The sequence below is a fragment of the Neofelis nebulosa genome, chromosome 16 (assembly GCF_028018385.1).
Source record: "Neofelis nebulosa isolate mNeoNeb1 chromosome 16, mNeoNeb1.pri, whole genome shotgun sequence".
NCBI classification, from domain to species: domain Eukaryota; kingdom Metazoa; phylum Chordata; class Mammalia; order Carnivora; family Felidae; genus Neofelis; species Neofelis nebulosa.
Genome location: NC_080797.1, coordinates 35,493,188 through 35,564,288, shown reverse-complemented (window position 1 = coordinate 35,564,288; position 71,101 = coordinate 35,493,188). Strand labels below are relative to the sequence as shown.

General features: G+C 44.1%; 5 protein-coding genes across 5 annotated transcripts; all 5 read right to left on the bottom strand.

The window, feature by feature from the left end:
- Nucleotides 1-2,836: 2,836 nt before the first annotated feature.
- On the bottom strand, nt 2,837-4,718 carry KRTAP29-1 (keratin associated like protein 29-1). Its single transcript, XM_058703751.1, has one exon. It carries the CDS (start codon nt 4,683-4,685, stop codon nt 3,627-3,629), a length of 1,059 nt encoding a protein of 352 aa, XP_058559734.1. The 5' UTR covers nt 4,686-4,718; the 3' UTR covers nt 2,837-3,626.
- A 4,402-nt stretch (nt 4,719-9,120) lies between these two features.
- LOC131497101 (keratin-associated protein 16-1) lies at nt 9,121-11,200 on the bottom strand. The gene has a single exon (XM_058703087.1). It carries the CDS (start codon nt 11,160-11,162, stop codon nt 9,513-9,515), a length of 1,650 nt encoding a protein of 549 aa, XP_058559070.1. The 5' UTR covers nt 11,163-11,200; the 3' UTR covers nt 9,121-9,512.
- Nucleotides 11,201-16,931: 5,731 nt separating this feature from the next.
- On the bottom strand, nt 16,932-18,186 carry LOC131497813 (keratin-associated protein 17-1). The gene has a single exon (XM_058704389.1). It carries the CDS (start codon nt 17,676-17,678, stop codon nt 17,343-17,345), a length of 336 nt encoding a protein of 111 aa, XP_058560372.1. The 5' UTR covers nt 17,679-18,186; the 3' UTR covers nt 16,932-17,342.
- A 27,193-nt stretch (nt 18,187-45,379) lies between these two features.
- On the bottom strand, nt 45,380-50,533 carry LOC131497592 (keratin, type I cuticular Ha3-I). The gene is made up of 7 exons (XM_058703976.1): nt 50,114-50,533; nt 48,844-48,926; nt 48,139-48,295; nt 46,735-46,896; nt 46,515-46,640; nt 46,170-46,390; nt 45,380-45,958 (listed from the first exon to the last, which is right to left on the bottom strand). Exons 1-7 carry the CDS (start codon nt 50,459-50,461, stop codon nt 45,841-45,843), a joined length of 1,215 nt encoding a protein of 404 aa, XP_058559959.1. The 5' UTR covers nt 50,462-50,533; the 3' UTR covers nt 45,380-45,840.
- Nucleotides 50,534-60,679: 10,146 nt separating this feature from the next.
- Nucleotides 60,680-67,327, bottom strand: LOC131498602 (keratin, type I cuticular Ha3-II). Its single transcript, XM_058706050.1, has 7 exons — nt 66,894-67,327; nt 64,789-64,871; nt 63,674-63,830; nt 62,485-62,646; nt 62,265-62,390; nt 61,920-62,140; nt 60,680-61,154 (listed from the first exon to the last, which is right to left on the bottom strand). Exons 1-7 carry the CDS (start codon nt 67,239-67,241, stop codon nt 61,028-61,030), a joined length of 1,224 nt encoding a protein of 407 aa, XP_058562033.1. The 5' UTR covers nt 67,242-67,327; the 3' UTR covers nt 60,680-61,027.
- Between the last annotated feature and the right edge of the window lie 3,774 nt (nt 67,328-71,101).

Genomic DNA, 71,101 nt, shown 5'->3' with positions numbered 1-71,101 from the left:
AGGAGATTAGTCCACACTTGTGCCTGATTTCAGTGACGAGATTCTGGACTTTGAGCTTATGGTATAATAATATGAGATCTGGGAGGACCCTAGGAAGGAGTGAATGCATTTAGTACGTGAATCACTAGGGGGCTAAAAAGCAGAGTGCAGTAGGCAACCTTTAAGATGACTTCCAATTATCCCCACCTCCTGGTATTCATGCCTTTGTGTAATCCCTTTCACTTGAGTGTGGGCTGGATTTCCTGACTTGTCTATAATGAATAGAGTACCATGAATGTGGTGGGATGTCATTTCCAAAATGAGGCTATAAAGGATGTGTGACTTTCGTACCATGTGCTCGTTGTCTCCCTCTTGGACCACTTGCTCTGGGAGAATCCAGCTGTTAGGCCATGAGGACTATCAGCCAGTGTATGGAGAAGCCCATGTGGCAAGAAAATGATATCTCTGGCCAACAGCCACGTGAGTGGGCTTGGAAGTGTGTCCTTCCCTAGCCAAGCCCCAAAAGGACTGCAGCCCCAGCCAACACCTCAGCAACTGCCTCATAAGAGAATCTGAGCTAGACATGCCTAGCTAAGCCACACCTGGATTTCTAAATCACAGAAGCAGTGAGATAATCAATGTTTGTTGTTCTCTGCCACTAACTTTTGGAGTCATTTGTTATGCAGCAATAACTACTATAATGAAACAGGTCATGTATCAAAATGCAATAAAACATTATTATTCTAAATTCTTAATAATTAGTCAATTTAATTCTTGATAAAAGTCATTCTTAAAAGCAATAGTGAAGGAGAAAAATAAATGGTGTGATTTTACATAGTATATGTAAATTTTTAAATTTGTCTAAACTCTATGTATTGTCTAAATATTTCATAAATACTAGTCATTGTTTTATCTTTACATAAACAGTAACTCAAAGTGTACACAAGGTTATATCTGAGTAGGGACAAATGTAAATGTTTTGGAGCTGGAGAAGGGTACAAAAAGGACTTCAACTTTTTCAAAAATGTCTTATTTCAATTGTGGGTTTTTTGGGGGGAAGATCCAAAGTAGATATAAGAAAATGTCTGAGTGGTGGTTGTCTGTAATATTTTTCTCAAGACTTCCCTGTATTTTGCTCCCCTATCTGGGACATAAATAAAAATAAAGATTTAGTTATAAGCATGTTCAGGCTCTGCAGAACATTGTTTATAATAAGAGGTTCAGATGTTTTATGGACAAGTTCTAGCAAACCTAAAAGGATCTAATAAATGCTCAGTTATTTAAACTGTTGCCAAGTATAGGAAGAGATACACCTTGGATCTAATAAATGCTCAGTTATTTAAACTGTTGCCAAGTATAGGAAGAGATACACCTTTTCCCAAGACACCTTTTACACTTGCAGTGTTGAAAACGTGCAGTTTGCCTGTTGGCAGGTGGCCAGTGTAAAACACTTGCCAGTACAACAGAGAAATCCACAATTGGAAAGATAAAGAGAATAACACACATTTAGCTGGGTCAAAAACTATTGCAAAATGAAATTTGAAATTCCAGCTATGTCAAGAATTCTGGTATTAGTAAGCAAATTGTTTAAGGAGATGTAATTTCTAAAACTTACAGTGTAAGAAATATTGTTGACAATTCTGTCCAGGACTGAGGTAAGATGCATCACGCTTTCCAGAGCCTCCTGCTTCTTCTGGCATCACTGAAATCTCCATGGAAGATGTGGGAGAGAGGATTTATTTTTTAATTTTTTTTCTCTCAACGTTTTTTATTTATTTTTGGGACAGAGAGAGACAGAGCATGAACGGGGGAGGGGCAGAGAGAGGGAGACACAGAATCGGAAACAGGCTCCAGGCTCCGAGCCATCAGCCCAGAGCCTGACGCGGGGCTCGAACTCACGGACCGCGAGATCGTAACCCGGCCGAAGTCGGACGCCCAACCGACTGCGCCACCCAGGCGCCCCTGGGAGAGAGGATTTAAATGGGCTATCCATTAAAATGTCATTTCTAGAAGACATTCCATCTATGGTAATTCTTTTGCAGTATCAAGGTCCCTCTCTTCTTCCTGTTTTTAATTTCCTTTTTGGACTTCAGTTGCAAATAACTGAGTTAATTATATTCCTTATGGCACATTATCATTTTTTGTCCTTGCAAGGCCTCGGTCCTATTTTTTCTTTACGTATTTATATATAAATTAATTTAACTCCTGTTCTCCTTATGCCCCATTATCTTCCTACAGGCAGCTATTTTATTCTGTTTGGAGTATATTCTCCACCAAAAAGCCTTCAAACTTCTTCCCCACTGCCGGCTCTCCTTGATCTCTAGCCTGCAGAACCATACTACAGATTTGGACATACCAGCCTCCAAAATCATGTGAGAAAATTCCTCTTATTACATCTCTTTATATCTATCCTACTGGTTCTGCTTCTCTGGAGAATCAGACCAAGAAAATACCTCATGGAAGGAATCACTGCTTGCTGCCTACCCACCCTCCTAGTAGTGGACACAGATTCCTTTAAAATCTATATGATCACAGAAATGTCACAGTGAGCATCTTCACATGTGTTCCCTCATGGACCTGTGTAGGAATGTTTTGAGTTTCAGACCTAAATCATTTCACAGACCCAGAGACTTTGATGAAAGGGGAAGCCAGATCCCCTCGGAGAAGGATTTTACATCATTGCCACAGATACACTCTGCAAACCTCCTTGTAATCTTTCTCCAAAAGAAAACCAGTCCAACCATTTTTCAAATGTTTAGATTTGATAATTACATACGAGGAATACTCACTCAGATGTTATCTTAGACTGTTATTAAAACTGTCTCTTAAAATGTCAAAGACATAAGCAAACAACAAAAAATTTCTAATTTTACATTTTATTGAATTGGCCATTAGGTGAATGATCATTAAAACCAGTTTTAAGTGAATTAACCCTTAGCTATTCTCGTTGCCCCAAACCTATGTTTATTTTAACCCGTGGCTTCCCTGGACCATTTCTGTCTTTGGCTTCCCAAGTCTGTTCACTGTGGGGAAACGAAGGCCACTCAACTCAAAAGAGCTTTTGGTGGTATAAAGGTTGGAAGCCAGGGGATTGTTTGCCCTTTCTCCCTTCCAGATTGAGCATCTATAATTGCAGACACCAGCCACCCTTGCAGACCAAGGGGAACCACTAACTTAGAGGACCCAAGGTCATCGTGTTCAAATGTGACCTGAAGGAAATCTATGAAGAGGTGTACTGAAAGGAATGAAAGCATTCTGAGAGTTTTATTCATTAGGCTCCACCACTCACATTTTTATTAGCAGCAAAGGAGTCTTTTTAAAGACTTGGCTACATCAAAACAAAAGAGAGAGAGAGAGAGAAAAGAAATACTGAAGAGAAGTCTTTGCTGAGGTGAAATGAATTGACAACATGAGGAAATGTGAGCCATAGAGAGGACCATGCCTGCTGAAATGTCCTCCTTGGTAAAGAAAGATCTCTTAGTGGCTGAACAAGTCCCCTCATCAGCGCCTGGAAAGAATGTGGGGCTGGACTCAGAATGAAGTTAGCCCACAGATAGCATTTGTGCTCAGCAGGAAGAGGGCACCATAGGGTAGCTATGCACTTGTACATAGTGGCAGACCTCAAAGCAGCTGTGAAGGGTGCTCCATCAGCGAAGCGCTGCCTTACAGACGTTGGAGTCATGGCTGGGTTGGCAGGAAGTTGGCGAGCAGGTGCTGGCTTTGCAGACACTTGGGGCAGTTGGTTGGAGACCATTGCAGCCACCGCCGGATGATTTGCCTAAACCTGTTACACAGCAAGCTGGTTGGCAGGAAGGGGGTGTGCAGCCACCTTGGTTGCAGGAAGTGGATCCATCCCAAGTTGGTTGGCTGGAAAGCACGGTGCCACAGGAAACTGGTTTACAAGGGTTCTTTACAGAACATGGGGGCTGGCAGTTAGCCACTGGCTGGCAGATGAAAGATATGGAAGGAGCTGGTTGGCAGCAAAGCGACCAGCAAGGGGACGATGCGTAGCATGTAGGATTGCAAGAACTGAACACACAAGTTGATGGCTGGCAGGGAACAGGCATGCAGGGAACCGATGGGCAAGTCTTGAAAATGTAGCAGATGGGTTGGTAATAAGTTAATTTGCAGGTCTGATCTTCACCATTGATGTGTTGACATGAACCTGGTTGACAGCAAGTTAGCTGACATGGACTCGCTGCACAGATGGTTGGTGGGCAAGAATTTTCAGCACAGGAATTTACCTCAGAGCAGGATGGCTGTTGGGACCTAGCATCACAGGAGACCAATTGGCCACAAGCTGATCTGGACACAAGGACAGGTTCTTGGCAGGAGCTTTGCTGGTCGAGGATGGCTTCACAGCAATTTGCCTGACAACTGGTGGGTTCCAAGCAGGAGCGTTCCAAATAAGGAGACTGACCAGTTCCAGATTCATAGCAGGCTGTGCGGGAGCAAATGGGTTGGCAGGCAAAACCAACACAAGAAGTTGCCGGAAGGCAGGTAGGTTGGCAGCAAGCAGGTTCACAGCCACTTGGTGCACTGCTGGATGGCTGACAGTTTTCTTGGCAGGTGACCAGCTGCCAAGTTCTGCTCCGGCAGGAACTAGGCAAACAGATACCGTTTTGGAAACTGCCACCATTTGAGCACGTGAAGGTGGGCACAGCTGGAATGGCCGTGGTGGTTCCGGGGCAGCAGCTGTCCACCATGGTGCTGATGTGAAGCTCGCTAGGGAGTTGCAAACTCAGTATACCTGGGTGTGAAAGATATCTCTTATAGGGGCTTTTATAGCTCTTCAGTGGTGTTGGTATGACTTAGAGCATCTTTCCTTGTTATTGTTTCTACTCATTTGTATACAAACATCTGATTAGTAGGCTTCAGGAGCCTGGAAGATATTGTCCCCAGTTTAAAAACTTGTCTGTTGAGTTGAGAGTTTTCTTTGCCGAGTTTGGATTCGTTGATGCTGCTCCTGTTCTGGAATGAGCTGTCTTTTTTACAGGTTGCTCTCCAGCCTCCCTGATGTGGGCCTTTCCCTGTGCTAACCTCTCATCAGAAGGCCTCAGCCCAGCCAAAGCAACTTGCTCTTCCACCAGGAATGCAGTTCTGCACCATTTAGACAATCAGGAAATGAAGCCTTGACCCAATTGAAAGAGGGCAATGTCTGAGATGGTGAACCAGGCAGTACATCCCAAGGACACTTCAGTGTCTCCACCTCTTTCTAGAACCTTCCCATTTGGCTTTCCTGAAACCCAACTTTATTAGTAAACTAATACTAATACTAATACTAATACTAATACTAATGGCTTCCATTCCATTTATAGCATACTTACTATATACCAAGCCCTTGACTGCATTTTTCATTGAATCTTCGCAATGGTCCTCATTAGTAGCTGCAATTCTCACTGCTATCTTAGAGGTAGCAAAACTAACTCAGAGAGTTTAAATCCTATTTCTCCAAATTATGCAAGTAATAGGAGGTTGAAACAAGATCCAAACCTAGTTGGGACTGACCCCCAAACCTCAGATTGTAATCACCTATTAGACCTCCTGACTTTGGAGTGGAGGAGAAAGACTGTGATATAGTGATTGAATACTGACCTTAGTACAACAGTGTACTAGCTAGTGGGCAGGTGGCCAGGCCCCTTGCTGGGGACCATTTGCCCGTTAGTGACTAGAGTCATCAACTAGATTAAACTGGTATGAATACTTACCTCCACTTATCCATACACCCAAATACATTCTTTTAATTTGGAAATTTTAATAACTGCAAAGTATTTTCCCAAGGATTAAATCAGCCTCTTCCAAGAGGGACTTATGAGGTGCTGGTTGTACTGATTCTTCCCGTCTTTTTCTAGATTTGTCAAGGCTCTGCATTACGGCCAACTTCAGCAACCTACATCATTCCCTGTCCTGACCTGGTTCACACCAGAAATTCATGACAGAATAGAAAGATCATGGCCTTGGGATCCCAATAGGGTAGAGTCTCATTTCTGGGCTCTGCTGCTAACGCTTTCCACAGGACAAAATGACTCATTACCCAAGGGTGCAAAGTACCAAGAGTTTACCAACTAACTGCATTGCTGTTGTTCAAGTTATTTTTACTCTTTTTTTAGTCTATTTATTATTTATTTTGAGAGAGCAAGTGGGGGAGGGGAAGAGAGACAGGGAGAGAGAAAATCCCAAGCAGGCTCCCCACTATCAGCACAGAGCCTGACACAGGGCTCAAATTCATGAACCATGAGATCATGATCTGGGAAATCCTCACCCTTGTCATTAAAATGCCTTTTTTTTAACCATTGCTTTTTGTGTTACTGCCCCGATCACTCCTTTTGCCATCCAACTCATCACTAATCATTTTGGCACCTTGCAAACTGCAAAGATCACTGCACTGTTTTATTCCTGAAGGTCTACATCCCAAAGCTCTCCATCTTTCAGGAGAAATACTTCTGGTCTTACCAAATAGATCAGATAATGGGAACATGAATATATTTGAGAAGCCATGTCAACTTCGCTCTGAAAAAGGTACCAATGTCCTGTGCTCATTCATACCACTTTTATTGTTTTTAAAGTAATCGATTTTAACATCCATCTTTCTCTGATTCTGCTCTTGCCTTTTTTTCTCCTAAAGAAACTTCTCAATAGGTTGGTACAAGGTACAAACTTTCAGCTATAAGATGAATAAGGTCTGAGGATCTAATATATAACATAGTGACTCTAGTTAATAACACTGTATTACATAATCGAAATTTGCTAAGAGAACTTAAATGTTCTCACATCCCCAGAAATATGAGGTGATGGATGTGTTAGTTGATTAGATAGGAGGATTCTTTTCACAATATATGTGTGTATCAAATCATCACAATGTACACTTTAAATATCTTGCAATTTTGTGAGTTATACCTCAATAAAGATGAAAAAAAGGTATCTCTCAATGGGAAGACCTTTCACTTTGCTATGGCAAGGCACTAAAGACATCGAATGTATCACCAAGGGCTGTTGTGATCACACCAAGAGACATGGTGATGTATAAAAAACACAAACTTTGGACTGAACCGTATGTTCTGTATGTTATTTGTATGTTACATGCATTTATGCTGTATGTTACTCTTGTATGTTACTTTCTAGCTGTGACTGTCCTGGATTTTGTGTTTAGCATTCCCCTGTGAATATACATAAGGTATATATGTGTAAGTGTGTATACATGTGCATATGTATACATGTGTGTATACTCATACATGTCTGTGTGCATGTATGTGTGTGTGTTGTTTTTCAGCTTTAAATATATATGTGGTCTGGGGCGCCTGGGTGGCGCAGTCGGTTAAGCGTCCGACTTCAGCCAGGTCACGATCTCGCGGTCCGTGAGTTCGAGCCCTGCGTCAGGCTCTGGGCTGATGGCTCAGAGCCTGGAGCCTGTTTCCGATTCTGTGTCTCCCTCTCTCTCAGACCCTCCCCCGTTCATGCTCTGTCTCTCTCTGTCTCAAAAATAAATAAACGTTAAAAAAAAAAAAATATATATATATATATATATATATATATATATATATATGTGGTCTGGAGGCTTGTTTGTATCAACTCTACACTGGTCAGGTTCACCCCTGTTTTACATATGGCCATTGTCTAGTTCTCATTGCAGCATAGTATTTATTGAGTGACTACACCACAATGTTCTTGTCTCTGTTGATGGGCCCTTGGATTGTTTGTCACTCATATTCTTCATCTTGTAAAATAGAGAGAAAAGCATCTTATTTCACAGAACTGCTATGATTTGCATGAAACACTGGGTCTGTGCTTGGGACAGAGATTTTAAAGCCCTGGCCAACTCCTCTCTTGACTCTGGAAGGAGATGGAGATAAATCTCAATAGGCTGACGAGACAGTACCCCTGACAGCAACATGCAGGATAAGTTCCACCTTTGAGATTCTCCCTCTGCTGCTGTCTCACCCAGAAGTTCTCAAACAGGGTTGATTTTTGCCCCTCATCCCCAGGGGTGTTTGCCAATGTCTGTAGACATTTTTGGTTGCCACACTCAGGGGATGCTACCAGCATTTAGTTGGTGGAGTCCAGAGATGCTGCTTAATATCTTACAATGTTAAAGAATGATGCCCACAAGGAAGAATTATTTAGCCCAAAATATCAATAGCACTGAAGTTCAGAAACCCTGCTCTACCCCCTCTTGTGCTTAGGTTAGCCCAAGATGCACCTTGAGGACTAGACATAGCCCCTCATTCTGTGCCCTAAGAGACTACTCCGAAGAGACTCTGTCCTTAGGATTGTAAGAGGCTGTGTATGAAGTTTACACAAGGATTGTGCCTTACAGAGACTAGGAGAATATAAATAAAGCTCTTGCACAAAAAAAAAAAATCCAGGTTGTCTTTCTTATTGTACATGTGACCTCCCACTTATTTTCATTCCACTGTGAACCCCAAAGTCAACTGGCTTGCTCCCCAGTTTCCCTATATCCAAGTCCATGCCCCTCCATTCATTTCTCTACACCAAGGCCAGAGGGACATTCCAAAACCAAGTGTTCTTCATGTCACTGCTCTACATATGGCCTCCCAGTGCCTTCATGTCAACCATGCACCAAACGAAAATGCCTCTGTATAGATTACAAGGCCCAATGGGTTCAGGTCACTACTGTCTACTTAACTGACCTTAGAGCTCACCATGCCTCTAAACACACCTCTGCCCAAGCCTCACTAACGAACGTGCTCACAAGCCCCATTCGTGTATATGTTTCCTCTGCCTGAAGAACTCTTCCTTTCTGATTTTGACCTGGTCCATTCTTATTTGTGCTGAAAGACCCAGCTTCAATTTCACATTCCCCAAGAATTCTTTCCTATCTCTCCCCGTACCCTGCTGAGTTCAGACTGCCCTGTGCTTGCCTCTGTCCCAGTACTTAGCACAACAGAACGCAGTAATTGTCTCTCTGCCTATCTGTCTCTCCCCATCCCCACTCCAACAGTGAGCTCCCTTAGAGCAAAGGCTGACTTCTCAGTCCTACAGCCTACCACAGTCCCCAGCCAACAGCTGTCTAATGAAGCGTGTTGGAAGGATGGATGGATGAGTGGATGAAGTTGCTGTCAAAATAAGTTAGCTGATGAGAATATGAATATTAACAACAGCACAATGAGAATAACATGCCACTTAAACTTAGCCACTTTATTGGACAGTGAAATATCTTTTTCTCATGGAAGAAGTCCCCAAGGAACATGAGCACACCCAGCAAGGGAACACAGGCATGAGGACAGAAAAAAACCTAACGCTGGGAAAGAGACTCCAGATGATGTAGCGAAGCAGCTCTTCTCAGCTTGATGGCAGCAGCGGGCAAGAGCTCAGGATGATCCCCCTCTCAGTGCCCAGGGGCCTGCATTTGGACCATTAGGATACTGAAATTTCTGGTGAGTTTTTTGAAGTGTAAGAAGATGGTGAGTGATGGTGAAGAAAGATTCTAAGTCGTTGTGAGCTTTGGGGAGGGCAGTCGAGGTTTCTCTCCAGCTGGAGGTTTGCTTTGCAGGAATTGGTGGGCTGAGGCCAGATCAGTGGTCGGCAGGCTTGGTGGCAGTAGGCAGGGTGGCTTCAGCCTCACGGGTGGTTGGGCTGGTGGGTTTGGCCTCAGTGGGCTGGCAGGGACTGGAATCTGAGACCTCAGCCTTGCAGGTCGTTGAGTCAGTGCAATCTGGTTGGCTGGAAGTGGACTTTTTGCAATCTCGTTTACAGGAGTCAGCACAAGGCAGGCGGGAGCAGACCGGACGGTAAGACAGTGAAGTGACACAGGCTGGTCGGCGCAGGATGGAGTGGCATGGGCGGTAGCAGGCAGGGCGATAGGAGATGGATGTCACATACGGCTGCCTGTAAGTAATGTGTCCAGAGCAGATTGGGCGACAGATTGGACGACAGATTGGGCGGTAAGGAACCGAAGGAGAGCAAGTCTGTTTGCAGGAGCTGGGTATGTAGAAAGTCCTAGAGCAAGTTGGCTGGCAGATGGCAGATGCAGAAGACCCTGGGCGGCAGCAGAGAGGTTGGCAGGAGGTAGATGGGCAGGAAACGGGCTCACAGCAGACGGACCGACAGCGCTTGACTACGTAGCAAGTAGGTTGGCATGGACTAGGTGCACAGATACTTGCTGAGCAGGGGCTGGGCTCAGAGCAGATGGGTTGGCAGATGCTGGAGACACAACAAGAGGGCTCTTGGCAAGTGCTCGAGACACAAGGCGGCTCACAAGGGCTTGGGACACAGCAGACAGGGCGAAGGCACACAGGCTCACAGACCAGGGCCACACAGCGAGCTGGCTGGCAGTTGCCGGGCTCTGAGCAAGATGGCTCACAAGGACTGGAGTCACAGCAGATAGCCTGACAGCTATTAGCCACAGAGCAGACAGATGGACAGCAGCTAGGTGTGGGGCACACTGGCTGACAGACAGGCTCACAGACCACTGGTTGGCAGGAACTAGGCACAGTGCAGACAGCTGAACAGCAGCTGGGCTCACAGATGACTGGCTGGCAGCAGCTGGGCTCACAGATGATGGACTGGCAGGGAGTGGGTACACAGAGGACCGGCTGGCAGGAATGGGCCTCACAGCACACAGGCTGGGCACAGCTGCTCACAGGACAGGAAGGCTCACAAATGGTGGCCTCACAGCACACAGGTTGGGCACAGGCGGGCTCACAGATGGTGGCCTCATAGCACACAGGCTGGGCACAGCTACTCACAGAACAGGCGGGCTCACAGATGGTGGCCTCACAGCACACAGGCTGGGCACAGGCGGGCTCACAGATGGTGGCCTCACAGCACACAGGCTGGGCACAGCTACTCACAGAACAGGCAGGCTCACAGATGGTGGCCTCACAGCACACAGGCTGGGCACAGCTGCTCACAGGACAGGAAGGCTCACAAATGGTGGCCTCACAGCACACAGGCTGGGCACAGCTACTCACAACACAGGGGGGCTCACAGATGGTGGCCTCACAGCACACAGGCTGGGCACAGCTGCTCACAGAACAGGCGGGCTGACAGCACTGTGGGCCACAGCTAGATGACCCACAGCTATCTTGGCAGGTCACCAGTTGCCATGTCTGGCTCCGGCAGGAACTGGGCAAGCAGACAGGCCCTCCACAGCTCACCTCAGTGGAGCAGAGAGAGACGCCTGGCACAGATGGGCATTTCCTAGAACAGCAGTTTCCAGACATGGTGGTGGTGCCTCTGCTCCTTGTGAGTGCTGAGAGGGGTGCTGCCTGACTGGGACAGCTCTCCCAAGCCCTCACTTTTATACCAACTCACTGGCATGTGCTGTTTGGAGACCCTGCGTCTTTTCCTCATTGCTGTTTGGGCCGGTTTTCAGAGGAACATCTTATTATGCCAAGGTTTGTTGATCTGGAAGTTGTTTATCTACCCATAAAGAAGCTGTTTGTTTATTGACTTGCTAAATTTGGAATCTTCGGCGCAACAGATCATCTTGGCATAAGCCTCGTGGCCTTCAAACCGAATGATCTGTGTTTCTGAGTGGCAGGAACAGGGGAAGAAGAGAGGAACTTATAATTTATCCATCTTCTAGTCCTCTGTACCAAGCCGTGGGGAGAGAGGGAGCCATTAGGGATGTCCACATGAATAGGACCTACTCACTCCTTCCCACATATCTCATTCTCTGGTGGGCAGACAAGCATGCAGGCAAACTCATTGCAGTGTCATGGTAAGGTCAACAATAGACATATAGGGATTAGTAGAGGAGAGCAGTGGTGAGCTCTGTGGGAGAAGGGATGTCTGGGCTGGATTTTAAATGACTATGCTTTGCAGAAATGGTCTTATTTAAAACCATGAACAGGGGCGCCTGGGTGGCGCAGTCGGTTAAGCGTCCGACTTCAGCCAGGTCACGATCTCGCGGTCCGTGAGTTCGAGCCCCGCGTCAGGCTCTGGGCTGATGGCTCGGAGCCTGGAGCCTGTTTCTGATTCTGTGTCTCCCTCTCTCTCTGCCCCTCCCCCGTTCATGCTCTGTCTCTCTCTGTCCCAAAAATAAATAAAAGACGTTGAAAAAAAAATTAAAAAAAAAAAAAAAATAAAACCATGAACAATCCCCCAAGATAAGAACTTGTCTCTTCCCATTATAGGTAAAGAAAAGGAAAGGTGGTTGAAATTGGAAAGCTTAAGTCACTTGCTAAAGATCCCACTCAGCTTGCCCCCTAATCTAGGGATGCTCTCCTTCCTCCTCACCATTCTGTTTGGTCTGACCGTTCTCAAAAGACTTTGTCAAAGCTGCATGTCATAGGCTCAGCCAACTGTGCTGCCCTCCGTCCTGTTCTATGAACGGTCCTGTCCCAGACCACTGGCTCTACTTGTCTCCAGAAAGTACTTGATCTTGCCTCTATGCTTCTCCTCCCTGTTTTCCCCCTACCCACTTATACCTCAAGCATTCAGTGGCCCTCCAGACTCTCTCTTGCTTTTGGTGATTTAATAGCTCCTAAAAGAAAGACACTTCCAAAACCCAAAGGATAAAGAGGAAAGGCCAGAGATCTTTTGCAAAGACATTGTGAACAAAAGCAAAGAATACAGATGCTTTCTCAAAGTGTGTCAATGCTACTACCTGAGACAGACATAAGATGAGAAACAAACCCTAGGTTTCTTTTTTTTAATGTTTATTTATGTATTTTGAGAGAGAGAGAGAGAGAGAGAGAGAGAGAACAAGCAGGGGAGGGGCAGAGAGAGAGGGAGAGAAAAAGAATCCCAAGTAGGGCTCGATCTCATGAACCGTGAGATCATGACCTGAGCCAAAATCAAGAGTCATATGCTTAACTGACTAAGCCACCAAGCACCCCAAGAATCCTAGGTTTCTAAACACCAAGGCCTGACATCCTTGTTCAGTAAAGGCCCAGCTCCACAACGCATTTTCAACATCAATGCAAAATCCAGGCTCTCCTTTAGAAAAGCTGAACCATCATGCCATCCATTCATCATCTCTCCCTTCATTCATTAATTTATGCAATTACTCAATTTCTCTTTTATTCATCCATTTGATTCAGCCATCATCAGGCTCTGTGAGAGGGCTACAAAAAGAATGAGTTGCAATTCCTGCCTCAAGGAGTCCGAGTTTAGGAGAGAGACAGATCCATCCATAGCAATTGTGGTAAAGTATACGTACCAGTGCTATGACAGATGGCTGCACTGGTCCTATGGGGGCAGCCAGGAGAAACACCCACAAGATTTTTGGGAAATTAGACAAGGCTGATCAAAAGCATTATACGTTTGGGGAGCAGTAAATTGTTCCATAGCCAGGATGGAAGGTTCAGGGGACAGGAAGGAACAACAATGGTACTAAAAGGGTTACTAGCACTCTACCATGAAAGCCCTTGTGGACCACGACAAGTAGTTGGATTTTATACTGACATGGGGGTATTTTAAACAAGGGAACAACTTGGCCAAGTTTGCTCTTTGGAAAGGCATCTCTGGCTATGGCAAAGGTATTGGAGAAGGAGGGCAAGTCTGGAGCCCAGGAGACCATCAGCATTCTGGAGCAGTTACTCAAAAGTTTCCTGGTGACAACCTGAACTGGGCAGTGTCATGGGACTGGAGCAATATGTGAGGTTTTATGGAGGTAGAATCTATAGAATCCAGTGGTTGAAAGTGGAAGATTAGGAACAAGAAGTGTCATCCTTGAGATTTAGCTCTCAGGCAGTTGGAAAAGAAGACTTTGTGGACAACAGTCTTGCAGTGGGTAAGGCAGAGAAGGAGCCCCCAAGATCCTGATCTCCACCTTTCCAGTTTGTTTATGCATTTCGTCTTCCTCAGCTAAGCCAGCAATGCAATTCACATGGAGATGGCCTTCCTCCCACAAGTCCCTCATAAACTCTCTCAGGTGAGAAATTTAATGTGGCATCACCTGTTATTATGCCATATAGTCCTCCCAAAGAATCCTTCCCTGCTAAGTGGAATTAGCAGATCTTTTAACAATCTACACATTTCTACTCTGTTCTTTTTTAAAAGTTTATTTATTTTTCAGAGAGAGAAAAAGAGAGAGCATGCATGAGCGGGGAGAGGGGAGGGGCAGACAGGGGAACAGAGGATCCAAAGCTGACTCTGTGCTGAGAGCAGAGAGCCTGATGCAGGGCTTGAACTCACAAACCATGACATCATGATCTGAGCCAAGTCAGAAGCTCAACTGACTGAGCCACCCAGGTGCCCCTCTACTTTATTCTTATAGCTTTCATCTCCCTTGACGTCATATAAGTACCAAAGGGCAAGGATTTTGTGTATTCACTGATATATATCCAGCACCCAGAACAATGTTTGAAACATAGGCAGTTTACAATTAATATTTATTGATAAATGAATGAGGACCTCTGCGGGCAGCTAAGAAAGGCAGCGATTTGTCAGTAATTCAAAGAAATCACTTCCCTGCTCTCACCCATCCGGGAAGCCATATCATAAGCAATAGAAGAATCAGATGCTCTGAATCACAACTGCTCAGTGCAGACCTACTGGCCTCTTGGCAATTTTGTACTGTTGGCACACTCATGCTCTGGCTGTGGTTTTGTCCTGGGAGTGAAAGAGTTAGTTCTTAGGAGGCCAATTCCAACCAGCGCAAAGAATGACCTACATAGTAAGTCTGAAACTGAGCCAGGGCAGACTCAAAGTTTGAAGTCTCTCCCAAGTAAGGCACTAGTAGTATTGCTGGACTTTTAAATGGAACAAAAAAAAAATGAAAACACAATGAGCTACCACTCTACAGCTGCTAGAATGGCTAAAAATAAAAAAGATGCACCATATCGAGCGTTACCAAGGACGTGCCACAACTGGAAATCTCAGACACGGCTGGTGGCAAAACAGTCACAAAACAGTTGGGTAGCTTTTTCATGAGGTTAAACATTGCCGCACTATTTATCCAGCGATCCAACACCTAGGCATTTATCTAAAATAAATGAAAACATATGTCCACAAGAAAATTTATACATGAATGTTCATAGCAGCTTTATTCATAATAGCCCAAAACTGGAGACAAGCCAAATTCCCATCAGTAGATGAATATTTTTTTCACGTCCTTTATTCATGCAATGCAATACTATTGAACAAATAGGAATGAACTTTGATATCTGCAACAAGGATAAATATAAATAATGTTATTCTAAGTGGAAGAGTTCACACTGCATGATTTCATTTGTATGAGATTCTAGAAGTGGCAAAAGGTTGATGGTTGCCTGAGTCTTGGGTCAGGGGTGGGGAGGATTTCCTGCAAATGAGGCACTGGGGAATTTGAGGGATGATAGAAAGTTCTATACCGTGAGTGCGGTGGTGGTTACTTGAGTATATACGATTGGCAAATCTCATCAAACTGTATACTATAATTAGGTACACTTTATTATATATAAAATTATACCTTTAAAAAGTTGGCTTATAAAAAAAATAAGGTAAAAAAAGTAAAAATAACATCCCAGTTTTATTTGTAAATATGCTTAAAAGGAGTCTGGAAACATATATGTCAGTGACAAATGCTGAAGTTGAGAATCCAGGTGGCTATTATTGCTTCTTCAGATTTTTCTGCATTTTTTCGTATTTTTAGAGATCATTGCCATGCTTAATGGCATGTGTCTTAAATACAGAGAACAAACTGAGGGCTGTTGGAGGGAAGGTGGGTGGGGGATGGGTTAAATGAGTGATGGGCATTAAGGAGGGTACTTTTTGGGATGAGCACTGGGTGTTATATGTAAGAGATGAATCACTGGGTTCCACTCCTGAACCCAAGACTACATTGTATGTTAACTAACTTGAATTTAAAAAAATATTTTTTCTTGTTTGTTGAATGAAACACTGCTTTGCAGGAATAAAAATAAATATTGTTCTTCCAAGGCAAGAGCAGAATTAGCTTTATTCCACATGTAGCTTAAGATCACATTCAGCAAGAAGGGTGCCTGGGTGGCTCAGTCGGTTAAGCATTAGGTTAAGACTTCGGCTCAGGTCCATGATCTCACTGCTCGTGAGTTTGAGCCCCGCATCGGGCTCTGTGCTGACAGCTCAGAGCCTGGAGCCGGCTTCAGATTCTGTCTCCGTCTCTCTGCACCTCCCCTACTTGCACTCGCGCGCGCTCTCTCTCTCTAAAATATAAAATAAAATATAAAAATTTTTAAAAAAAGATCATGTTCAGCAAAAAGTTGAATCAACTATTTTTTGAATGTTAACCTTCCGACTGGACCCACACACACCTGGCTCAGGCCCCACCTGGCAGATGTACATTCACCCCTTGCATCCCTGGGACTCAAGCAGAAGTACAGTTGGTCTCAGGACAGGAAAACCTAACCCAGAAGAGGCAGACTTTGCCGAAGCATTTTGGCTAGAAGAAAGGACTGGAGTTCCCAGAACATCCATAGGCACCATGTTCACGAAGTTTTGCCACAGGACTCTCTTCCATTCTGAATCAAGCTTGTTTCACCAAAGCCTCTTCCCCTGACTTTGCAAGAAAGTTCTGACCAAACCTGAAGCCTTCCTGCAGAACCATTCTAGGAGAGCCATAATGCTGAAGGAAGCCATGCCCCTTGCTCAAGAGCAAACCCTGGCCAACCTCAGCAGTTACCCACTTACTGCATTTTAAAAATGCAAGTCCTGGCTGGGGCTGCCTCCCTAGAGCTAATGGACAAGCTCTCTCATGGTGAAGCCTAAGAATCTGTATTTTTAAAAGCCCCCCCCCCCCCGCCCTAAGTGAAATCTCATGCAGCACATGGAAATTTTATTTTACACCTAGGGTTCTTGTTAAAAACACGGATCAGCGGGCCACTCCCCTGTGGATTCTGACTCTGCCTGTCTGGGGGTGGGGGAGAAGGTGGGGGAGCTCCAGAATCTCCATTTTAACTAGTCCCCAGGTGATTCTGATGCAAGTGGTCCACAAACCACATTTCAAAACCCTGACTGTGGATGCCAGAGTAAATTTTCCTGGCCCGGTGCCCAAGAGGGAGCCAAGGAAGAGGCGGGAGAACTAATTTGGTTACGCCAGCAAGCTCGAATTTATTAAGAAGTTAACAAAGAAATCTTCGCACCAAAAAGCAGCAGAGAGCTGAGGAGAAGGGTCAGTCCCAAAGCCACCTTGAGTCAGAGGATGCCTTATAGTGACAAGACATGTGAGTCCATGAAAATAAAGCCATGGGGATTCACCCTGTGAGCTTCGGGATCACTTTGTATGGGAACCAGTTTCCATCTCTCACCAGCATATGGCTCTTGTGCTCGGGGCCTTGAAACACCAGGGCAGGCGCTGGAGAACAAGCCCTCGTCTACCAATAACACGGAGGCAGGATGCTGTCTTGGATGCGGGGAAGGTCCCGGAGACGAGGGGTCCCCACGTGCAGCAGGTGCAGGCTTTGCTTGGGCCACCTCCGCGGAGAAGACAGGGGGCTTCACTTCGTCTCGCAAACGGGCGTGGGCTGGCAGCAGACGGGGCCGCAGCACCCGGACGAGCCGCAGCAGCTGGACCCGCAGCAGCTGGACCCGCAGCCCCCGCAGCCCGAGCCGCAGCCGCTGCCGCTGCCGCAGCAGTCGCTCCCGCAGCAGCCGCTCCCGCAACCTCCGCAGCCCGAGCTCCCGCAGCCCGAGCCCCCGCAGCCGCAGCAGGACCCGCAGCAGCCGCAGCAGGACCCGCAGCAGCCGCAGCAGGCGGGCTGGCAGCAGCACACTTCACAGCAGTCTTGATCTTGAGGGCAGCAGGTGAAGCAGTCCCCCGGGCAGCACCCCATGGTCCCGGCTGGTCAGGTGGCAGGTCAGGAGCGCGGCCGGAGTTCCCCACGTCTGACGGTGGCCAGCGGCCAGCAGCTTTTATAGCCCCTCACCGGAGGGTGTTGGCACAGGGGACAGGATGTTTCCTTTGTTATTATTTATGCCAGTTTCCATAAGAACGTTTCATTAGCTGCCTGTTTATTTTCCAGCCCTGAGTACCTCAACTCATAAAAAAGCCCCACTCGGGCCAACTGCTATTTGTCCAGAGGGTAAAAATGCCATCTTCGAAAAGACCTGTCATCATGGCCAAACACGGGCCAGCCGTCATTAGCCCAGGTCAGAGGGAGCCACGGCCTCTGTCTCTGGAATGGGTCCTCCCCTTCCACATCTCCTCCGGTGGCAAGCTGGCAGCCAACCCCTTTTCATCGTGGGTGCTCGTCCCGGAAAACCAGATGGGCAAAAGACGGGGGCCCTGCACCTCCTGCTGCAGGCAGAGTGGCTGCTCTACGAGGTCCGGTCCTGTGGCTCCTCCCAGGAGGAAATGGTATCCTCGTGCGGGCCCATGTGAGCAAAGCAAACATTTGTGACTGTGTGTGGTATGTGGAGTGTGCCACACATTTGTTTGGGCTTGGTCAGTGAGCATCAGTCATGATTAATAACTGCCTTGTGCAATGGAAAGAGACTCATCATAAAACTGCAAGAGGTGGGAGCCACGTTCTCCCTGGGCCTCCGGGTGAACTGAACACTCAGCCTCCTCTCTAAGTGGGCTGGAAGAGCAGTGATCAGAACCCTTTCCTTGATGGAAGGAGATGGAACGGGGGAGGGGAAGGAAGGGAAGAAGAAGGACGGAAGATCATGGAATGTCCAAAACATCTCACTAAAATGGGAATGTTGTGCTTCTTTTAAGAGCTCCAACTTCATAGAACACCTGGCGGTAGGCGGGATTAGCATACAAAACACCCAGAATACCATGGCAGGGCATAAAATGCCTTTGGGAAGAGGCTAGAATCCACAGAGGATTCAGGTCCACGTGTAAATTCCACGATGGGTCGAAATTCCTATCTCCGGGTTGGGTTTGGTACCTTGGAATGGTGGTGGCAACCCTGGAGACTACAGGCTCGACCTTTGGAAGGCCGCACCCAGAGAAGGGGACTGAGTGGGAGGTGGGGATGAAGGTGGCAGTGGGTGTGGAGATCTGGATCAAGGGACACAGCCCCTCCTTTTAATTTGCCTTTTCTTTTTAGGTGGGCGTGGAGGTAAGGCAGCCTCCAAGACCAGCTAGATGGACTGAGAAGGGTGGAGCCAGATAATGGGTTGCTTGGATCTGATAGGATGCTCAGTACTTCACAGGATGTGGACATTTAGAACTGGGAGGGAGACATCATGTGGTCCAGGGTTTCTAAAGGTGATTTTATGTCAGAATTGCCGAGGGCGGAGGCTTTTGAAAAATGCAGACCTCCAACCTGGACCCCAGTCCTGTTAAATCAGAGTATGTGCTCGTGGGAGCTTGAGAAGCTATATATTTTAAAGCTTCCCAGATGACTCAAATAGATTAGGAAACACTGACATAATTTAACGTCACCATGACCATCACCCTGAAGCACTTCTTTTCTACAGAAGCTGATACAAAGGCCCAGGAGCGGACACATTAATGATGGAGTGAGGCAGCCCAGATGTTCTGTTTCTTGGTCCAGTGTTCCTTCCAGGACTGCACATCCACAGATGGACACCTCTGGGCAAGTGTAATACGGTGAGGTCCAAGACAGACACGTCCTTTTCGTTCTTTTTTTTTTTTTTTTTAATGTTTTTATTTACTTTTGAGACAGAGAGAGACAGAGCACGAGTAGGGGAGGGGCAACGAGAGAGAGGGAGACACAGAAACAGAAGCAGGCTCCAGGCTCTGAGCTGTCAGCACAGAGCCCAATGCGGGGCTCAAACTCATGGACTGTGAGATCATGACCCAAGCTGAAGTCGGACGCTCAACCGACTGAGCCACCCAGGCGCCCCTCGTTCTTTTTAATAATAGGCAATGCAGTCACACGAGAAGGACACCAAAGGGCAGGCAGTGCAAAGTCTCTCCTCTTTCTGTGCCCACCAGTCAGTTCTCTCGCCTCTCACCTGCCCTCCCCTCTGCTCCCAGCCTCACTTAACCCCTCCGCACCTGAATTTCCTCATCTATAAAGTGGAAATTATGATAGTTACAGTGCCAATCTCATAGGCTGTTTTGAAGATTAACTGAGTTATATAAAGCTCTTAGAGCAGTGTATTGGCTACATATTGTTTGATAAACATTAGCTATTGTATTATTTATATACAAGAAAAACAGATGGATAGATATAGATACGTTTTTGTTCGTTATACATGATAGCAGGTGTAATAGTAGCATAGTATACATTCTGGTTTTAACTCTTTTTTTTCCCTCTTAACAAGATATCTTAGAGCTCATTCTATTTCAGTACATAAAAACCTTCTTCATAGTGTTCTATTGTACTGATCATTTATTTAACAAATTCTCTATTGAAAGACATTTGTTTCTAATATTTCCAATATCTGGCTATTATAAACTTTAATTTTAAATATTTTGCTATTATGTAACTGTGTACTTACACATATCTTTCTATAGCCCTCCCATAAACTCTTGGAAGAGAAATTGCCGGATCCTTGAGTTTTTTCATTTGTAATTTTGATGGCTATTGCCAAATCACCCTTCATAAAGGTTTTACAACTTACACACCCATCAGTGTGTGAGAGGACCTACACAACGTGTAATCAAAGTTCATGATTTTGCCAATCTGATAGAAGAAAGATAGGATCTGGCAATTGTAGTAACTTGCTTTTCTATTATCATGAAAGAAATTAAGCAACATTTCATATGCTTACGTGCTTTGATTGATTGATAGGGCTGCTTTGTGAAACAGAAAACAAAAGCTTGGTCTGTATGATGATTTATAAATATTTTTTCCAGATTGTCATTAGCCTTTGATGCTATAGTTAAATAATAATAAAAACAATAATGTTTGCATTATGAATTTCATACCTGCTTATTGTGGAATTTCTGGAAAATACAAAAAATTAAAGCAAGAAAATAAAAATCATCCATAACCACACAACAAAGATAATCTGCTAATATTCTAGTTTCCCTTTTTAGCACTTTCTCTAAAGACTTCCATATAAATATTGATATGAATACAGGTAGCTATACAGACACATATTTATGTATAAGCATATATATATCAGGTACAAATTTCTAAATCCATGTTCCAAGGTATGTTAAGAATACATAACTACCTTTCTCTTAGACTGCTTAAACTATTTTCAACCTTCATTCCAACTGAGGGGGAAGAAGAGTCAGTTTTGTACAAACTCAGAAATCATTCAAAATTTCTGTCTCCCCATCCTTCATCTGGAAATGGCATCTGAGTTTTGTGGGGCTTGGACAGTATTGTAGCATTAAAGAGAGTATCATAGCATGAAAGAGAGTATCGTAGCGTTAAAGAGAGTATCGTAGCATTAAAGGATGCACCGTGGGCATCCACTGAAAAGTATATGGTTCTCTCTTATTCACGGCCACCATCCTTCTTCTGATGGCACAGCTGAGATATTTTCCTCCCTGTTCTCCCCAAATTCTACATCCTTCCACCCTCCATCCAGGAGGCCACAAGGCCCTCTCTGTCTGACCACCCACTGTCCTCCAGCACAAAAGTCTACTTTGAATTGCATACACAGAGCGTTGACTTGGCTCATTTACTCCACATTTCTATAGTAATAACCCTACCCTGGGGGCAGTGATTATAGAAACACCCCACTGATGCCCAAGTCATGAGAAAAGAGTGAAAAAAAAAAAAGAGTGATAGAAACTCCAGAATAAAGGTAAGACCAATGGATACTCTAGTGTTTCATGCTGACACCTGTTTTTACAAAATTGAAATCATACTGTAAAAACTGATTTGTACACTGACTTCAAGCTGTATTACAAAGCTGTAATCATCAAGACAGTATGGTACTGGCACAAAAACAGACACTCAGATCAATGGAACAGAATAGAGAACCCAGAAATGGACCCACAAACGTATGGCCAACTAATCTTTCACAAAGAAGGAAGGAATAAAGACAGTCTCTTTAGCAAGTGGTGCTGGGAAAACTGGATAGCAACATGCAGAAAAATGAACCTGGACCACTTTCTTACATCGTACACAAAAATAAACTCAAAATGGATGAAAGACCTAAATGTAAGACAAGAAGCCATCAAAATCCTCGAGGAGAAAGCAGGCAAATACCTCTTCGATCTTGGCTACAGCGACTTCTTACTCAACACATCTCTGGAGGCAAGGGAAACAAAAGCAAAAATGAACTACTGGGACCTCATCAAAATAAACAGCTTCTGCACAGCGAAGAAAACAATAGGCAAAACTAAAAAGCAACTGACGGAATGGGAGAAGATATTTGCAAACGACATATCAGATAAAGGGTTAGTATCCAAAATCTATAAAGAGCTTATCAAACTCAACACCCAAAAAACAAATAATCCAGTGAAGAAATGGACAACAGACATGAATAGACACTTCTCCAACGAAGACATTCAGATGGCCAACCGACACATGAAAAAATGCTCAACATCACTCATCATCAGGGAAATACAAATCAAAACCACCATGAGATACCACCTCACACCTGTCAGAATGGCTAACATTAACAACTCAGGCAACGACAGATGTTGACGAGGATGCAGAGAAAGAGGATCTCTTTTGCATTGTTGGTGGGAATGCAAGCTGGTGCAGCCACTCTGGAAAACAATATGGAGGTTCCTCAAAAAATTAAAAATAGAACTACCCTACGACCCCACAATTGCAATACTAGGTATTTATCCAAGGGACACGGGTGTGCTGTTTTGAAGGGACATATGCAACCCAATGTTTATAGCAGCACTATCAACAATAGCCAAAGTAAGGAAAGAGCCCAAATGTCCATCAATGGATGAATGGATAAAGAAGATGTGGTGTATACACACACACACACACACACACACACACAATGGAGTATTACTTGGCAAGCAAAAAGAATGAAATCTTTCCATTTGCAACTACATGGATGGAACTGGAGGGTATTATGTTAAGCGAAATTAGTCAGAGAAAGACAAATATCATGTGACTTCATTCATATGAGGACTTTAAGACACAGAACAGATGAACACAAGGGAAGGGAAGCAAAAATAATATAAAAACAGGGAGGGGGGAAACATAAGAGAATCTTAAATATGGAGAACAAACAGGGTTACTGTAGGGGTTGTGGAGGGGGCATGGGCTAAATGGATAAGAGGCATTAAGGAATCTACTCCTGAAATCATTGTTGCACTATATGCTAACTAACTTGGATGTAAATTTTTAAAAAACAAAACACACGAAAAAAACCATTCTAAAAAAATTTGATTTATACACCAAATATTGTCCTTCACCTGAGAAAATGTTCATAAAGATGTTGATTATTAAATAGTATGAAAGTGTGAGAAATTATGTTTCCATATTGCTGGATATCTGTTTCCAATTTTCCAAAGGAAAACACGAAACTGAGCTTCTTTGATGTGAGTCTTTATGCAACTTTCTTATTATCTCCCTAAAGTAAATCCCTAGAAATATAATTACTGAATCTTCAGCATGTTAATTATTTTAAGGCTATAAATAAATATTGAAAAATCATCCTCCAAAAAAATCATTCCCATTTTCACCCATTTCACAGATGCCTTCACCAATACCAATTTTTAAGTTTTTTTTTAAGTTTTATTTTATTTGGGGGAGGAGGGCAGAAAGATTGAGAGACTGAGAAAACCCAAGCTCAGTTTTGGCCTGAGCTGAATCAAGAGTTGGATCCTTAATCGACTGAGCCACCCAAGGGCCCCAATTTGTATTACTCTAAAATCTCTTTGTCAAGAGATTTGTTGTAATTGGTAGTCAGGTCATGGAATCTCATTGTAGTATTTATTTGTAGTGACTTCATTCTTAGTGCATTTGTTAAGATCTCTTTTTCTTCTTTTGGGAATTATATGTTCAAGCTACACATCTTATTTTATGCTAAGTGCATTAACTTTCCTTTCTCACACTTCCTACAAAATTGTCTCAGGGTATCATCTTTTAATTGTGTCTATGGATTTTTTATGCATTTAATTTTCTTTTTATATAGGCACATCTACCTGTATTTTCCTTCCTGCTCCTTTTGTGCTTTGAAACTTCTTCACCACTCCCAAACAAGACAACTATTTTTTTTTTCTTTTCTTTCTTTCTTTTTTTTTTTTTTTAGTTTTTATAGTTGCATTTTTTACACTTACTGCTGTTATCCATCAGGAATTTATTTTGGTGTGTGGCAGATACTACTTTACAATAACGATGTGGTTTTCCTAATTGGGGTACTTGAGTGCCTATTAAATGAATGCTTGGTGTCCAAGAAAAAACAGGATGGGAACATAACAGCAGTCGTGAAAAACTTTGGTGTGGTGTCTGTTTTGGCGGCCTCTTGTGTGCATTGGGTGATATTACACATGCAGTTTCTGGTGTTTCTTTTTGAGACAATCACAAGACAAGCTCTGATTCCGGTTTCACCAGAAGCAGCTCGACAAAAACTTGACTTCTGAGAAGCTTATTATATTTGCATGGCATTGATTTTAAATCATGTGTACAATTAACCACCTCTTGGCCGAGGGGGCGCATTATCAGCCCCTCCCTTTGTGCCCAGGCACTGCACTAGGTACTTTATATGTGTTTATGTGGTTAATGTTCAATATAACTACATACAGTAAGTGATATGATCCTTATTTTGTAGATGAGGAAATTAAGGCTCATGAAGATCAATTACTCCAACTAGAAGATGCAGAGCTTGGATTCAAACCCAGATGTGCCTGCTTCTGGAGCCTATTGCCCTTTATGTGAGGCTTTCTGGATGGAACCACAGAAAACGGTTCCTTTGTCTTAAAGTAAGTAAGCCTTATAGTAAGAATATCTTCTATGATTGTATGTTTCACAACCACAGAGGTCATAGCTGTTTTATTCACCAGTTTACACCCAGTAGGTGCTGTAAGGTGGGCACTCAATAAATATTTGTTAAATAAATGAAAAACTAAAATCATGAATGAATGTGAGATGATCCCCTGTAATGCAGTACATTGAGAGGTGTCCACTATAAGACAGTGGGGTCTCTGCTGCCATTCCTTACCCATCTTTCATGGTTATCAATCACTGCTTCACTCAATCTCAGGTCTGCAAGTATCACTGTCCAATAGAACTTTCTGTGATAACAAGAATGTTCTGTAATTGCTCTGTCCAATATGGAGTCGACTAGACACATATGACTATTAAGCACTTGAAATGTGGCTAAGGTGAAACTAATTTTTAAATTTTATTTCATGTTAATATCTTTATGTTGAAATAGCCACATATTGTGACTTCTGTATGGGGCAGGATACCTCCAGAGGTTCTGTTTCAGATGGTATGGCAGGCTAGGTTATTTGGACTAACCTGCATTATGAAAACAACTGAATATGCTGTATTATTTTCTAATTGTTAGTCTTATTTTTTTTTATGTTTATTTATTTTTGAGAGAGACAGACAGAGAGAGAGAGACAGAGACAGAGCGCAAGTGGGGTAGGGCAGAGAGAGAGGGAGACACAGAATCCGAAGCTGGCTCCAGGCTCTGAGCTGTCAGCACAGAGCCCAATGCAGAGCTCAAACTCATAAACTGAGAGAACATGACAGGAGCAAAGTCAGACTGAGCCGCTCAGGCACCCCTTGATCTTCTTAACAGCATCACTGAGCTGACATTACTTCTCTTCTGAGAGCATTTGCTGAATTTGACAAACTTGAATTGTAGTTTTCATGACCTTTCTGGGATATAGAAACAGAAAATAAAGTCTAGGACTCAACCAAGGTAGAGGCTCCCTTCCATAAACTGGGACCCTCAAGGGCCACACCTCTTGGTGACCCAGACATAAATTCAGCCTAGTCACCTCCCATCACCACGACACTGTAAGGAAAGTTACCATTCACAACTGAATCATTCAAAAAAAACTTCTGGCCATGAATTGAAAGAGGCTTCTGACTGGTAGTGCCCCAGTGTACTGGCAGGAACAAATTCAAATCCTGTCTGGAAGAACACGCCACTATCCTACCTCCACAAAGTCCCACAGATGATATTCAGAGGAAAGCAAGTGTGGCAATCATTAGTGCTATCACCAAATATTTCTGTCTCTCTCTCTCTCTTTCAGAAACATTGCAGGAATGCACTTCTCTATCCCCTTTGGAGTTAGGCATGGCCAAGTGACTTGTTTTGGCTAATAACATATGAATAGAAGTGACACGTATCACACATCATTTCCACACCAAGGCTATATGAGCTGATGTATAATGTGCCACTTTTTCTTCACCCTCCCAAGAAGATTTCTGGAAGTCTGTCTAGAGTTGGAGCAACTGTCAGCCTGGACCCTTAAGTAAGTATGATGATTAGAGACTCCTAATGGCTATGTGGGACATAGAGCATGAGCAAGAAATAAACTCCCAGGGGCGCCTGGGTGGCTCAGTCGGTTAAGTGGCCGACCTCAGCTCAGGTCATGATCTCACTGTCTGTGAGTTCAAGCCCCGCGTCGGGCTCTGTGCCGACAGGTCAGAGCCTGGAGCCTGTTTCAGATTCTGTGTCTCCCTCTCTCTGACCCTCCCCTGTTCATGCTCTGTCTCTCTCTGTCTCAAAAATAAATAAACGTTAAAAAATTTAAAAAAAAAAGAAAAGAAAGAAAGAAACTCCTATTGTGATAAGACTTGGGAAATTGGGGAGTTGGTTGTTACTGCAGTAACCATAACTTAGCCTAACTTTACTGGTACAGTGAACAATTTGCAGTTGTGCATAACTAGGCACACAGGGAAACAAGACACCATGAGTGAGAATCAGCAGAAACAAGAGAGCATAAACAGACGACAATTCAGATCCTGGAATTATCAAACACAGGTTATAATAAAGTATGTTTCTGTCTTTAATGGAATAAAAGACAAGCTGGAAAATATCTATAGGTGTGGATAAATATAGCTGGCAAGAGAAAGTCAGCCCTGTCTAACCACCCCCCTCCCTTAGAATTTCATGGATGCAGAAAAGTCAAGATATAACCATCTGGTGCTTTCTTTTGGTTCCCACCACAAGTGAAGACAAACCAGAGGCCCAGAGAAAGTCTTTGTTTCAGTCGCTACTGCTGCATAACAGAAAGCCCAAATACAGTGAAATAAATCATTTTATATGTGATATAAATAATGTTATTATGTTCATGGATTCTGTGGGCCAGGAATTCTGAAAAAGCAAAGTAGGATGGCTTGTCTCTGCTCTGTAATGTCTGGAACATCATCTGGAAAGACTCAAAGCCTGCCTGGGCGTCCTCAAGGCAGCCCAGAAGAATGAGGTGGAAGTTGCATTGCCTTTTATGACCTATCCTCACAAGTCACTAGTGTCACTTACTTTACAGTCACAAACTTGCCCAGATTTGAGGGGAGGGTCTACGTCAATGGAAAACTAACACAATCATGATGTAGAAAGAGCATGGGAATAAGAGATATTATTGCACAATCCTCTTTTCATACAGTCTTCTTCTTATCCTGGGTAATCCTTTCCCAGCATGTGGGATGCATATGGCCTACAGTCTTTGTCCTCTGCCTCATTCCTCCCCTTTCTCCCCAACAACAAAACCAAGAGGTATCTGGCATCAGCCATTTCTTCAGGTTTACTAATAACCCTTTAATTGAACCATACCCTGCATGCTCACTGTATTTCTTGCCTCTCTCTCTCTCTCTTTCTCTCTCTGCCTCATTGCCCATTAACAAGAACCTAAGGGAATTATTTGAAGGAAGCTAGAGTAAGGGGGACAAGCTCTCTCAGTTGGTCATGAAGGCTAATTTAATTCAATATCTCTGGTTTCACTGAAGTCAGGGAAGTGTGAGGATCAGAAAAGATGATCCACGTTGAATGCACACTTGTCTCCTAGTCGAAGGAAAATCATCCCAGGCCTGTATTTTATGTTTGGAGCATACGTGCCACCACAAACTCTATTACCTGCCATCTTGGAACTCTCCCTCCATATATAGTCAGGGTTGTCCAGAGAAACAGAACCAATAGGATATATGTAGATAAATAAATATAGATTATAAGAAGAGATTCATTATAGAAATTGGCTCACATCTGTTTCCGATTCTGTGTCTCCCTCTCTCTCTGCCCCTCCCCCATTCATGCTCTGTCTCTCTCTGTCCCAAAAATAAATAAAAAACGTTGAAAAAAAAAAAATTTAAAAAAAAAAAAAAAAAGGGGGCGCCTGGGTGGCGCAGTTGGTTAAGCGTCCGACTTCAGCCAGGTCACGATCTCGCGGTCCGTGAGTTCGAGCCCCGCGTCGGGCTCTGGGCTGATGGCTCAGAGCCTGTTTCCGATTCTGTGTCTCCCTCTCTCTCTGCCCCTCCCCCATTCATGCTCTGTCTCTCTCTGTCCCAAAAATAAATAAAAAACGTTGAAAAAAAAAAAATTTTAGAAATTGGCTCACATGATTATGGAGGATAGGAAGTCCCACTATTTGCCATCTGCAAACCAGAGAACCAGGAAAGCTGGTAGTATGATCCAGTCTGAGCCTAAAGGCCTGAGAACCATGAGCATTAGTATCCAGGGACAGGACAGGATAGATGTCCCAGCTCAAACAAAAAGAGCAAATTCACCCTCCGTCTGCTTTTTTTGTTCTCATCAGGACTTCAATGGATTGGGTGATGCCTACCCACGTTGGTGAGGGCAATCTTCTTTACTCAGTCTACTGATTCAAATGCTAACCTCTTCCAGAAACATCCTCACAGACACACCCAAAAATAATTTTTACCAGCTATCTGGGCATCCCATAGCTTCATCAAGTTGGCACATACAATTAAACATCACACTTCACAATCCCCATTTTTCTTTCTACTTCTATTTTAAAATTTATGACAAAGGATGCCACTGGAAGACAGTCTTAATTAAGATCAAGATTTGCATTTGAAAAAGAAAATTCCATTCTGAGCAGGAAAGTTTCCTAATACAATGAATCTGCAAGATAAGATATCTTAGAGAAACTTGCATACCTACATGTGGTCCTTCTTGATAACCATACACTTATCTTATTGATGCTTCTGTGGTTGAGAGCATTTCCATATTTGTGTTTAGATAGGGTGCTTCCCAGTTCATCCTAGAGAGGGAAATATTCATATATAAATCTCGACAGTGCTTCCAGGAGAACCCCCACGGAGATGAGTAGGCATTCAACATGGATCATCTTTTCTGATCTTCACACTTCCCTGACTTCAGTCAACTCTGAGGTATTGAGTTAAATACCTCAGATATTGCAGGCAAAGCTAAAGCAGTTAGATCTTTTATAAAAGGCCTTTGACTCACTTGTCCTCCTTTCTCCTTATCATAGGAAGTATGAAAATCACAAATGCCTTTACACAACTACTTTATTGCAAGGATCTGGACAAATGTCATACCACCCTTTGGTGGCTGTGGGTTGCCAGGACCAAACAAGAATGAATATCCTCCTGATTACTCAGCCTATCTTTAGCACCAGACATTTCCATCAGGTCAACAGCACCACCAGTAAGATTCCAGGGTCTAACCCTGGGATTACAACAGCCATTGCTGGCTGAAATAAAGAGATTAGCTCGCTTTTCCACTCAGTTCCTTTGTATTTTGTTTTATACTTTGATAGCAACAAAATCCTTTAAGAAAAAAAAAATTTAGGCCAAAAATAAAAAAGAGGATCATGGACAAGAAGGGGTCAAGTTGGTGGAGCAGCATGGAAGTTCTCTGCTTCTCTCATTTCTGAAATGCAGCTAGATCAGCACCAAACCATTTTGCATACCTAGAAAGTTGATGTGAGGATTAAAACAACAATCTGCATAACTTGAGCCACAGAACTCAGCAGGTACACAGCACAGAGAGGTGAACTGGGGGAGAGAGAAGTCACAGAGGGTAAGGAGCTGTTTTTGAGGAGAGAGGACAGAGAAAGGGGGGAAGAGAACAGGAAAATTGCCCCCCCCCCCAAAGTAGCTGGAGAGAAAGAGAAAGAGTAAAAACACCCACAAGTGACTGAAGAAGAAAGGAAGAAAGGAGAAGGAAAAAGGTTTCAATACCATTAGGACCCTATAAACAGGGGAGAGCAATCTTGGAAATTCCACAGTTTGATACCTGGCAATGCAGATTCATTGTATTAGGAAACTTTCCTGCTCAGAATGGAATTTTCTTTTTCAAATGCAAATCTTGATCTTAATTAAGAATGTCTTCCAGTGGCATCCTGGTGGGAAGGGCGAATCCCCAGGAGCAGGCAGCAAGGCCTGAGGAGTCCGTGGGCCACACGGGGAGAAGCAGTTCCCCTAGTAGAAGGGCATTTGGTAGAGTCCATAAGGCCTCCCCACAGGCAAAGATCCCAGTGTACCCCAGAGAATAGCCATGTTTGCTGGCATTGGAACAAAGATGCCAGGGTGCAGTGAAACCTGTTGACAGTTGTGTGTTGTGATTTACCATAATCCCCGAACCTCTGTTGCTATGTGATTGCATGAACTTTTTCTGGGGCAAGCTGGCACCTAGCCATTGCTCCTAGACCCTCCTCCAGAGGGTCAGAGCAGGTCCAAGCTGCAGGGCCCTCAAAAGTGAGGAGTTTGGAAACACAGCCCCATGATAAAATGAGGAGGTAGGTGCCACCCGGCAGGCTGACGGCTTGAACGTGGACAGTGTAGAAGCGGGGAATGGACAGAAGCTGGAGACAAAGGAAGAGTACTTGATTGCTGGTTGGTGAGAGTGCAGTGTTCCTGTGCCAGAGACTGGGAAGCTAGGTGAAGCCATTTTCACCTTGCCCACACATGTACATAGATGCACATGCACATATACATGCACACACATGTATGGAGCCAAGGAAAATGGAGCCATTACACCAAGCCTCTTTCAACTGCAACAGCCAAGCCCTAGATGACTACCACAAGTATCTCTACCTGCTTAGTGTACCAACTATAAAGTCCTTCATAATTTGACTTCTAGGGGAAATGGGATATAATTTCATTTGGATTTCATTCTGTTCGCTGGTCGATCTATCCAGTTTTTTTTTTCTTTTCTTATTCTTGGATACAGAAAGAGAAAAAAATTATTTTTATTTTCCATTTTTATAAAAAAATTATTTTTTACCATATTTTTTACTGTTTTTGTAAATTTTTTATTCTATTTTACTTTCTTCACTTCATTTTATTCTATTTTATTGTATTCATTTGTTATAAGTTTTGAACAGTTTCTTACTTCTTTTCTTTTCTTTTCTTTCCCTTTTTTCTCTATTCTCTCAACCTTCTTTCAACAACCAGACCAAAACGCACTTAGGACCTAGCTTCCTTTATTTGATTTTTTGTGTTGTTTTTAATTTTTTAATTTTAATTTTTTATTTTATTCTTTTTCTTCCTCCAAAATGACAAAATGAAGAAACTCACTCCAAAAGAAAGAACAGGAATAAATGACAGACAGAAAGTTAATCAACACAGATATAAGCAAGATGTCTGAACTAGAATTTAGAATCACGATAATAAGAATACTAGCTGGGGTTGAAAAAAGCATAGAATCCCTTTCTGTGGAGATAAAAGAAGTAAAACGTAGTCAGGACAAAATTAAAAATGTTATAACTGAGATGCCACTGTAGCAAGGATGGATGAAACAGAGCAGTGAATCCATGATATAGAAGACAAAATTATAAAGAATAATGAGGCAAAAAAAAGAGGGAAACTAAGGCACAATAACATGATATAAGAATTAGAGGGGCGCCTAGGTGGCTCAGTTGGTTAAGTGTCCAACTTTGGCTCAGGTCATGATCTCACCATTTGTGATTTTGAGTCCCACATCGGGCTCTGTGTTGATGGCTCAGAGCCTGGAGCCTGCTTTGGATTCTGTGTCTCCCTCTCTCTCTACCCCTACCCCTCTCAAGTTCTGGTCTCTCTCATAAATAAATGAACATTAAAAAAAAAAAGAATTAGAGAACTCAATGACTCATTATAAAGAACTAACATCTTAATCATAGGAGTCCAGGAGATGAATAGAGAGATAAAGGGGCAGAAGGTTTATGAGAGCAAATCATAGCAGAAAACTTTCCTAACCTGGGGAAAGACACAGACATAAAAATCCAAGAAGCACAGAGAACTCCCATTAGATTCAACAAAAACCGACTATCAACAAGGCATATAATAGCCAAATTCACAAAATACACAGACAAGGAAAGAATTATGAGAGCAGCAAGAGAAAAAAAAAAAGTCCTTAATCTATAAGGGAAGACAGACCAGGTTTGCCGCAGACCTGTCCACAGAAACATAGCAGGCCAGAAAGGACTGCCAGGATATATTCAATGTGCTGAATCAAAAAAAAATATGCATCCAAGAATTCTTTATCCAGCAAGGCTGTCATTCAAAATCGAAGAAGAGGTAAAAAAATTTCCCAAACTAAAACTAAAGGAGTTCATGACCACTTAACCAGCCCTGTAAGAAATTTTAAGGGCGACTTTCTGAGGGGAGAAAAGATGAAACAAAACAAAAAAAGACCAAAAGCAACAAAGACTAGAAAGGACCAAAGAACACCACCAGAAACTCCAACTCTACAGGCAACACAATGGCAATAAATTCATATCTTTAAGTATTCACTCTAAATGTCAATGGACTAAATGCTCCAATCAAAAGACATAGGGTAACAGAATGGATAAGAAAATAAGATCCAACTATATGCTGTTTACAAGAGACCCATTTTAGACCTAAAGACACCTTCAGATTGAAAGTAAGGGGATGGAGAACCATCTATTATGCTAATGGCTGCCAAAAGAAAGCTTATATAAGACAATCTATATTTTAAAATAAAGAATGTAACAAGAGATGAAGAAGGGCATTATATCATAATTAAGGGGTCTATCCACCAAGTAGATCAACAATTGTAAACATTTATGCCCCCAACATGGAAAACTCAAATATAAAAATCAATTAATAACAAACATAAAGAAACTCATTGATAATAATACCATAATAGTAGGGGACTTCAACACCCCACTAAACAGCAATGGACAGATCATCTAAGTAGAAAATCAACAAGGAAACAATGGCTTTGAATGACACACTGGACCAGATGGACTTAATAGATATATTCAGAACATTTCATCCTAAAGCAGCAGAATACACATTCTTCTCAAGTGCACATGGAACATTCTCCAAAATATATCACATACTAGGACACAAATAAGCCCTCAACAAGTACAAAAAGATCGAGATCATACGATGGTATGATGGTCTGTGGTATTTTCAGAACACAACACTATGAAACTTGAAACCAACCACAAGAAAAAATTTGGAAAGAAAATGAATACTTGGAGATTAAAGAACATCCTACTAAAGAATGAATGGGTTAACCAAGAAATTAAAGAGTAAATTAAAAAGTACATGGAAGTCAATGAAAATGATAACACCACAGCCCAAAACCTCTGGGATGCAGCAAGGTGGTCATAAGAAGGAAGTATATAGCAATCCAGGCCTTCCTAAAGAAGGAAGAAAGGTCTCAGATACACAACCTAACCTTACACCTTAAAGAACTGGGAAAAGAACAGCAAATAAAACCCCAAACCAGCAGAAGTTGGGGAATAATAAAGATGAGAGCAGAAATCAATGCTATTGAAACGAAACAAAACAAAACAAAACGGTAAGAGTTCAATGAAACCAGGAGCTGATTTTTTGAAAGAATTAACAAAATTGATAAACCCCTAGCCAGTTTGATCAAAGCAAAAAAGGAAAAGACCCAAATAAATAAAATCAAGAATGAAAGAGGAGATATCACAACCAACACTGCAGAAATACAAACAACAATAAGAGAATATTATGAGCAATTATATGCCAATAAATTGGGCAATCTGGAAGAAATGTACAAATTCCTTGAAACATATAAACTACCAAAACTGAAACAGGAAGAAGTAGAAAATTTACACAAACCCATAACCAGTAAAGATATTGAATTAGTAATCAAAAATCTCCCAAAAAACAAGAGTCCAGGGCCAGATGGCTTTCCAGGGAAATTCCCAAACATTTAGACAAAAGTTAACACCTATTCTTTTGAAGCTCCAAAGAATAGAAATGGAAGGAAAACTTCCAGACTCATTCTCTGAGGCTAGAATCACCTTGATTCCAAAACCAGACAAAGACCCCACTAAAAAGGAGAATTACAGACCAATTTCCCTGATGAACGTGGATGCAAAAATTCTCAACAAGACACTAGCAAACTGGATCCAACAATACATTAAAAGAATTATTCACCACGAGCAAGTGGGATTTATACCTGGGATGCAGTCCTGGTTCAATGTCCACAAATCAATCAACATGATACATCACATCAATAAAAGGACAAGAACCACATGATCCTCTCAATAGATGCAAAGAAAAGGTTTGACAAAATACAGCATCCTTTCTTGATAAAAACACTCAAGAAATCAGGGATGAAAGAATCATACCTCAAGATCATAAAAGCCATATACAAAAGATCCACCACTAATATCATCCTCAATGGAGAAAAACAGAGCTTTCCCCCTAAGGTCAAGAACACGACAGGGAAGTCCACTCTCACCACTATTATTCAACATAGTATTGGAAGCCCTAGCCTCAGCAATGGGACAATACAAAGAAATAAAAGTCTTCCAAATCGGCAAGGAGGAAGTCAATTTTCACTCTTCACAGACGACATGATACCCTGTATGGAAAACCCAAAAGATTCCACCAAAAAAATTGCTAGAACTGATCCATGAATTCAGTAAAGCTGCAGGATATAAAATCAATGCACAGAAATCGGTTGCATTTCTATACACCAATAATGAAGCAGCAGAAAGAGAAATCAAGGAACTGATCCCATTTACAATTGCACCCAAAACCATAAAATACCTAAGAATAAACCTAACCAAAGAGGTGGAAAATCTATACACTGAAAACTATAGAAAGCTTATGAAATAAATTTAAGAAGATAGAAAAAAATGGAAAAATATTCAATGCTCCTGGATAGGAAGAACAAATATTGTTAAAATGTCAATACTACCCAAAGCAGCCTACATATTCAATGCAATCCCTATCAAAATAACACCAGCGTTCTTCACAGAGGTAGAACAAATGATCCTAAAATTTGTATGGAACCAGAAAATATCCCAAATAGCCAAATCAATCCTGAAAAAGAAAACCAAAGCTGGAGGCATCACAATTCTGGACATCAGGCTGTATTACAAAGCTGTACCATCAAGACAGTATGGTACTGGCACAAAAACAGACACTCAGATCAATGTAACAGAATAGAGAACCCAGAAATGGACCCACAAACATATGGCCAACTAATCTTTGACAAACCAGAAAGAATACCCAAAGGAATAAAGACAGTCTCTTCAACAAATGGTGTTGGGAAAACTGGACAGCGACCTGCTGTCCAAGAATTAACCTGGGTCACTTTCTTACACCATACACAAAAATAAACTCAAAATGGATGAAAGACCTAAGTGTAAGACAGAAAGCCATCAAAATCCTTGAGGAGAAAGCAGGCAAAAGCCTCTTTGATGTCAGCCGCAGCAACTTCTTACTCAACATGTCTTCAGAGGCAAGAGAAACAAAAGCAAAAATGAACTACTGGGACCTCATCAAGATAAAAAGCTTCTGCACAGCAAAGGAAACAATCAGCAAAACTAAAACGCAACTGACAGAATGGGAGAAGATATTTGCAAATAACATATCAGATAAAGGGTTAGTATCCAAAATCTATAAAAAACTTACCATCAACACCCCAAAAACAAATATTCCAGCGAAGAAACGGCAAAAGACATGAATAGACACTTCTCCAAAGAAGATATCCAGATGGCTAACAGACACATGAAAAAATGCTCAAAATCACTCATCATCAGAGAAATACAAATCAAAACCACCATGAGATACCACCTCACACCTGTCAGAATGGCTAAAATTAACAACTCAGGCAACGACAGATGTTGGCGAGGATGCGGAGAAAGAGGAACTCTTTTGCACTGCTGGTGGGAATGCAAGCTCGTGCAGCCACTCTGGAAAACAGTATGGAGGTTCCTCAAAAAATTAAAAATAGAACCACCCTACGACCCAGCAATTGCACTACTAGATATTTATCCAAGGGATACAGGTGTGCTGTTTCAAAGGGGCACATGCACCCCAATGTTTATAGCAATGCTATAGACAATAGCCAAAGTAAGGAAAGAGCCCAAATGTCCATTGACGGATGAATGGATAAAGAAGATGTGGTATATATATAAACAATGGAGTATTACTCAGCAATCAAAAAGAATAAAATCTTGCCATTTGCAACAACATAGATGGAACTAGAGGGTATTATGCTAAGTGAAATTGGCCAGAGAAAGACAAATATATGATTTCAGTCATATGTGGAATTTAAGATAGAAAACAGATGAACATAAGGGAAGGGAAGCAAAAATAACATAAAAACAGGGAGGGGGACAGAACATAAGAGACTCTTAAATATAGAGAACAAACTGAGGGTTGCTGGAGGGGTTGTGGGTGGGGGCATGGTCTAAATAGGCAAGGGGCATCAAGGAGGACACTTATTGGAATAAACACTGGGTGTTATATGTAGGGGATGAATCACTGGATTCTACTCCTGAAATCATTGTTGCACTATATGCTAACTAACTTGGATAATTTTTTTTTAAAAAGAATAGAGGGGCGCCTGGGTGGCTCAGTCAGTTAAACGGCCGACTTCGGCTCAGGTCACGATCTCACGATCCGTGAGTTTGAGCCCTGCGTCGGGCTCTGTGCTGACAGCTCAGAGCCTGGAGCCCGTTTCAGATTCTGTGTCTCCCTCTCTCTCTGCCCCTCCCCTGTTCATGCTCTGTCTCTCTCTGTCTCAAAAATAATAAATAAACGTTAAAAAAAAAGAATAGAGAAACTGTATTGTAAAAGCCTATGCTTCTCTACTGAGGGTGAATAGAAGTTCTTTTTTTTTCCTATTTGCTGTGTTAAAAAATCAAGTAAACATAACATGAAAGATGACATAAAGAATTTGGGCTTTCAAGCCAGTCACATTCAGTCCCCTCTTCCCAGACACAAACACAATCATGAATTTAATAAATACACTCTACTAGCATTTTGTGCATATATAAATGTCTATACAAGTCCAAGATTTTTTTAAATATAGGCATAAACATTGACTAGTATTTTTATTCATTCATTCATTCATTCATTCATTTTTACACAGAGAGAGAGAGAGAGAGAGTGTGTGTGTGTGTGTGTGTGTGTGTGTGTGTGTGTGTGAGACACCTGAGAAGGGACAGAGGGAGAGAGAGAGAATCTTAAGCAGGCTCCATGCTCAGCACAGAGCCCAACACGGGTTTGATCCCATGACCCTGGAATCATGACCCGAGCCGAAATCAAGAGTTGGGTGCTCAAACGACTGAGCCACCTAGGCGCCCCTTGACTAGTGTTTTTAAATCAACTAATTTAATTGGATATGAGATTAGTATGACTTTGAAAGAACCCGTTGATTCAACCAAGAGATCCACTTTTTCACCAGCTCTTCATTTATTGTCAGTCACAGCTTAATGAGAGAAAGAAAAAAAAAAGATTCTTTAAACACACCCTGATTCTCTCAATTAAAATCTAAAACTTCTAGGATGTGTACCTTACTTTGTCACCTTTGAGCAGCTTTATGTCTAAGCAAGAGATGCCCACACCCTCTGTAGAGAGAAGAGGCACAGGGTCAAGACCAAAGCATTCAAGTTTTGGCTTGGCCACTGATTAGCCCTGTGACATGGGCTTGATGGTCACCTTTGGGGTCTCCGCTTAAGCACCTCCCAAAAGAACTGGTCAAATTCTTGGCACGAAGTCCACCATTGTGTGGTTGAAACACTTTAGCTCTTTACTTAATTTCTGTTTCATGCTCAACTTAATTCAAAAGTCACACTCCATACCCCTGTTTTGTCACCATGAATTCCATGTCTAATCCTGTGAGTGTCATGGTTGTTTATATAGGGATGACACCCTGCCTTCAAAGCACATAGTGCCAGGGTTAGGAGAAAGGGAATTACTCCCTTCTCATTAGAAAATGGCAATCATGTGTCTCCATGCTTCCTACTCTTCTCATAGTTACCCAAGGGCTTCTCCTCTCAATGAGCAAAAAGCACTTTTTGCTGTGTGGCATTGCTCAAGCAACCTCTCTGTGCTTCATTCTTTCATCTGCCCTAAATGAGTTATTAATTTCAGGCAGGCCAGTTATTATCTGTTGCACGTTGTCTCTTCCAGCACCTACACGAGCTCCTTCTATGGGGTAGCTGTCTGTGGGTAGCTCTGAGGGGACAAAGAAGTACTGTATCGCTCACTGGAGGAATTATCAAGAGGCCCAAGAAGCATCCTGGAAACACCCGGGAGGACATAATTGATTACGTGCTTCCTACATGTCTGCCATAAAAGGCACCCAAGGATCACTTAAGAAATGTGAAAATTCTTTGACATTATTTAAACTATCTGACTTGAGAGCCAATCTAGTAGGGACAGCGACCCGGATAGAGTCTGAGGACCAGGCTCCAGGCAGGCTGTGTGGTTGCCCCCAAGGCTGCCATGTGTAGTTGTAAGAGTGGTGTCAGGTGAAAGAGCACCCAGTGGTGGGATCATATAGATGCGAAAGAGCAACGTCTATGCCATTTGCCAAACCAGCCCCCTGTGGGGTGTGTCCAGCCAGGAAGGAACCTTTCTCTAATTCACCAACAGCCCTTTTATCTTCCTGTTTGAAAACTCTGATTGCTATAATCCATGGAAATGTGAGTAGTTCACATGTCTTAACTACTTGCCTTCCTCCAAAAGCGCCATGTGCCACACACACACACACATACACAGATGCACACACAGAGATGCACACACATGCACACACATATGCAAATAAACGCAGGCATATATGCACACACGCACAGATGCATATGCACATGCAAATACATGCACAGATGCACACATACTCACACGTGTGCGCACACACGTAGGCACACACGCGCGCGCGCACATACATGCGTGCACATATGCACATACACATACACATACACATACACACACATCTGAATTCATTTAACTCTGATTCTCAGGCCTCAAGCTCAGATTCCTTGGCGTCTTGCTCACATCCAGCCAGTTTGCAACAGCCTTTGCCTTGACGGAACTTGAAACCAGCTACCTAATCTGGGTGCCAACACACACACACGCACACACACACACATACACACACACTTCAGTGTGTCACTCTCCAAGCGTTAGCTCATCAGGGCCACCCCTAACTTCATTTGTGCTACCATATGAAGCCACGTCATGTAGACACCAACATTTCCCTGCCACACTGAGCACATGTTTTAATTTCTTATAAATCTGTCTTTGCCCCAGAAGTTGTACATTTTCCCTGGTCTTCCTTAAATTTCTGATGCACGCTTGTCCCTATATGTGACAAAGTGAGAAACAAAGAGAATACTACCCGGAATGCCTGCATGGACTCCAATAAGAACCTGGCCAGGCCCGGGCCCACCTGCCTGGCACCTGCTCACTTAAAGGTGTCAGCACAAGTTTTGCGATAACAAGGGACAGGCCACATCACGATCCTATCTTCTTACCATTCTAGCAATTCTTGAAACTTTTGGCACCTCTCGTCTGATTTTCCTGTTTCGATGAGGAATGTGAGCAGTTGTTAGATATCAGTGACTCTTCTTTGAAGCAAAACAAAATGGAACAAAGCATTTGACTGTCACTGTCACCCACCACCCCCAGCTTTGAATGCTGTTTCACACTCAGCTGCCAAAGTGCTCCCGGGTGTTTTCAGGATGCTTCTTGGGCCTCTTGACAATTCCTCCTGTGAGTGACTCAGCACTTCCTTGTCTCTGCAGAGCCACCCACGGAAAGCTACCCTGTAAAAGGAGCGTGTGCAGGTGCTGGAAGAGATGGGGGTTACAATGTACATCCAGGAGGAGAAAGGAGACAGAGAGGCCTTGCAGGCCCACATGCCTTCTCCCACACCCCTCTCATCGCTCCCCCCAAGGCCTCCTATCACATTCCATTCCCTGTGGGTCCTCCTGTCATGTCAGTCCCTGGGACCTGGCATTCCATGGGTCAACGAGGAAGATGAATACCTGGAATAACATAAGAGATTAATGCCCTTTCCAGAATGGAAAGTGGGTCCCGCTCTACCCCAGGGCCTTTTGGAGGAGCTCCCCAAGCTGGGAAAACAGGAGCCCAGGTTACATCTGTCAACAGCAGCAACAAAAGGACCATGTAGGACGCTGAGTGGGATGGTTCACTGGGAGCAGACAATCTCAAAATTAGACTCTGAGAACTTAAGAGTCAGTCTTCAAGGTTCAAGGTCGAGGGGTCAATGGCAATAATACTAAGGCTTATGTGTGAACGGTGCTGTACCATTTACAAAGTGCTTCCACACACAGAGACCATCACAACCCCCATGAGGCTGGCGGCCCAGACGTTCTCTCAAAGGAAGAGTCTAGAAGTTGGAGGAGTTGAAAATTTGTCCAAAGCCAGGACCCAAATATCCTGCCTCCAAAACAACCCATAATTCTTCTACTGTAACTGTCATTCAGCAGGTCACACTGTCATTAGCAGGTGAGACCCATCGCCCAGCCCCGCAGAGGGTGGAGCTGGGCTAGGTGGCGGTCCCCAGGTTTTGATGCTCTTACTTCCTTGCTTTGGGAGTGCTGTTTTCTGGGAAAGCCTGGCTCTGGAACTGTTGACCTCAGCAAAGTTGGACTGGGAACCCATGGGAGGAGCAACTGATCTTAAACCTGGGAGAGCCCACCCAGAATTGACTAGAAGGTAACTCTTAGTAAGAGCTCTCACTCTTTTTCTTTCTCTGCCTCTGTTGCTGCTGAAAGACAATTTAAAAAGAGAGAGTTCCAGACCCATTTATTTCTTTCGTATCCTAAGCAAGCAGCAGACACCCATTTTTAATAATGCGACTTTCTACATTACTTTAATTGAGACCCATATTGTACCATGTTAATCATTTTTAAAGTTGATAAGACCATTATCTACTGATTCTTCTCTGCTGAAGTCAAGTAAAGAACGGGGTCCTCTACTGGAAAGGGGCACAGGCTCTCAGAGGAGTCTGCTCCCCGGGGACAAGCACAGTAGCATGTGACCAGAGTCTTTCAGAGGCACTTCTGGCATTTCTCTGCACAGCAGCACTAACGCAGGGGAGAGGCTGGCCCAGAGACACCCAGGTGGGAAGGCTGAGCAAGTGTTGAGGGCCTGTCTCCTCAGCTGTCCTCAGGTATGCACACCCTGAATCAAGGTTTTTGGTATTTTCCCCTGGAACTCACTGCCACACCTAAGTATGTGGTCTCTGAGTTTGGGATAAAAGCTCTAGTCCCACTCTGGCTCTTGCCTTGCCCCATGATTTTCATAGACTGATGTTCTGATCTCTATAACAGTTCTCGTTCCTGATATCTCTTCATTCCAACCACTGATTTACAAAAGTGGGAGGGGCACCTGGGTGGCTCAGTCAGTTAAGCATCTGACTTCGGCTCAAGTCATGGTCTCACAGCTCATGAGTTTGAGGCCTGCATTCCTCTGCCATCAGCACAGAGCCCACTTTGGGTCCTCTGTCCCCTACTCTTTCTCTCTCTCTGCCAGTCCCCTGCTGGCTCTCCCACACTCTCTCAAAAAAAAAAAACCAAACATTAAAAAAAACAGAAAAGTGGAAATCAGGGGTGCCTGGGTGGCCCAGTCAGTTGGATGTCCAACTCTTGATTTCAGCTCAGGTCACGATCTCACAATTTATGAGTTCAAGCCCCGAGTTGGGCTCTGTGCTGACTGACAGTGTGGAGCCTGCTTGGAATTCTCTGCCCCCCTCTGTCTCTGCCCCTGTTCCACTTGTGCTGTCTCTCTCTCTCAAAAACAAATAAATAAACATTTAAAAAAATTTTAAGTAGGAATCTTGTTGGAAAACAAGAGAATACTCTTGACCTGAGCTGGGCCTTGGGTTCCCTCACTTGATTGTTGTTTGTGTTCTTTGTTAACATTGGTAAGTGGAGACACCACTGAATGCGGGACGGAAAGACAATGCCAACTGCATACAAATAAAAATGGATGGAATTGGAGCTCCAGGGCTCACTGAAATACAGCATAAACCAGCCACAATCCTCCACCATCTGAAGCACACTGCCATTTCGGGCGACTGAGCAGGGAAGGCACACTCCAGGGTAGACAGAGCTCCTGCCCACCTCACAGGACAATAGAGTAGTCCCAGCATTCTGGAGTGTGGAGGAGGGGACAGAAAGTGGAAGGTGAATCCCAGGCACTCCCTGCCCATCCAGCCTAGCAGATCTGGCCACTTCTCATGGCCACTGGATCCTCTACCCTCTGCTGTGCTCTCGTATTTTCTACCTACATATTGTGTGTGTGTCGAAATATATAATAGGTTAGGGGCGCCTGGGTAGCTCAGTTGGTTAAGCATCCAACTCTTGGTTTCAGCTCAGGTCATGATCTCATGACTTGTAAGTTGGAGCCTTCCATCGGGCTCCACACTGACAGTGTGGAGCCTGCTTGGGATTCTCTCTCTCTCCCTCTCTCTCTGCCCCTCAGACTCATGCACACATGCTCTCTCTCTCTCTTTCTCTCTCTCTCTTTCTCTCAAAATAAATAAACTTTTTTAAAGCAATTCTAAATAAATAAATATATGTAGAATAGATTAATTTATTATTAGTTATGTATTTATATTAACTATATTATATGTAATGTACATTAATATGTAATGATATAATATATAATGTATATATACATATATGCATACAGTTTATATATGTGGGTACATATACAGTGTGTATGCATGTATCTGGTATGTGCACATATGTATATAAGATAGATTTATAATACCTTAGTGCAATTTTCTCTTCAATTTTACCCCAGCTATTAGCTGGACTTCCCTTTTCTTCTCAGAGATATAGTCTTGGACCACCCCCAACACTTCCATGGCTTTTGAAAGTCTGAAGACCTCCCAAGAGTTTTTCTAATACTTAGGCACACTTTAAAAAAAATCTCCTTTGGAATCATAACATACAAACAAAAACCACAAGTCTCTTCAGCATCCAGCATGATGAATCTTCACCTGCTACTTTCTATGCACTGTGCAGTTTCTGCCTGGGACCAAAAAGCATTCCTCGAGCACTACCTGAGATCCCCTCTTCCTGTCTGCACCCCAAGGGCAGCCACTCTGTGACTCACAATAGCCCAGATTACATCTACTAGGCACAGGCCCGTGTGCTTCTGTGTACTCACTCCACCCATCCTCAAGATCGTCCTGTGAAAACACACTATTATCGCTGCCCCCTTAAAGATGAGGAAACTGGGGAGCTTCGTGTTGATGTTATTTGCAAGGTCCAACTGCTATTAAAGAGCAGAGCAGGGATCCAACCCACAAACTCTAGTTTCAGAGTCACTTTCTTCAACTTAATATTGTGGCCATTGGATCAACAGTTCAAACCAATGGAGTCAGATGTACCAGAGAATAACCACTTGCCTCTACATAGCACTTTGCAGATGGTTTTGCACTTACTCTGAGTTCACATTTTCTAACTTGCATCTGGGAGGAGGCATGAAGCTTGGAGAAGGGGAGGGACTTGCCCAAGGGCCAGAGCTGGTAAAGAGCAGAGTCAGATTTGAGTACAGTATGGACTAGGAACCATTACTGATTTCTCCTTGTCACAAAGGACAGGAAGAACCTGGGGCCAGGAGAGTCATGGGAGCTACAGTGAGTGGTGCCAAGCTCAAGTGAAGTCTCAGCTTTTCCATGCCTTTCAGGCCCTTTGGGGAAGCCTGGGGTCTTGACTGCAGTCTTACTGAGGGGCAGAACAACTGCCTGGGACCCGCAGCCTCCGTAGGGAAAGGAGACAATTAGGGGGAAGAATGAAGCCCAGAGACTCTCTGTGAATCTGGGACTCCAGTGGGGTGACTTATAGGCACTTGCTGTGTCCTGACAGCCCAGAACAACCTTGGGAGAGGGGGCCATGGTGCTTCAGACCCACGATTTCACACAAGGTGGATATCTTAGGTGAACTGATACGTCAAGAAAGGTATACGTGTGTAAACGTCAGGCTGTTCTCTCGCTTCAAAAAGGAAGAGTCTTTTTGATGGAAACAAAATGGTCTTAGTTTCAACTCCTTCGTCACACATGAGGCATCCCAAAGAGTTTCCACCCACAACTTTATGTGGGGTTGAAGTGACATCTCTGTCTGTACAGAGCACAGGGGGTCTGGGAGGTTCAGGGCCCACTACTTGGTGGGTTTCACAATATTTCATCTTACACTCCTACCAGAAAAATGCTGAACACACACCTATAATGTGTTTACTTATCCTTATATATTATTTTTATGGATTTTATCATATGTAAATATGCCACAAAATATTATGTGTGTTACAAAACTTACACTATATGCTACTGATGAAAATTTTTTTCAAGTTTATTTATTTTGGGGGGGAATGAGGGACAGAGAGAGGAAGAGAGACAATCCCAAGCAGGCACCGCACTGTCAGCACAGAGCCCAATGTGGGGCTCAATCTCATGAACCATGAAATTATTACCTGAACTGAAATCAAGAGTTGGATTGAGCCACCCAGGCCCCCCCTTAATAAAAACTTTTAAAGGAATATGTAATCTGTGATAAAACTTTTGCAATTATATTTGTTGTGATTATTAAATGGGTATAACATTTGCCCTCCCCAAAATACCATGATTTAATAATATGAAAAATAATATTAACATTATTAATACTTTGGTGGGGCACCTGGGTGGCTCAGTCAGTTGGGTGTCTGACTTTGGCTCACGTCATGATCTCACTGTTTGTGAGTTCGAGCCCCATGTCGGGCTCTGTGCTGATAGTTCAGAGCCTGGAGCCTGCTTTGGACTCTGGGTCTCCCTCTCTATCTGCCCTTCCCCACTTATGCTCTCTCTCTCAAAAATAAATAAACATTAAATAATAATAACAATACTTTGGTGAAAGGAATGTAATTAAATAAGTATTTTTTTTTCAAGTAGGCTTCATGCCCAGTCATGGAGCCCAAAATGGGCTTAACCAACTGAGCCACCAAGTGCCTCTGAAAATAAGTCTTTTTATAACATTGTGGTTTGATAATCTATAATAAACTGACTTGATATTCTGAACCTAAGTACAATGTATTTCTGCATTTTTTAATAGTTATTATAAAATCTATAGGTACAAAAATCACCATAACTTGATTTGGATGGCTATAAAGAAAACCTCTCTAATACACAAAGATAGAAATCGAGAAGATAATTGTTGGCTGATTTTATTTTCTCCAGTCTTTTTCTAGGTTCAGTGTTTTCATGTTGCCAAGAGGTATGGGCTTCCTCTCGAGATTCGCTTCCTCCTGATGATGTACCATTTCTGTGGTATTCCCTCTGAAGAGCTAGACAGAAAATGTTTGTAGATACCGTCATGTGGATTCACCAGTTTTTCCCCTATCACCTTCTGCCCATACCCAAAATTCACATCAATAGGTGGGTGATGTCTGGAGACTTTTCCTTTGAAGGAAGTCACATGACCCCTTCATCTGATGAGAGAACGCCAGTCACTTTTTATTGATACAAGACACCCAACTGGTGAATGAATGAACAAAAAAGGACAATTATCAGGTTTGTGCCAGAGTAAGAGTTTATTAGGAAGTTAATAAGGGACCTGTACTGTAGTATCTCCAAAGACCAAAAGAGTGACAAGGAAGATTTTTTTCCAATTATGTTCAGTTTTGTAGCCTGCCCATCAGCTCCATCATTCTTTTATACAATTATTTTGAAATCACATTTAGGTATTTGTTCAAGCATAACTTGTTACACGAGTGCGTCATCGTGATAATAGATATCGCACGATTCTGTTGTAGATTTCTCTAAGTGCTCAGAAGACGGAACGAACTGGTACAGATTTTGCCGTCTAAAGGATCAAGCCAGGCAAATCAGTAGAAGGTAGAGTTGACACTTAGAAGCTGGTGCTGGTAGAAATTTTTCCTTTGTCCAAATTGTGGTCGCCATAGGAGATGCTTGCATGAAGTAGAATTGACATGTGACTTTGAAACCCTTCTCCTCCTGCTGGCACCGGGGCTTCTAACGCACAAAGGTGTTGCAAGGCCCGCACCGAGCACGTTGGACACAAGGATTGGTGACACAAGGCCCAATGGGTTTGTCACATGCATTGGTTGTGGCACATGGGTTGCAGGGGAGCCTGGAGACAGAAGATCATGGGGGCAAATTAGAGGAAATGAGCTGAAGATATAGGAAGATACTAAATGCACTCTGTGTAAGAATATAGCACTTCTTCACACTGCTCCCAACCAAAAGCTTGAAATTATAAATTTGTCTCCATCAGGATGATTTCTCATCCCCACGGCAACCTCATGCACCCCCAAGGGAAATAGTACTAGCTTCCCACTCACTTGCAATCCTCGCTCTCCAGCAGGCCCCGGTACGTGTTGATCTCGCACTCCAGCCGGGCCTTGACGTCCAGCAGCACCTGGTACTCCTGGTTCTGCCGCTCCAGGTCACAGCGGATCTCGGCCAGCTGGGACTCCACGTTGCTGATCAGGCACTGCACCTGGCCCAGCTGGGCGCTGTAGCGCGCCTCGGTCTCCGTCAGCGTGTTCTCCAGGGAGTCCCTCTGTGTGGGGAACATACGGAATGTCACAGAGCCGCTTCTCAGGGGGCGACTCCGTGGGATTCCAGAGAAGTCACGGGCTTCACCAGGTGAGGAGAGGGTGGGCAGCACCCCGAGCGACACCCACCAGGTTGTGCTGGGCCTGCAGCTCGATCTCCAGGGCGTTGACCGTGCGTCTCAGCTCGATGATCTCCGCCTGGCAGGACTGCAGCTGCTCCGCACTGGACACCACCTGCTTGTTCAGCTCCTCGGTCTGAAACAGCACAGGGGACGAGACAGGGTGAGACCCTGCCTCGAGGGCCGCGAGGGGCCGAGGGGCCCGGGCGGCCGCGTGCTGAGATGCCCACCTGGGTGGTGAACCATTCCTCCACGTCCCTGCGGTTGGTCTCCACCAGGGCCTCATATTGGCTCCTGGTCTCGTTGAGCACGCGGTTCAGGTCCACGGTGGGGGCCGCGTCCACCTCCACGTTGAGGCGGTCTCCGATCTGGCAGCGCAGGGTGTTGACTTCCTAAAAGAGGAAGGGGAAGATGGAAAGAATCACAAAGGGTTCTGGTGCTCTCTTCTAAGAGAGCAGGTCAGCTTGTGATCATTCTTCAGCTTTCAGCAGCTCTGTGTCACCAGATCCTCTCATAACTAGGTTCTGTAATCAGTACCTAATCTGTGTATTCCACTTGGCAAAGTATTTCACCCTTGGACCACTTTCCACCCCCATATTCGGGCTACGCCTCCTCATTTAGAGCAGCGATTCAGCCTCCAAGCTGAGATATGAGAGACCACCATGTACACTGTGGACCCCAAGCACCCAGTTCAGTGTTTTTGCTCATACACCACACAGCCTCTTAGGTTTGATTCTTAACCATGGCTAATAAAAAGGATAGAGGCCTACTAAAGAGGAAATAAAGAGTGCTTACTTCAAAATCTCCCATCTGGGATGGAATAGACCTAACTGGTGGTTTGGTGATTCTATCAACCTAGATTCTGCTGAAGGAAATAAGTATCCATTCATTTCCCTGCTATCTCTTCAAAAAGCCAACATAACTTGGTACTTGGGCTTAGGTGGTTATCAAGCTTGAGTTGAGGGCCATCTCTACCACTTACTATATGGCTTCTAGAAGCTTCTAGGAGTCTCAAGCTCTCCATCTATAAAATGAGAACTACCTCTGGAGTTCTAAAACACTTGGCACAATGTTTGGCACACAATAAGCTCTTGATTACTATTAACCATCGCTATTTACATTGTTCTGGTATTTGAGGTTTGCACAAAATGTCTGTCTCCTTTATCATGCAACTGACCAAGAAGTGACAGTAAGCATTTTGCTCAGCATTTTCTCCAGACAACACTGACTAGCAGAGAAAGCTCTGGAGGAGAAGGAGGAGAGGTGGTTTTGTTTCCAGCTGAGTCCTCTCTGCTGGGTGGCCATCCTGGCCTCTGCAGGTGCTTAATGGGGAATTGGGATACAAGATCTCTGCATCCCCGCAGAGCGGAGGAGGCTGGGAGCGGAGGAAGCTGTGGGCACTGCCTGGTTGTTGGTCTTTCCTCATTACTGGCCTTTCCAACTTCCTTCACTCTCACCCCCGTCTCTGGCAGAAACATCCTACTCTCATATCACAGGTTTTCAATTGCTCATTCTCTACAAATCCTTTTGTTTGGAAGACAGATTCCTCAGCACGTAGAGCCTCTCCCACACCCCACAGCAGTTGGAAACAGGCTTTGGCGAGTTTCAGCCTGTTGCTCTTTGGGGAACCTCACCTGCTCGTGGTTCTGCTTGAGGGTCAGCAGCTCCTCCTTCAGGGACTCCACCTGGGCCTCCAGGTCAGACTTGCACAGGGTCAGCTCGTCCAGGATCCTGCGCAGGCCGTTGATGTCCGACTCCACCAGCTGCCGCAAGCCCAGCTCCATCTCGTACCTGTGGTACAGGGGCATCAGGGACCCGCCAGACAGGAATAGGCCTGGCCCTGACTCTGGTTTGGTTCAATCTGTCAGACAACTGGAAGTTTGGGGCTTATGGTTTCTACAGGCTTGTCTCTCATTCAGGTTTTTAACACTGAGCAGTAGCTCCTAGAGGAAAATGCTCTGGTAATCGGTTTTTGGTTTTGTTTTTTGTTTTTTGGGTTTTTTTGGATAAATAAAGAGCCAGTAGATTTAGGCAATAAAAGCTGATACACTGTGAAATTTCCAAAATTAATTCACCTCTCACATTCTCCTGATTGCATTCTGTGCAGAGCAGAGCAATGGCGAGAGACGGAGGGATGCCTGACTTCTCTCCTAGATTGGAGGGATGTCACCTTACAGAGAAGCTGGAGGAGGGGTCTGCATCTAGAGATTAGAGCTCTGAGCTCTGCTGAGCAGTGGCTCTGTGGATCCTGGGGGAAACGTCTAGGGAAAAGCTTTGTCAGTGTTGAGGACCGGCTAAGGGGCAAGAGGAGAGAGGGGACACCCCACTCGTCCACTCACTTGGTCCTGAGGTCATCTGAGGCCAGCTTGGCATTGTCAATCTGCACCACCAGCCTGGCGTTCTCTGCCTTGCTGCACAAGATCTAGAAGACCCAAAACAGTCGAGGATAAGCTTGGTTATTTCTAACCAACACCAATTCCTGCTGATGCACTTACATGGAAGGGACAGAATGAGAAATCACACTGGATCTTATATAAGATTATTAAATGCTGTCCACGCACAATAGGTGCTCAGTAAATATTTGACAAATCAAATTTGAAAAAAGAATACTGAAATATGCGAGAAGAGTATCAGTAGCTAAGTAATCTTTTTCTTTCCTAGTAAGCAATACTGAGAGGCTGATAATAATAATAACTAACATTTTTTTGAGATACATATGTGGAGAGAGATAGCACGAGTCGGGGAGGGACAGAGAGAGGGGGACAGAGGATCTGAAGCAGGCTCAGTGCTGACACCAGAGAGCCCTGTGTGAGGCTTGAACTCACAAGCCATGAGATCATGACCTGAGCCAAAGTCGGACACTTGACTGACTGAGCCACCTAGGTGCCCTTAACATTTATTTTTAAAAACCCATCATAAATCTGGCATTGTTCTAGGAACCGAAGATACAAAAATGAGTCAACACCGGATCCACCCTCAAGAAACGTCCAGTCGGCTGGGGAAAATGAATGCGTAACTGGCCACTGGAGGCACTGGGTCAGGGAAGCAGCCATGCCCTCCCAGCCATCCTGGCTGGCTTTGCACGATTTCCTCCTAGGAGGTTTCTACCCTTTCTGATTTTAGCTAACCATTTTATGCCCTCGCTGAACACGGAACACCAGGAGAAGTCCAGAAGCATCCAGGTCAGGAAAATAATTCGGGTAATTAAGTACCCAGAAGAGGAAAAAGTCAGAGTAGTCAAAAGTCCAGATGAGGGAGAGAGAAAATGGTCCAATTCTTACAAAAGGTTCTGCTTCCTCAGCTTCCTTCTTGGGTTCGGTGCTTTTCTTTTACCTCAGGGTAATAAATCTGGAGCTTGGCAAATGCACAGAAGCATTTGGAGGCGGCTTTAATTACAGCTTATTTATGCAAAGTGCTGCTACCTTCACATAGACTTGCACTATGCAAATATTGAGGCCTAACAGTCCTGAGCCTCGTATAAAATGGGCCCTCAAGAAAACAAAATGGAAAAGTCGGACATCAACTGAGAACCTGTATTGTTTCTTAATCAGACCGCAGATTCCCTCCCTACCATTCCGGCTGGAGGCCATGTGGTGCCCACCCCCTCACCTTCTGCTGGAGCTCCTCGATGGTCCGGAAGTAGGACTGGTAGCTGGGGCACACGAAGGGCACCTGCTGCTGGCACCACTCCCGGATCCTGGTCTCCAGCTCCGCGTTCTCCCGCTCCAGCTGGCGCACCTTCTCCAGGTAGCTGGCCAGGCGGTCGTTCAGGAACTGCATGGTCTCCTTCTCGCTGCCATTGAAGGAGCCCTCGCAGAACCAGCCGCAGTTGCCCACGTTGGCGGGGATGTTGCAGGCCCCGGGCAGGGTACAGGTGTGGCAGCTGGGGGGCACGCAGGGCCGGGAGCAGCAGGTGGAGCGGCAGCTCAGGTTGGGAAGGCAGCAGTTGTAAGGCATGGTGCAGGAGGGAGCAAGACGCCCGGCTGAACACAGAGTCCAAGTTCTCCAAGCCACAGAGCTATGGGTCTCCTGCCCCTGGGGAGCATTTATACCCCTTCCACAGAGGGTGTGGACATGGAAGGCTTCCCTTTTTTTCTTACTCATTTGGTGATTGTCAAAAGCCCTTCCCCCCTGGTTTGTTATGTTTCCTCAGAAGAGTCCCTCACCTCGTAAAAGACTTTACTTGGGCTTCTCGCTAAGTCAGGACTCCTCTGCCATGCTGTGCATCAATGAAGTATGAGCTTCACAGAGTGGCTTCAAAGAGCTGGGCTCATGAATGCCCTGGGCTTCATTAGTGGGGTGGGGCAGGTCCGGGGACACTATTGCTGCTTTGCCTCCTGGCTTGATGGCCCGGACTCCTTGGCGAGCCCCCAGCTCTTCTTGCTAAGATGCGAAAGCACAGTTCTTGCCCGTGTATCTTTTGCCAGGTCGAATTTCCAAATGCCAAATGTCAAATTCATGGTTCTCAGAGAGAGGAATAGATCCCTTCTGGAATACTTAAAATAACCTGGCTCCCAGTGGCTCTGTTTCTTGATATGGCAGAAATTTCCATGATAATATAAATCAACCAAATAACAGATAGTCACCAGGATAACAGTATGTCCGGGGCACTGTAAGGAATGGAAGGTTGGCCCAGAGCTGCCAGAAGGAGCTCACACTTGTTGAGCACCTGTACAGGCTCACCTTGGTGCTAAGCCCTTTTCACAAACATGATCTCATTCATACCTCACCATGACCCTACAAGGTACATGATATTATTCCCATTTTACAGGTGGGTAAATGGAGGCATAGAGGGTAGGAGGCAATGTGTTGTGAAGCCAGGATTCCAACACAGAGAACAGTGATCTCTGTTCATCACCCCATGCTGCTTAAATACAAATGAACTATCTCCTTCCCTAACTTTTTCAGACAGATAATTTCTTCCTCCTCTGTGAGGTCTCATCTCACTTTAAGCATGGCAGTGCACAACTTCTGTGCTCATCTATCTCTGTATCTGAGTTCCCTGAAGGCAGCAGCAGAGTCTAATTCTCTGAATCCTCAGCTTTAAGTGCATGGTACTCAATAGACACTCAATGGATGTGCGTTGAGTGGATGAGGAATGAATGTGGAATCATAATCTAAGGCAGGAGATGGTAAGTGATAAGTGAGAGATTGAGGAAATGGGCAAGAGGGCACTGCCAGGATGGGAAGTTCACAGGAGCATATATGTGCTGCGGCGCAAGGCTTCTGAGATGCAGAGGAGAAATATGGGCCCTGCAGGTGGAAGAATGGTGTGCACACACAGCGGGCAGGTGTGACACACACGGTCAATGAGACTAGTGGCTGGGAGGGAAGAGGTGTGTAGGGAGGTTGTAGAAAATAAAGCTGTATGGGGAGGTCGAGGCCATATGGTAGAAGTTCTCTATGGCAAAGCTAAAGAGCTTAGACTGTCCTGGAGGGAGATGTTTTAGGAAATATTTAGCAAACATTTATCTGTTTTAGCAAAATGAAGGTAAGGCTGGAGGCAGAGGGGCCAGCAAGGAGGCGACCGCAGTAATCCAGGCCAGCGGTGAGGTGGGGCTTCATTTAGGTGTCTGCAGAGGAAGCATAAAAGAAGAAATGGTGTTAAGAATCATTCTCAAAGAAGACATTTTTTTTTTTAACCAGCAATCATTTAGAAAGATGAGATGTGGGAGAGGATAAAGAATGAACCCAAAATTTGGCAAGCAAAATATTTGAGAGGAACACAGACTGTTTTGCTCATCAAGGATGAGCTATCCCACTTCCTTTAACAGACATTTAACTGAGCCCTTCATGTGCCAGGAACCGAGCAGGCACGGTGAGCGAGAGAGGCAAGCCTACAATCTGGTGGAGGATGCACACCAGCTGGGTGCAGGATACATCTGTGACAGGGCAAGCCCCAGCGGCTATAGGAACGTGCAAGAGGACCTTACCAGACTGAGTGGGGGGGTCTAGTAAGGCTTTTTGGTGCAAGTGCACATTGTATTCAGGCATGCTTCCCATTTTTCACACAAAAGCTTATGTAGGAAATGATCACACTTTGCGGCTCACTGGGGCAGTCTGGGCTGCCTTGGCCAGCCACTCCAAGGATTCAGAGCATGAGTACCATGGACCCTCCAATCCATTCACCTCAGTAAGGTTGGGAGGTTCTGCAACAGAGGAACTGAGAGAAGCTCAGTAAGCACCATGTAAGTCAGGGAGTGATAGATGAGGGTGGAGGAGAAGTAAACTCTGTCCATCATCTCATGTTGTTTAGATATAAATGACCTAGCTCTTTCCCTAACTTCTGACAGATTATTTCTTCCTCCTCTGTGAGTTCTCGTCTCACCTTGAGCACATGGCATTGTCATGACCTACATTCTTCTCTCTCTATCTCTACTTGAGTTCCCTGAAGGTATGGAAAGACTTTCATATGAAGGACCTTGTATACCTCCTTGAGGAGCTTAGGCTTCATCAGGAGGTCAATGGGAAGCCATTGAAGGTTCTAAGGAGAGCAGTGATATAGTTTCATTCTTGATCAGCTATACTGGAAGGAATGGTGGAATCTATACAGGAAAATGTTCATCAGGTCCTTGGAGTAACAAAGCTAGAATTCATGGCGGGTACGAGCCTAGTGAAGATGTGAAAGCTGGAGAAATGAACCAAGAGAGAATGTACGAAGAGAAGAGCAACAAGGACTTAAGGACCAAACTTTGGGGATTCCCCAACCTAAGAGCAGGAGAAGGAAAAAGAATCATAAAGAAATGGAGAAATGATTGGAGAAAATGAAGAGAGCCAGTTCATGGCATCAGAGAAGGTTAGGGAGGAGAGCTTCAAAGTGGAGGTGAAGGTCAAAAGTGTCAAGTGTGGCAAAGGGACCCTATAAGATCAGAATCATGGAAAGGGTCTTGGATACATTGGCCAACAAGTTGCCAGGACCTTTCCATGGTCACATGAGTGTGTTTACTGTAAACAGTACCTGTGTTCTTGAAGTACCTCCACACTGAACTTTAGGCAATCAAGATTTTAAATAACCCAGAGGTGAGATGTCCATTGTTTAAAGAAGTCCTGCCACAGTACGTTTGTACACCTGATTATAAAGATTGTGAGCTTTGGTCTTACCAATACAAACTTTCTACAATAATTAGAGTGTGCTTTAAGTAGTTTAAAGATGTCAAGCTTGTTTGGATTTGATGATTCATAATAGTTGATGATTTAGGAACATCTACCCAAGAAGCACAAGCAATCAGAAATGCTCATGAATATAACACAATTTCTGGGGTTTTTTTCAAGGCATAAGATGAGACTTATTTGGTATCTTAAAGAGAAGCTATGAGGAAAGAATTCAGTTGTGTGCCTAGGTGAAGAGAAAGGCTCCTTACTGCTGTTCTAGCGGAAGACAGCAGAACTCAGGGACATGCTCACAGCAAGAGTCCATGATTCAGCTATAGCTGCAGATCCAAAACCAGGCTGCTTTGCATTTGGCTTTTCTGATCCTCCCTTCCACTTCCTAATGTAAATCCCAAAAGCCAAAATTGTCAGAGAGGGAGAAAATCCTGGAAAAAGAGTGATACCAGAGATCATCATGATCATCTTATCCAAGACTCTCATTCTATAAATGAGGAAACTGAGGCTCAGAATGGAGAAATGGCTTACTTAGGATCATATAATTAGAAGCCAAATCTGCTAATCCCATGGATTCCCAGCCCCCATCAGCAGACTGCAGAAATGTTGAATAATTTCACAACCAATATGGTCTGTCAACTACTTAGGGGCAGATATCAAAGACAATAAAAAAAAAAAAACACACTTGTTACCCATAGATATGCCATGTTGAAGAAGAATAAAGGGTGAATATGGAAATGATACAATTCAGTGATATTAAGGTTCCTTATTGCCATCCTGATTTCAATCATTTCTAAATTGATGATACAATTTTGTTTCAATAGTTTGGAACAACTTAGATATAATTATATCCCATTGGTTGAAACAACTTAGAACCACAAATAGTGACCCTACTCAAGAGCAGTATAGTTACCCAAAATAACACACAGTCATAACAAAATTAATGTACATGATTTTAACAATGGGGACAACTGAGAGATAAAAAGAACCACACTATAATGATGACATTGGATGCTTTTAAATGGTAGGGTTATGAATGCTTCCCCTGCCCTTCTCTGTACTTTTTTGTTCTCTCCAAATTTTTTGAAAACATACCTATTCCTCCTACACAAGCAAAAGGAATAAAATTTACATGAAAAAATCCAAAAGGAAATTCTTGTAAGTATTCTAAATAAGTAAAGAGTTGTAAAAAAGACCCAAGTAAGTCTCCTATTCCAATATAATCACTAAATTACACTTGAGCTTGTTGTTCTGGAAATAAAAGTTTTGTCACGATTTTCACTGTCACCCTTGTGATAACTGCTGACTTTGCCAATTCTGAAGGGGAGCTATTAGGAAGTGAGGAAAGGACACCAAGCTTCCTATGGGATCAAACAATCTGTAGTTCAAAAGTGACTGAGGTGTGGTTATGAGCTTCAGGCAAAGAGAATGCCAAAAGGAACAACCCCTGGAAAAATGTTCTGCCAATTTACTGCCAGTCCATAGTCCAAGATCATGTATTAGAATCACCTCACACTGAGCCACACTCTAAGAATGGACTTCCCACACAAATAAAGGATTGTGAAATTTCTCTCCTGGAAATCATGTCTGAGTCAGATAAAGCCTAGAATCTTAGAATGTTGGAGCCACCAAGGGCTCAAGTGGTCATCTCACGCAACTATGTTACAAATGGGAAAACATTAACCCCAAAGAGGAAGTGATTTGCTTAAGGTCACACAGAGAGTTTGTGAAGAAGCTAGGTTGAAAAACAGTGAATTAGAATGAGGGACAGGGGACAAGACCTTCAGTCTATATGAGAGCGTTGGAGCTCAGACAACAGGAAAAACCCGTATCTCTCAAGGGACTGTACCCTTAGTGAAAACGTGATCTAGAAAAAGAAAAAGAAAAAGAAAAAGAAAAAGAAAAAGGAAAAGAAAAAGAAAAAAGTATGCTCATTGTCACAGAAAGATTAAAAAAAAGCTGAACTTTTATTTGGTCTCTAAATTTAAAACATTATGTAAAAGAAGCCAATCCAAAAACACCACAGATTTTATGATTCTATCCACATGCAATGCCTAAGCTAGGCGACCTTATAGACACCATTGTGGTTGCCTAATTTGAGGTGGGGTGTCCTAGGGAATGACTTCTGGGTAGTGGGTACACGGTATCTATTTGAGGTGATGAAATGTTCTAAAATTGTAATAATGGCTATACAACTCTATGACTACAATGAAAAGCACTGAATTGTAAACTTCATACAGGGGAATTTTGTGGCATATGAATTATATTTTACATAATATGAATTATACTTCAATAAAGCTATCTTTTAAAAAGGAATTCAGACTTGGAAAATCGAGTAAGACAGAAGTAATACACAAACAACACAATGGCTGAGAATGTTGCACTGGTTCTGAAAAGCATGAATCAATTCAAGAAGCACATCAATCCTAATTAGGAAAACAAAACCAGACCCACCCCTAGACAAAATATAGTGAAGCCACACAACACTTCAACACAAAGAAGCCATCTTAGAAACAAAGAGAAGGGGAAATAAATAAAAGGATTACCAACATGGAACCACACTTAGATGGGTAATACGCTTTTTAGCATCAGCAACAAAATGCGAAAGACAATGGTATGATAATCTTGAAAAGACCGGAGGAAAATAGCCACCCTTCTGGAACTCCACACTGAACTAAACCATCGTTCAGGAGGGACCACTAAGAAGAGACATTTTCAGACAGAAACTGGGAGAACTTATCACAGGTACTGTAGGAACTACCAAAGAATGCATTTCAGAAAACAAGAAATTAAAACCAGAAAGGAGGAGGAAAGTGCAAAAAGCATTGGGAGCAAACAACCCAGTAAACATACAGGAAAATCTAAACATAATAGTAACAATGACCAAATTTTTGAGTACAAAAACAAGGCAGAACTAGGGGCATCCGGCTGGCTCAGTCGGTTAAGCGTCCAACTTCAGCTCAGGTCATGATCTCACAGTTCGTGAGTCCAAGCCCCTCATTGGGCTCTGGGCTGACAGCTCGGAGCCTGGAGCCTGCTTCATATTCTGTGTCTCCCTCTCTCTCTGTCCCTCCCCCGCTCACGCTCTGTCTCTCTCTCTCTCTGTCTCAAAAATAAACATTAAAAAAAAATTTTTTTAAAAGGCAGAACTTAAAAAATAACATAAATCAAAATTTCTTTGCACCTTGTTTTATATGCAAGAAGAGAGAGATTAGTTAAAATTAGCACTATGTCTGCACATTTCAAAATTAATAAGCATCAACAAAGAAAACAAGATCAAGCTGATAGATCTCAGGAAAGGGGAAAACAATAAGCTAAGAAAGAAATCACAATTGACAGCAAGCACAAAATAAGATTTTAAAAGTAAATCCAAGTGCGTCAGTAGTAAAATTCAATGCAATAGACTAAACCCTATTTTTCTGTCAGACGTTCAGTGCCCTGACCACCCTATCTGAAAGGCTTCTTCCCCATCCTTCTCTGTCCCCTTGACCAGTGTCTTAGTCCAGGCTGCTATTGTAGGTTACCAAAGACTGGGCAGCTTATAAACAATAGAAATCTATCTGTCACGGTCGAGAGGCTGGGAAGCCCAAGATCAAGGCTCCTGCACACTCAGTGTTCAGTGAGGGCCCGCTTCCTGGTTCATAGACAGTAGTATTCTCATAGCAGGAGAGGTGAGGAGCCCTCTGGGGTCTCTGTTTGTAAGGGCTCCAACCCCATTCATGAGGCTCTATCCTCAGGACTAATCAGCTCCTAAAGGCCCCCACTTCCCAATACTATCACAATGGGAGCTAGGATTTCAACATGAGGATTTGGGGGGCACAGTCTACAGCACCTAGCTTTGTTTTTGCTTCTTAGCACTTACCACTTGACATAGTCATGTTTGTCTGACTCTTTTTACTGCCTGTCTCCCCACCTGAACGTAAGTTCCTTGAGAGCAGGTCTTAATTTCTTTCACTCCCCTGTCCTGACACCCAGGACAGTTTTAGGTCATCGTGGGCATTCCATGATTATTGAGTTGAATTTATTGAGTTGATAAGAAACCCAAACGGCCAATCAAAAGATTCTTTAAAGGCTTAATTTCACTAAGAATAAGAAAACTACAAGCTATAACAACACGATGCCATCATACCCACATTTATTGGCAGTATTTGTATCTGTTGGCACTGCACAAATTTGCAAGTGAAAACAGATTGCTGGGTGTACAATTTGATGCTTTTATATACATACACATACATTGTGGAAGGATCACCACAATCCAGCTAAATGACGTATTCATCACCTCTACTGGGTCACCTTTGGGTGTGTGTGTGTTTGGGGGGTTGCAGGTGCATGCATGCATGCTGGGAAGATTTAACTTAGGATTTTTCTTCTTAGAAAATTCCCAAAAATACAATACAGTATTATTAACTATCATCACCACACTGTACATTAGAGCTCTAAGACGTACTCATCCCGTATAACTGAAACTTTGTACACTTTGACCAACAGCTCTCCACTTCCATCACACCCCTGGTCCCTGGCAACCACCTTTCTACTCTCTGTTTTTATGAGTTCAGCTTCTTTAGATTTCACATGTAAGAGAGAGAATGCAGAAATGAATGCAACATTGTGTGTCAGCTATACTCAAATAGACAAAGGTGTTTTTTTTTTTAATTTTTTAAAAAAATGTTAACAAAAAATAGGCCATGCAGTATTTGACTTTCTATGTCTGGCTTATTTCACTTAGCATAATGTCCTCCAAGTTTATCCACTTTGTCACAAATGACAAGATTGCCTTCTTTTTTCCCCTTCCATCGTGTGTGTGTGTGTGTGTGTGTGTATAATCTGTATATATATTACAGTTATCTGTGTCTACAGACATTTGTTTCCACTTATGGCTTTTGTGAGCAATGCTGTATTGAACATGGGGGTGCGGTTATCACTTTGAGACAGTGATTTCATTTCCTTTGGATGTATACCCAAAACGTTTTTACAAAGTTGTAAAACAAAACAAACAAAGAAAAAATAAATAAAACAAAACAAAACAGATTGCTGGGCCCTACCCCCAGAGTTTTGGAGTTAGTAAGTCTGGGGTAGGACTGAAGAATTTGCATTTCTGACAGCTTCCCAGGTTCCCAGGACCACACTTTGAGAACCACGGCTCTGGAGAACGACTCACACAGGTACATAAAGAGAGATGTTGACAAGGATGTTCTTGCAACACTGTTTATAATGATTAAAGAAAGGAAGAAACACCCTAACTGTCCTTTAGCAGTGGAATAAGTAAATAAAAACATGATCTGTTTCATTATGAAATACTACAAAGAAGTTAAATTATAAGAATAATGTGTATTAACACAGATAAATCTCAGACACATAATGTTGAATGGAGAAAATTGACGGCAAGCTTTATACCACTTGTATTTTCTAATTTAAACTAATTCATACACACACACACACACACACACACACACTGTACATGGATACCCTATGTATAATTTTTAGAAATGTTTAAATTGGAGAATAATATATCACTAAATTTAGAATGGAATTTACCTCCGGGGGGACAGAGGGAGAGAAGAATGGGTAACGGATCAGTTCGAGGTCTACTTGTAACCTTTTTTTCCCAAAAACTAAACCAAACAAACAAAACACACACATAGCAATGGTGTAAATACAGCACAAGGTTACATCTATCAAATCTTGGTTGTGGATTTATAGGTGTCTTAATTTTTTTTTGTATTTTCAGATGTTTGAAATACTTCATAATTAGCAATTTAAAATAAGAAATAGCAGCAGTGCCTTGTTTCACCAGGTGGCAAATCACAGCTCACCGGCAGGGGACTTCAGCGCATGTGTCTTGCCCCATATACAAGGTGAGTAGCACTGAAACCCACCCAGACAGCTCAGAAATCAATCTGGCTTTGTCCTGGGACAGAGTGATTTCCTTGAACTCCTTTCTCTTCTTCACCAAAGAAATCACTGTGGCAGAGACCAAGATTCAGGACAGCCTCCCCCAGACCTAGTCCTCCCATTGATAGCCTTGACTAACATAGAGACAACGTTTTGTTTGATGCTTTACACACTGAGCGGTAAGAGAAAGTGTATTTACTGCGCTGAAACATTGGAGCTCTCACTCGCAAGGCAGAGGACTGGGTGTCTGGGAGGCACCTGTCCCTGATAAAGGCAGCTGCTGGTACCCATGGGTGAATGGTGGTCCCAGCACATACGGAGAACTGATTGCATAGAGTGCAGAAGTGTATTCATAGCTCACATGCAGGTGGCTTCTGGGAAGGAAGGATGAGAGGCTGAAGTACACCAGCTGGATCTGGGACATTCTGAGCACAGCATGGAGGGTCACTCTGTCATTGTCCAGGGCCACGCCTGAGGTCTGGATAAGGGAGCTCCAGCAGCACCAGCTAAATCAACGCCACCGGAGCAGACACTAAGGAAGCTAAGTGTGTTAAGACAAGAGTTTATGGCCAACACTGGAGCAGCCATCATCCTAGCAGCAGGACATAGTGTCAGCTGCATCTCAAGGAGAGATTACATAACTAGCACTTTAGCCCAAGATGGGACAGTTGGCTTGCATGGACTCAGCACGCACAACTGTGGGAACCATCAACCGTGGCCGGACATCAGGAGGCACCAGCAGGAGCAGGGCACCAGCATAACTGTCACTTCTGGGCTCCTTACTGGGTGCAGAAGAAAGAAAATGAGTTGTGTAGTTCCTGGTACTTGCTCAGTGTCCAATAAATGTTAGCTCCTGTCCTTCTTCTTGCAGGCACTTAGAAAAGAAAAGGGGGAACTTTCTAGAAATGTTAACCACTGTGCATTATTGAGTCAGCTCCCATAGTGAATATACACCATATTCAGATGAATCCTGTTGACTTAGTGGTCCTACTGGTTTCCAGCTGGCCCAAGTGGACGCTGGGCTCACTGCACCTAATGAATGTTAATTAATGGTGATGAAGCCCTTTGGGGAGAGGATTAATGACACAGTCCTCCTGTGCTTTCAAGTGGTTTTATAAGAAGCACGTACACAACAGAGTGAACACTTTGGAAAGAATGAATACAAATGAGAACCATCACTGCTTTGCAAGAGGAAAGTTTATTAGATTTACAAAGGGATTCGGGGACCCGCAAGGGAGGTCAAAGCAACAGAGAGAACCACAACACACGTCGTATGACACCTTCACAGCCCAGACCTGGCAGACCATCAGGTCACAGCATAACTACAAGAGAGCAGCCTTGAATGATGAGGGTCAGGTGGGCTGGGCTCAGTGCCGGGCCACACCTGGGCTCTTGCTCTCCTTCCAGATCGTGATTTATAGGGATGCCTGGGGCTGGCTCCTGTGGCTGATGCTCGTCAGAGAAGCAGGGCTGGCCCATCGATGGCCCCTCTGTCTTCATGCAATCCTCTTGCTGGCCCCTGGATATCTAGCACCCAAAGGTGTTGCAGGGCCCGCAGCGGGAGCGTGGGCCACACGGGGCGCAGGGATTGGTGACGCAGGGCCCGATGGGCTTGTCACACGCATTGGTCGTGGCGCAGGGGTTGCAGGGCAGCCTGGGAGACAGAATTAATAGCTCATCAGCATGAGAGGGATCATTTTTAAAAAGGAGGGAGGTCAACCCAAGGAGACAGAAAAAGCAGAAGCCATTCTCCAACATCTTAGGAAGCCAAGCCTTCTTCAGACTGTTCTTTCTACAAAGCTCTGAGACAGTGTCAGAGAAGAGCAAAGAAGACTGAGGGTGGGATTCCAGCCCTCATTCTATAACCCTGGGGCTATGGGGAAGTCCCTTCACCCCTCTGAGCCTCAGTCTCCCTGCCTGTAAGATGGGATTGGTAATACCTACCACACAGAATGTGTTCATGAAAACACTGTGTCATGCTCATATGTGAGTTGGCTATACTGTCCCCACTCCGCCTGCCTCGGATGATTCCAACAAGGATCAATGAAATAGTGGATTTGAAAGTGTGGTTTAAATCTGAAAGCGCTGCTCAAATACATGTGATGGTTGTTGAGTTTTGTTTTCCCTTTTGCTGTGACAGGCCAACCGTGAATGTAGAAGGCTATATTTACCCATCAGCCTCCAAAAGCTCACCAGCTGGAGAAAACAGTCAAGTCTCCTGAGTATCTTTTGGAAAAGAAAATACCTTTCGGCCAGGTAATGACAACAAAAAATTCCCTCTACGGTACACTATTGTAACAGAAACCTCTGATCTCTACAGACATGCTGGCCTCTGAAACTTAACCCGAAAAGTCTCTGTTTTGTCCTTGAGTAGAACCATACATGTGCCTTGCAGGGATGATGTCTGCTGGCCACTCACTTGCAGTCCTCGCTCTCCAGCAGGCCCCGGTACGTGTTGATCTCACACTCCAGCCGGGCCTTGACGTCCAGCAGCACCTGGTACTCCTGGTTCTGCCGCTCCAGGTCACAGCGGATCTCGGCCAGCTGGGACTCCACGTTGCTGATCAGGCACTGCACCTGGCCCAGCTGGGCGCTGTAGCGCGCCTCGGTCTCCGTCAGCGTGTTCTCCAGGGAGTCCCTCTGTGTGGGGAACATACGGAATGTCACAGAGCCGCTTCTCAGGGGGCGACTCCGTGGGATTCCAGAGAAGTCACGGGCTTCACCAGGTGAGGAGAGGGTGGGCAGCACCCCGAGCGACACCCACCAGGTTGTGCTGGGCCTGCAGCTCGATCTCCAGGGCGTTGACCGTGCGTCTCAGCTCGATGATCTCCGCCTGGCAGGACTGCAGCTGCTCCGCACTGGACACCACCTGCTTGTTCAGCTCCTCGGTCTGAAACAGCACAGGGGACGAGACAGGGTGAGACCCTGCCTCGAGGGCCGCGAGGGGCCGAGGGGCCCGGGCGGCCGCGTGCTGAGATGCCCACCTGGGTGGTGAACCATTCCTCCACGTCCCTGCGGTTGGTCTCCACCAGGGCCTCATATTGGCTCCTGGTCTCGTTGAGCACGCGGTTCAGGTCCACGGTGGGGGCCGCGTCCACCTCCACGTTGAGGCGGTCTCCGATCTGGCAGCGCAGGGTGTTGACTTCCTGAAGGAGGAAGGGAGAGGAATGAACTCAGGAAAAAAAGTCTGTCAATAAACTCTCTTTGAGCAAGTTCAATATGATGGGAAGAAGTTTGCAATGAATTTAGGAAATATGAGTTGAGGCCCAGTTGATGTAGAACCAGCTGAGTTACTTCTGTGTGATACAGGCCTCTTACCTGAGTGTCTTCTCATCTGCATGTTGAGGCTGCTTGAAAAAGTGATTGCTAATGCTTCTTCCCAATCCAGGATTCTATCATTTCTTTCTGATTTTCCCTTTGCTCAGTGATAAGCCTGGTATGGTAACTGGTTTATAATTATTGCTACTTCAATACAGAGAAACCAGGCATAACTCCTCCCATTTATTTCCTGGTCTTCTGCCATTATATAGTGTATACATAGTTTCCTCTTCTACGTTAGCCAACTTAACAATACATTATATTTTTAAAAATCTAATGTTTGATACATGCATCTGACATCCTCTATTACATTCAACCATGAGGTCTGAATCACCCATTATTTCAGTTCCTTCATCTCTCATTTTTCCCATTCATCCACCCACCCATCCATCCATTCATCCACCCACCCATCCATCCATCCACCCCCCCATCCATCCACCCCCCCCCATCCATCCATCCACCCATCCATCCATCCATCCATCCACCCGCTGGGTTCTAGTATCTAGGTGACATATAACATGAGGGAGTTTGCTGTCTTCTTCCAATCTTAGTCCTTCATTTGTCACCTTCAAAAGCTAATAGAACTTGTCAAATAGTAGAAAGTACTTTAAATATCTTTGTGTGGACTTTTGGCCGTATATCTGGCCCCAAGGGAAAGTAAGTCAGCTGACCACATTCTTTTAGGTGAAAGAGGTAAGCTTATGAGCCAGTCCCTGAAAATTCCCCCAAGAGGGTTTTGAGCAAGCAGCAAACTGTTGTGTTAGTTCTAAGATGCTTAGTAAAGACCGACCTTATCCTGCTCGGGGGAGGTATGGAGTGCTCCATTTGGGATGATGGGGGCTGGGACTCCCTCACCTGCTCATGGTTCTGCTTGAGGCTCAGCAGCTCCTCCTTCAGGGACTCCACCTGGGCCTCCAGATCGGACTTGCACAGAGTCAGCTCATCCAGGATCCTGCGCAGGCCGTTGATGTCTGACTCCACCAGCTGCCTCAAGCCCATCTCCGTTTCATACCTGCACACATGCCAAAAGGTCAAAGGGAGTGAAAAAAAAAAAAAAAGACTTTTTTTTCCAGGGCTTTACTTGGCTGGCCCAGTCGAATTAATTACATTTTGCAGGTTTTTGAATTTCTAAAAAGTTTTTTGGAAGGGAAAAAAATGCTACCATGCTGAATGAAAAAAGACTTATTTCTTCCCTGAGACCCACAGGGAAGGTATTGGTTGGGGGCCTATGTACAGTCTTAATCTGATATTAACTGCATTTGTTCTAAGAACCCCATGTACAGGCTGCTATGGATTAGGCCTTGTCTTCTTGCCTCTTTCAGTGAGTTGGTGAACTTCATAAGCCTGTTATATAGATTGTCTTACCATCCTTTCCAACCACCTTGAAAGCAAACTGATGTAATGAAAGCATTGAAATCAGAACCATGGATAGATTCCTTAATGTCTCTGAGCCTTGACTTCTTCATCTATACAATGGAAACCAAACTAACACTTCACAGGTTGGTCCAAAGATGTAGAAATGGCATAATAATTACAATTACATTGTAAGCTATAAAGTCCCTTAAACATTCAAAGGATTCTTATGATTGTGAAGATCACACCTAAAAAAAAGTCATTCGCTAAAATGGATTTTGCTTCCTATTTTTGTGATTTAGTAACTTTTTTCTGAGGGGCTGATAGTGGTGAACCTACACTAAGAAACAGGTGTGAAATTCACTTTTAACCTGGGCCCACATATTAAGTTGAAAAAGAGAATGGGTGGGTGGTTTCTTGCACTCCTTAAAAGGAGGCTTAAAATGCAACATTCTTGCATTCAGTGAGGAAACTGACATTTAACCTGGCTAACCCAATGCAAGAATCCTCCCAGTGTCACCCCAGACATCTGCTTGCTCGCACCCAGGACAGAGTTCATCAGGTCATAAGTCAGCCTGTGTGTTACTAGAGTGCTCTGATCCTCAGAAAAACCTTACTTGGTTCTGAAGTCATCCGCAGCCAGTTTGGCATTATCGATCTGCACCACCAGCCTGGCGTTCTCAGACTTGCTGCACAGGATCTGGGGACAGGATTCATTATGAAATGAGTTATACTGAGAAGGAACGCCTGTGCCTTAAAGTGAAAAGCTTTTTTTTTTTTTCCAAGCACACATTCTTTCCAAATAGCTTTGAGTCTTTTCAGATTTTCAGTTTGGGAATAAAAGGAAGATGAACCAATTAATAGCAACGTTCATTTCAAAACTAAAACAGTCAAGGGGAAATGTGTCCTTAGTCATTAATTCTTCCTCTCTTTGGTCTGCCTCTGGCTTCTTGCAGGAATTGAGCAAACTGGGTAATGAGCCTCACTTAGGGTGACCTGTGTCCCAGTTTGCTTAGAAATAGGGGGTTCTTGGGGCGCCTGGGTGGCTCAGTGGGTTAGGTGTCCGACTTCGTATCAGGTCATGATCTCGCAGTTCGTGAGTTCGAGCCCCACGTCAGGCTCTGCGCTGATGCCTCGGAGCCTGGAGCCTGCTTAGGATTCTGTGTCTCCCTTTCTCTCTGCCCCTCCCCTGCTCATGCTCTGTCTCTCTCTGTCTCTAAAAAATAAATAAATGTTAAAAAGAAAGAAAGAAAGAAAGAAAGAAAGAAAGAAAGAAAGAAAGAAAGAAAGAAAGAAAGAAAGAAAGAAAGAAAGAAAGAAAGAAATAGGGGGCTCTTGGAAGGCTAAGCCCAGAAGAATCCCAGCTAAACCAGGACAGGTTGGTTTTCCTACCCTTACACCCCTTTACTCCAGCCTTGCTGACCTCTTTCCACTCCCCCTCATATTACCCTTTTCCATGCTTTTGTACAAAGCTTCTCTCTCTATCTGGAATGCCCTGGGATGTCCTTGCCCACCCAGCAAGACCCCTTGAATGACCCACATTCCCCCTCCACCCTGCCCCCAGCTCCCATAGGGGGTCACATCCCCCGTGCATGCCCACAGTACTTTGCACGTAGCCAGTTACACTTCTCACCATGTGTTTCCATGTCTGTCTCCCCTATTAGACTGCGAGCTCCTGAAGGAAAGAGACTAGACTATCTTACTCTGAACTTCATCCCCCACTCAAGCACTGTGCCTTGTGTTCAGTAAATATGGGCAAATGAATACATGATCTTCAAATTACATGGCCCCTTTTCTGACATTCACTTTGTCAGCACTACTGATCAGTGACCAGTCAATCTCCTTGGAGAATCAAAGGCTTGTGCCACTGGATGTAAACTATTCATCCATCAAAGCCTACTCAGATATTCCTCTTGTGGGAAGCCCTCCCTGACCTACAGCATGTATTAAGTCTCTCTCTCTATGCTGACTCTATACTTATCCCCACTTCTGCTTCTGCATTTCTGACCCTGAATTCTCACATGCATGCTTGCTCTAGTGGATGGTACAGGGCCTGTGTATATTAGTGAGGCTTATGGGGTCAACAGCTCTTTTGCTTTGCTATGGACGTAGTCTCTTGCTACAGCTTTGAAAGGCTTTAAATATTTGAGGATCTACTCAGGAAATTCCTAGCTGAACTAATTCAGATGCATGCTTTTTTAAGCCTACAGGCCTATAGGCCTAAAAACAAGACCAGGATATCATAACAGAACTAAAAAATCAGATGCTCTGGTTTTAGGTAAGAAACATCTTACCTGTCTGATGCCTTATCCTACCCCAGTCTGCATCCTTCCTATAGAGCTTCCCTAACAGATTTCCTAAGATGTCCTACCTAAGCCAATGAAGTCAATGTCTTTATTGGTGTAGCTTTGAACAGCCTTAGATCCATTAAGAATTTGGTGCGTTAAATTTAAATAGTTAACCTGGGGCGCCTGGGTGGCTCAGCTGGTTGAGCTTCCGACTTGGGCTCAGGTCATGATCTCACGGCTTGTGAGTTTGAGCCCCGCGTTGGGCTCTGTGCTGAAAGCTCAGAGCCTGGAGCCTGCTTCAGATTCTGTGTCTCCCTCTCTCTCTGCCCCTCCCCGCTCACACTCTGTGTCTCTGTCTCTCTCACACAAATAAAAACACATTCAAAAAAATTAAACAGTTAACTAAGTCGGCAGTGTGGTGCCCACCCCCTCACCTTCTGCTGGAGCTCCTCGATGGTCCGGAAGTAGGACTGGTAGCTGGGGCACACGAAGGGCACCTGCTGCTGGCACCACTCCCGGATCCTGGTCTCCAGCTCCGCGTTCTCCCGCTCCAGCTGGCGCACCTTCTCCAGGTAGCTGGCCAGGCGGTCGTTCAGGAACTGCATGGTCTCCTTCTCACTGCCATTGAAGGAGCCCTCGCAGAACCAGCCGCAGTTGCCCACGTTGGCGGGGATGTTGCAGGCCCCGGGCAGGGTACAGGTGTGGCAGCTGGGGGGCACGCAGGGCCGGGTGCAGCAGGTGGAGCGGCAGCTCAGGTTGGGAAGGCAGAAGTTGTAAGGCATGGTGCTGGAAGGCTTTTCAGCAGAGCTCTGAAGGTCAGTTCCAAAGGCTGATTCCTCTCTCTGGTGTAAGCCCTGGTCCTGTCCAGAGCTTTATATTCTGTCAGCGGTGGGTGTGGTGACCACATGTAGCATTACCCACCTTTTACCTTATTTACCCATTTTTCCACTTGTTATTTAGCCACCTCACACGAGTCCTTCACCTCATAAAACGTTTTACTCTGGCTTCCTGCTAAGTCAGGACTCCTCGCCAATTATGCTGGTTGGTTAAGTAAGACCTTCAAAGTGACCAACCCATGACCTTGTCAACAGCAGCGCTTATTCATAGGGTTTTGAGTTAGAGTGACAGCTGTCCCCTGTCCCCCAGAGATGGAGGCACTTCTGTGCCTCTTTCTCCTAAAGGAGGAAACATTTGTGCCTCATCCAGCTCCCATTCGGTGAGGGCTCTGTGAGGAAAGCCACTTAAGGAAGCCTGCCTGGAAACTGGACTGTTCAGTAGGGAATCCTGGAAGCTGAGACCAGAGCAGACCTGTGAGGCCATCCTGTTCAACAGCCCTTTGCCCTTGCATGTGGACCAGTTGGAGGCAACTCTCTGCTCTCCTTAGAGGGGCTGCAGGAAGCCCCTCCACCCACCACCAGACTCCATTTCTACTGTTAGTGGTCAGCAACGTTAAGGAAACAAACAACTTGGGAGTACCCACCCTGCATGAAGAATGTATTGTGTGCTTACACACAACAGGAGTGTTATCGGAATGGCACCGGATTCCTGAGGACCACTGTTCGATGCACCTCATATGCATTATTTCCTTCCGGCCTCACAAAACCCTGCAGGGTTTGTAGAGGAGGACCCCAAGCCTCTGAGAGGTTGCCTGTGGTCCCAGGGCTCCCACACTGTGAGCCAGCATTCAAACCCAAACCTCTCTGACTCCAACAGCCACGCTCTCTCCATCACACCATCTCTTCCAGTCTCCTCACTACTGACTTGCAATAATGCGCAAGTGGATTGAGTTCAGTGAAGCTCAGTCACTACCAGACACTATCCCCTCCTACATTAGAGTGGGCCAAGAAACAAAAGCCTGTTCTCCATCAAAGAACCAAAGGTCCTTTCCATTCTAATGGAAGGAAGTCTGCTAAATGAGAAAGTGTAATACCTGCTAAAAGCTTGAAAAAAAAAAAAAAGAAACCTTTGGTTGATTTGACAGAGAAACATCTGAGCCCAGTTCTCCAAAGGATGTGATCCTGAAAAACCACCACGCCATGACATGCTTAGTAACATCTTTGACCATCAATATATTTCTGCCCCGGTGCTATTCCAGATGGAGATATGAACTATGCGGATTTTACGTTTCATCTATCAGCACTCAAAATAGGACAGAGACACCTTAAAGCAATTCCTTCTGGAAGCTATGTGCTCATTCCTCCTGTATAGCCACCGCTCACATCACCTCTTCTACAAAGCTGACCTCACACTCTGGGACACTTTCTTTTGATTAGCCTCATTGAAGACAAATCTTCATCTTCTGAGAGTGTGTCTCCTTTTGAAACTCACCAGATATCATTTGGAACCAAGCCTAGTAAGTGGGATAAGCAACGGAATTTGGTAGCATCTTTAATGGGTCAGAAACACATTGGGACTGTAAAATAACAATGTACTTTTTCTTGGGTGATTCTGAAAGTCATTGCCAACATGAAGCTTCAGATCTGCTCCCATAAAGGGCAGCGAATTTGGAGTAAGTGTGCAGTCTCCCAGAAGGTAATGCTTTGAAGACACTGACATCCTTACCCACGTTCACAATCCACAACTCTCTGCCTCTCCTGCCTGAATCTCTACATTTAGAGAGAGATCGGATGGGCGTGCTAGTTTAAAATCAGTACCAATAACATAAAACAAATAGCTTTCATCAGATTCGTCAGCTTTTCTGTTTCGCTCCTTCTTCTTTTTCTCAACATTCCAAGGAGGAAAGCCGAGACAATGGCACTTTTTTAAAGAATAGGAGAGATGCTGTATTCTGGATTGATAAATATGTCCGCAGGGATTCCTAAACCATGATGGCAGCTTCTGCCTCAGAACAAAATGACCCAGAGATAAGTACCCTGAATCTTCAAAAGTGGAGGCCAGAGTTTAGAAAACATGACTACTCCCACCTCTTGAGCAAAAATAACCATGATTGCTGCATAGCTACATGGTAATTAGATTATAATAGCTGAGAGAACTTGGGTTTATTTAGAAAAGAGCCAAGTTTTATCTCCCAAGATTTCTGGAAGGCAGTTGTTTTTTATTTATTCCACTTACTGTGTGCTTGAATCCTTCCCTTTACATAAGCAATGTCATTGTCTCTAGTTAATGACCCTTCAATAAACATGATTAGCAGATCAAATCCTAACAAACAAAAAAGTTTTAGACCTGCCTGTGTAATTGTGGCAGACGCCACGGTAAGGCTTCTGGTCTCCAGATGTGAGAAAATTGCACTTGAGGTTAAAAGATACTATTTATTATGGAAGCCAAGACTATATCCGTGGGAGAGATCACATGCCAACCCACCGGAGGCACTCAACCACAGAGTGGATTCAGGGCAGATCTACTGAGACCATCGTCCCATGGCAGAACTCTAAAGGTATTAGGAAGCCTCCCTCCTCCTTCCCAAAACCATCTTCTCTGATGGCCAGGTACTGGCACTTGAAATTCTCACCAAGAGAAATATAAATTGCATTACTTGGGAAATGCAAAGTAACATACTGGGCCACTTACAGATTAATTCTATTTTAGTGTAGACAGATGGCAAGAAGAGACCAGGAGTGCCATTGCTGGGCACACATAGACCAAGATACTGATGTTTGCCTAAGAGATGAAGAGTTATTCACTGGAAAATCCGAAAAGCAGAAACACTGTTCGTTACCAACCCTAGCCCACCCTGCTGGGCCAGCCCCAGTTAGAGCTGCTTGTAAGAACAAGATATAGGGCTTCCATAGACTATTCCATAAAAGTGTCTATTGCCAGTTTATCAACCACTCAGTCTTACCACATTGAAGGGAGCAATTGTCATGGTGATCCAGGAATTAAACCAACAGGTTTGGCTTTGGGAAGATGTTCAAACAAGATTTTCAATGAGGAACAAGCAGAGGAGGATATGCAGAATGAGCTAGGTCAATGCTAATATGGGCTGACCAAAATGCACCCCGAAATAGGATTCAGAGCCCATCACTCAAATCCTCTCCAGAACTGCTGTTCTGTCCCTTACACTCAGTCTTCGCCTCCCAGTGGGAATGGAGTTTGGAGGTCTTTAAGGGACCAAGCCAAATCATAAAAATGCAAAGCTCATCAGTATGTTTTTAACTCTATCCAGTCTAGAATAGAGAAGTCAAGAAGAATGTGAAAAAAAATCCAAGACAATATAACTTAATGGTCCTAATCTGCGAAAGCTGGATTCAGGAACCACTCAGAGAAGGAAAGAACACCTGTTTATATGACTGCTCTGCATACCAAAGGGAAGAGCAGGTGCTAAAACATTTTGAGAGTTCCACAGAGGGGGCACCTGGGTGGCTCATTCAGTTAAGCCTCTAACTTCGGCTCAGGTCATGATCATGGGTTTGAGCCCATGTTGTGTCGGGCTCAGCACTGACCGCTCAGAGCCTGGAGCCTGTACAGATTTTGTGTCTCCCTCTCTCTCTCTCTCTCTCTCTCTCTCTCTGCTCCTCCCCCACTTGTTCTCTCTCCCCCCCCCCATCTCTTTCTCTCTCTCTCAAAAATAAACACTTAAAAGAGTACACAGAAGATAAAGCAAAGTAAGCTTCATGCTTAGTATGAATACATTGTGTTGAAGTTTTGTGTTAAGTTCACTATTAAGTTGGTAACTTGAAAAAGA

Bases quoted from the DNA above. Each gene is read 5' to 3' on its own strand.
- KRTAP29-1 (XM_058703751.1), bottom strand. From the start codon at position 4,685: ATGGTGGACAGCTGCTGCCCCGGAACCACCACGGCCATTCCAGCTGTG.
- LOC131497101 (XM_058703087.1), bottom strand. From the start codon at position 11,162: ATGTCTGGAAACTGCTGTTCTAGGAAATGCCCATCTGTGCCAGGCGTC.
- LOC131497813 (XM_058704389.1), bottom strand. From the start codon at position 17,678: ATGGGGTGCTGCCCGGGGGACTGCTTCACCTGCTGCCCTCAAGATCAA.
- LOC131497592 (XM_058703976.1), bottom strand. From the start codon at position 50,461: ATGCCTTACAACTGCTGCCTTCCCAACCTGAGCTGCCGCTCCACCTGC. The intron at 46,897-48,138 runs GTGAGGTTCCCC...TTCCTCTTTTAG, and splicing joins TCAAGCAGAACCACGAGCAG to GAAGTCAACACCCTGCGCTG. The intron at 46,391-46,514 runs GTGGGTGTCGCT...TTCCCCACACAG, and splicing joins TGCAGGCCCAGCACAACCTG to AGGGACTCCCTGGAGAACAC.
- LOC131498602 (XM_058706050.1), bottom strand. From the start codon at position 67,241: ATGCCTTACAACTTCTGCCTTCCCAACCTGAGCTGCCGCTCCACCTGC. The intron at 62,141-62,264 runs GTGGGTGTCGCT...TTCCCCACACAG, and splicing joins TGCAGGCCCAGCACAACCTG to AGGGACTCCCTGGAGAACAC. The intron at 61,155-61,919 runs GTGAGTGGCCAG...TCTGTCTCCCAG, and splicing joins CTGGAGAGCGAGGACTGCAA to GCTGCCCTGCAACCCCTGCG.